This window comes from Rattus norvegicus, chromosome 10 (assembly GCF_036323735.1).
Source record: "Rattus norvegicus strain BN/NHsdMcwi chromosome 10, GRCr8, whole genome shotgun sequence".
Classification (NCBI taxonomy): Eukaryota; Metazoa; Chordata; class Mammalia; order Rodentia; family Muridae; genus Rattus; species Rattus norvegicus.
The window spans coordinates 88114896-88186984 of NC_086028.1; the positions used below are offsets into that span (position 1 = coordinate 88114896).

Below are 72089 nucleotides of genomic sequence, written 5' to 3' on the forward strand. Positions count from 1 at the left end.
AGCTGGAGTTAGAGGAAGGAGTAAGCCTCCAGATGTGGGTGCTTGGAGCCGAACACAGGTCCCATGGAAGAGCAGTATGTGCTTTTAACTGCTGGGCTGTCCCTCCAGCCCCTGGCCTCCCTCTTTTTAAGAGATAACTCAAAATTTAAGGACCAAGTGGCTTGTTTAGTCCCAGAGATCATGCTAACCTCTACGATGCATTGGTGTATCACGAATTCATACCTTCTGATTCCACAATCATCCACAGAGCCAGGCCTGCTCATCCCAGAGGTGGCCTGTCTTTCTGCAGCTGTAAGGGAGAGTCTGGGCAGGGCATGCCTCACTACTTAGACTTTTCCCAAATATTCCAACCCTGTTTCCATATTTAAAAATCCATCTGGTCTTTGTCCCCTGTATTTTCCTTTCCATTTTAAAATGTGAGCGTCCTTCTGAGGAAAAGCCAATCCATGTGTTTTTGATTCATTTAAATTTAATTTCTCAAAAAAAGAAGGGCAGACATCATTGAGTTTCACACATTTTCAAATGACAGGAAATAGAGAGAGGCCAAGTGGGGGTAACTCAGGCACTCCTTGGGCTCTCCTATTCAGGAAATGATGTCACTCAACCTACAGCGGGTGCTGAGTCTGGCTTTATTTCCTTATTCCTGTGCCAGCCCCAGCAAAGGGGGCAGCCACAATACCCGGGCCATCCAGCACCAAGAGTATAATAAAACGACAAATGAATCTGATCTCTGAAAGCTTGGTTGGGGTGTGCAGTAAGGTTATGTGTAAGAGAAGAAGCAATTAGACTTCGGTGCTTCCTGTCTGGTGGGGTTTACATTCAAACAAACAACAAGAACAAACAGGGTTTCACTATGCAGAACAGGCTGGCCTTGAACTGCCTACCGCTGCACCCCAAGTGATAGAATTAAAGGCATACACTACCACGTCCGCCCTTGCTTGTTATGCTTGATATCTGAAACTACCCCACAATGGCTCCTGTTTGGAAATCTTTTTCCACAGCTGGCAGCATTATTTAGGAGAGTTGTTAGCTTATTTAGGATTCCACTAGGTCTTCCCAGGAACCTAGCAACGCCTTAAGCCATGGTCACCTGCTGCCGTCACCTGCCTCTATCATCTGTCACCTCTGCCAGGTGTGCCAGGTGCTTGTAAAAGGACTGCCCACCATCTCTCTCTCTCTCTCTCTCTCTCTCTCTCTCTCCTCCCCTCCCTTCCTTTTTTTTTTTTTTTTTGGTTCTTTTTTTCGGAGCTGGGGACCGAACCCAGGGCCTTGCGCTTCCTAGGCAAGCGCTCTACCACTGAGCTAAATACCCAACCCCTCCTTCTTTCTTCCCTCCCCTTCCCTCTCCTTCCCTCCCTCCTTCTTCCCTCCCCCCTCTCTCTCCTGCCCCTCCCTCTCTGTCCTTCCCTCCTTCTGTCCCTCTCTTGTCCCTCCCTCCCTCTCCTGTCCCTCCCTCTCTCCTTCCCTCCCTCCCTGTCCTTCTCTGTACTACCCTCTTCTCTACCATCATGGCTCTGCTCTAGCCTGTGTGCCTGACTATATGTCCACTGGTCTGCCTCTACCCCTTCCCAGATCCTCACTCCTCTCCCTTGCCCCAGTAAAACCCCTTTATATCAGAACTATTGCATGGTGTAGTTACTCAGGTATGAGCCCACCAGGTACCCCTCACAGTGATATATTTTATAACAGGAGTCTGTGTAACGTTTGGGAGGTGAGGCCTAGCTGACACAAGTAGGTAACTAAGGCAAGGCCTTTGACTATAGCCTGGTCCTGCTTTCTTAAAGCTGGTCTCTCAGCTTCCTGTTTCACCAAGATGGGACTAGCCTGCACCGCGCACTCCCTCTGCTGTCTGCTGTGAACTGGGCTGCTCCTCCACGCCTCTGCACACAGAGCCAGAATAATAACGCTTCCTTCCACTCCATGACTTCTGTCAGATATTTTATCGCAGCAACATGAAAGTGACTAATAGGCAGAGCATGTAATTATGTAAGCCAGCAGGAGCTCCATGTAAACATACCCGCTTATAACGCGGGAGTAAAAACACAGGCTGGAATGACTTGGGGGCAGGGGGAGTAATAGAGACACTACAGGTTTGTGGAATGTGCTGTAGCCAGGCAAGCCTGAAGTAAAGTTGCGATTTGACTCTTCCCAGGAACTTTAGGTAAGTGACTTCATCTCCATGAGCGTCATCAACAAACCACTCCAAAGAACTGCTGTAAGAATTAAATGAGACATGAGGGTGGGGTGGGAAATTGGGGAGTGGGGGGTTGGAGAAGGATGATATAGGCCTTTAATCCCAGCATCCGGGAGGCAGAAGCAGGTAGATCTCTGAGTTTGAGGCCGGGTTGGTCTATGAATCGAGTTCTGGGACAGCCAGGGCTACACAGAGAAACCCTGACTTGAAAAACCAAAATCCCAAACCAAACATCAACAAGAATCATTTAAGGGAGATGATGTGTGTGGCTCCGCCATTGACACGCAGTTAATAAATAACAGCTAGTAGCATCATATTATCTGAAAATAAAACACTGAGGTTGAATTCCCTTTTCATTATCCTTTAAGCCACCATCAAGCAGTCCCACGACATCCTGCAGGGCCAATAATGAAATGAGAATGTGGTGGCTTGATTGTTCTTGGCCCATAGGAAGTGACACTACCAGAGGGCGTGGCCTTGTTGCAGGAAGTGTGTCTCTGTATAGGCGGGCTTTGAGATCTCCTAGTGCTCAAGCTCCGCCCAGTGTAGAAGAAAGTCCTGCACCTGGCTGACTGTGGAAGACAGTCTCCTCTGCCTACCTTCAGAGGTCAGCGTGGACATTACCATGCTTCTTGCCATGATGATAATGGACTGAACCCCTGAAACTGTAAGCCAGCCCCAATTAAATGTTGGCCTCAGAAGAGTTGCCTTGGTCGTGGTGTCTCTTCACAGTAATGAAACCCTGACTAAGACAAGGTCTGAAGCCATCAGCAGATGTTGTTAGAGATGAACTGGAGAAAATGAGAACCTGGAGGAGGGGCTGGCAAGATGGTTCACCAAGGCTGATGACCTGGGTTCAGGCCCCAACATCCACACACCAGTAGAAGAGAAGCGATGCCTGCAAGTTTCTTTCGGATCTCTACTCATATACGGTGGCACAACCGCTTCCTAAAATAATGTTTAAACATGAAAACAAAAGCCAAAAAATCTGTTGTTGCGAGTTTACAAATCTGTTGAAGAGACATGACAGTCAGAGAAGCTTGAGAAAAAAAATCACAGAACAATTTAGCAGTGGGTCAATGTTGAGCTTTGGGGCTACCAGGAAAGTAAAGGCCATACTGGAGGATGACCACGATCAGGAAAACTATCAGTAGGATTCTGAACTTGGATTTGAATTATGAGTGTATGGTGAGTATGAAGTCTAGGTTGTTTGTTTGGTTTTTTTCGGGGGGTTTGTTTTTGTTTGTTTGTTTGTTTTGAGACAGGCTCACTGTGTAGCCTTGGTTGGCCTGAATTCATTATGTAGATCAGTCTGGCCTCAAACTCATAGAGATCTATCTGCTTCAGTGTCCAAATGCTGGGATTAAAGGAAGGCATGAATCACCACACCTGGCTGGTGTTTTGTTTTTAATTTTTGCTTTATTTTATGTGAATAGTGGTTTAGCTTGCATGTGTGTCTGTATATCATGTGTGTGCCCGGTACCCACGGAAGCTGGAAGAGAGCATCAGTTTCCTCCTGGAACTGGAGTTATAGATGGTTGTGAGCCACCACGTGGGTGCTGGGAATTGAACCCAGGTTCTCTGGAAGAGCAGGCAGTGCTCTTAACTGCTGAGACATCGCTCCAGCCCCAAACCTAGTTGTGTGTGTGTGTGTGTGTGTGTGTGTGTGTGTGTGTGTGTGTGTTTTACTTTATACAAATGAATGTTTTGTCTGAATATGTATCTGTGTACCATGTGTGCCTGGTGCCCTCTAGGCCAGATTTTCTGGAACTCCGACCCTAGATTTTATAATACATGTTTGTGCACACAAACATGTGTGTATGTGTGTGTATTAAAAACTTGTGTAGGGGGGCTGGAAAGAAGGTTCATCAGTTAAGAGTGACTGACTGTTGCTTTTCCAAAGGATCCAAATTTGGTTCCCAGCATCCACATTGGCCGCTCATAACAGCCTGTAACCCTAGCTCCAGGGAGTGTCCTCTTCTGGCTTCTGTGGACACCCATACACAACATGGCTTCTGTAGACACCCATATACACATGGCAGACACAGAGAGGCACATGCTTACCTATAAATAAATCTTTTTTTTTTGTTCGTTTGTTTTATTTTGTTTTTCTGTATAGCCTTGGCTGTCCTCTTTGTAGAGCAGGTTGGCCTCGAACTCATAGAGATCTGCCTGCCTCTGCATCCCAAGTGCTGGGACTAAAGATGTGCGCCACATTGCCCAGCTAATACAAATCCTAAAAGTGAAATGTAGAGACCTACTTACAGCCTATGTAGTGGCTGTGGGGTTTCCCATGGAGTGATGAAATGTTTTGGAACTGAACAGAGGTAAGGATATAACATGGAGCACACGCCAAGTGACCTTGAGTGAATACATTTATGCCATGTCAATTTCACACCAATTAATAAATTTGTGGATGTGTAAAAATAGTAGTTTAAGGGAGTAGCCCTACTAGATCTTAGAAATCTTTCCGGGGCTAGAGAGATGGCGGGCGCAGTGGTTTAAGGTCGTGCCCTGCTCTTGCAGGGACCTGGGCTGAATTTCTGCTTTCCCATCAGGTGGCTCATGTAAGCGCCTGTAACTTGCGCTCTAGCTCCAGGTGGAATCAATGCTTCTGACCTCTGCAGGCCCCTGTAACCATGAGCATCCTCCCCACCCACCCCCTTACAAGAAAGAAGTACTTTTAGTCTGCGTAAATTACACCATGTGCTATTGCGACGGGTATAGAAAACAGACCAAGGGGACAGAATGGAGGTCAGAAGTAGATTCAAGTACTTTCAAGAATTTAATATGTGTTAAATAAAACAGTTAAAACCAATGGGGGTTAATTAGATAGCTTAGTAAGCGCTGTTGGAAGAAGTGAATAACTCCTGGTGGAACTGTCAGACTCTGGCTGGGGAATAGTTCAGCAGCGGAATATTTGCCTGTGTTGCTAGAGGTCCTGGTACTGCACATACATGTATACAGTGAGACCTGTACTTTACAGTATAAATAAAAACAGATTTTAGCGGCCTGAAGATATAACTCAGTGGTTGAGAATACGCACTGCCCTTCCAGAGGGCCTGCATTTCATTCCCAGAACCCATGTTAGGTGGCTCCCAACCACCTGGTCCAGGTCCAAGGGATCTGATTCCTTCTTCTGGCCTCTGATGGCCCTGCACACACGTGGCACACACAAATACACCCAGGCGCACACATGCACATAAAATAAATAATCAAATATTTTTGTTTAAAAATTCAGGAGCCAGGATGGTACATCTTTAATCCTAGCACTTGAGAAGCAGAGGCATTCGGATCTCTGAGTTTGAGGCCAGCCTGGTCTACAGAGTGATTTCCAAGACAGCCAAGGCTATAAGGGAAACTCTGCTGGAAAACAAACAAACAAATTCACATGTATTACATAGTTAAATGTAGAAGGCATGGGACCACCAGGATTCTAGAAGGAAACATGGCAGGCAGTACTGTGTATAACAAAGATTTTTTTTTTTTTTGGTTCTTTTTTTTCGGAGCTGGGGACCGAACCCAGGGCCTTGCGCTTCCTAGGCAAGCGCTCTACCACTGAGCTAAATCCCCAACCCAGATTTTTTTTTTTTTTAAGTTGACATGAGCTCTAGAAGTGAGCCTGGTAAAGGTAATACATTCGACAAAGACAACATCCAACAACTTCTGTCTACATAAAAGAAGTTATGGGAAAGGTTGTCAGGGGAACGACACACTAGGAAATGCTTGTGTCTCTTCTCACAGATTTACTGATTTCTCCAATACACAGGGAGTTCTTCGGCCAGTGAGAAAATGTAGGAGCTGGGGTTGCGTGTGTGGGAGAGGCTTTGGCTTAACCTTTATGGAACCCCGGGTTCAATTCCTAGCACCTAACACACATCCAAAGAAGAAAACTAGGAAACACCAGAGACTCCTAGGGAACAGAACAAATGGATGGTTTATTTTGAATGACTGAAGGGATCAATCGAGATGAAATATGTTGAACTTCATTAGTGACCTAAAAGCATGAGTAAGGAGCTGGAGAGATGGCTTGCTCAGTGGTTAAATGCACTGGCTGCTCTTTCAGAGAACCTGGGTTCAGTTCCCAACACCCACGTGGCAGCTCACGAACATCTCTAACTCTAGTCCCAGATTTGATCCTCTCTTCTGACCTCTGCAGGCAGCAGATGAGCACACAGCTAACACTCATACACGAAAAATAAATAAATAAATAAATAAATAAATTTTAAGCTTAAAACGTTTTATAGGGGGCCGAAGAGATGGCTCAGTGGTTAAGAGCACTGACCGCTCTTCCAGAGGTCCTGAGTTCAAATCCCAGCAACCACATGGTGGCTCACAACCATCTGTAATGAGATCTGATGTCTGAAGAGAGAAACAGTGTACTTACAAAAACAAACAAACAAACAAACAAATAGGTTTTTTTTTTTAAGTTTTATATAGCACTAGACAGTGGTGGCACATACCTTTCATCCCAGCCCTCAGGAGGCAGAGACAGGCAGATGTCTGAGTTTGAGGGCAGCCTGGTCTATACAGCCCAGAGCTACACATAGAATCCCTGCCTTGAAAACAAAAAGTCTCATAGAGGGCCAGAATCAGCTCAGCAGATGAGGGTCCTTGCTCCCAAGGCTGATGGCTTAAGATGGATCACAGAACCACATGGTGGAAGGAGAGAACTGACTGCCTTGAGTTCCGCACATCTACTGTAGCATGTGCATGACTGTCCGTACCCCCCATACAAATAAAATGCAATAGAAGTATGTTACAGTTAGTCTTTGAGCACCATCTTATGGAGAAGTTGACTAATACCATATTAAATTGTGCTATATTAAAACATGGCTATTACCGTAGTAAGATGCGCCTTATAAAACATGACTATTACCATAGATGTTGGGATAACCATTTGTACATTGTGTGAGGTGTGTCTCTGTATTTTCAATGGTTAATTCTAAATGCTGGCAGGATATTGGTATTGTCATCTCTATGGCCTATCCCTGGCCTTATATTTGTAAAGACTTGTCCTCTACTTGGCCTCAAGCACTCGAAGTTCATACAGCCCTCTGTACCTAGAGGTGATCTAAAATTGCATGAGAGATTGTCTCCGTACAGAGTGCTTGTAATAAACAGCTGACAGCCAATAACTGGAGCAGGAAAAGGAAGGCGGAGCTTCCTAGCAGAGAGGATGACCGGGGAAGGAAGAAGAAGCAGGAGATTCAGAGAGATTCAGAGTGGACATGGAGGGAACAGACACGGACCATAGTGGAATAAAAAAGTATGGATCTAGCCATGTGGCAAGATAGTTGGGTTAAGTTAGGTGAGCTAGATGGGAGAATGCACCAGCAAAATGCCTAAGCTTTAAACTATATTAAAAGATTCTTCATCATCTGTACTGCTGGCAGGTCCTGCTATAGATGTTGGCTATTACTATATTAAATTGTGCCATATTAAAATATGATTTACCGTATTAAATTATTCTATTTGTCATGTGTCGGCAGATTGGGTTGAGATGGGATTTCTGTTACATCTGTGCTGGGTGTGTATAATACATGTAAAACTACTTACATGAGAAAGATCAAAGGCTATTCCTTTATTCCTCCTCCCCTTCTCCTCCCCCTCCCCTTTTGAGACAGATGCCTCACTACTTTGTAGACCTGGATATCTTGGAACTCACTGTTTAGACCAGGCTGGCCTGGACCTCACAGAGATCTGTTCTACCTCTTCAAAGCACCCCCTGTAAGTACTAGTATTAAAGGTTTACACCTCCATGGCCAGACACCTGCTTTACTGTATTTAAATTTTTTATTTTCAACTATTACAAGTTAAAACCATGCTTAGCTCATAGACTATATAGAAATTATGTCAGGCAATATTTGACCCTAAAAGTTGTCCTCTGACCTGTGCCTGTGTATGCTGATATAAAACACAAACACACACACACACACACACACACACACACACACACACACACACACTGCTGCTACTACTGACGATGATGAATTTAAAAACATGAAGAGGCCAAATATTTTACCTTTAATTCCAGCATTTGGGAGGCAGAAGCAGGTGCTCCAAGCCAACTGCGTCTACAGAGTGAGTCAGTACCTAGTTCAAGGTTCTAGGGCTAAGGGTGTGACTCAGTGGTAGAGTACCTACATATCTGTTTAGTCCCAGCATAAAAGAAAAACAATACCAGAAAAAAATTCTGGAAACTCTGTATTATTTATAACATTTTTTTGAGAGTACATGTGTGTGTAGGCTTGTGTGAGGGGATATCTACTGTCTTCTTTACTCTCACTTAGCTTTTGAGAGAGGGTCTGTTTTCTTTTAAAGATTTATTTATTTTTATTTTATGTGCATTGGTGTTTTGCCCGGATGTCTGTCTGTCTGTTTGAGGGCTCCATATCCCCTGGAACTGGAGTTACAGGCAGTTGTGAGCTGCCATGTGGGTGCTGGAATCTGAACTTGGGTCCTCTGGAAGGGCCATAACAGATCTCAACCCCTGAACCACCTCTCCAGATCCCACTCCATTTTTTTAAAAAAAGAAACTAGAAGCAGGTAAAATTACCTTTAACATTGCTTTATTCAATTCCATACAGCGAAAATATCATATTTTCAATTTTATCAATATAAAAAGTATTAATGAGATCACTTTTTTTCAACTAAGTCTTTTTCTTTGGAATCCTGGGGTATACCTAACATTCACGGTACAATTTGTCCTAGCCACATTACAAGATCTCAGTAGCTACAGGTGGTTGGAGGCTACCACAGCAACGGAGCTGGCCCACAACAGTGTTTCTAAACCTCAGTTTGCATCAATAGGAAGACTGTTAATATACACACTGCTGGGCCACATCTCCTCAGTTTCTCATTTACTAAGTCTCGGTGGGGCCCAAGCCCCTGAATTTCTAACCTATTTCCCATGTGGTGCTGATGCTGTTGGTCTAAGGTCGCCTGTTGTAAATTGCTCATCTAGAAACTGGGGAACCAAAACAAACAATATGCGGGGTGAGGGGTGAGCTGCGTGCCAGGGCACAAGCATGAGTGTCAGAGGATAGCTTGTGGGAGGTTGCTTTCTCCTTATGGCACGTGGGTCCCGGGGCTGGAACTCAGCTCGCTGGTTTCGGCAGCAAGTGCCAGTGCCAGTGTCCTTTTGTAGTTGCTTACCCTGTGGGAGGCCCTGGGTCTGATTCCCAGCACTGCCAGAGAACGTTGTATAACAGTGAGATGTCACTACCCTTTTAATCACATTTCTAAGGCCAAAGGACTTACAGTGCCAAGTGTTGGTGAGAGTCTAGAACAGCCGCCATTTTTGTTCGCTGCTAGAGAGAAAATAAAATGGTATACTTTGGTAGAGTCTGACAACACTGTCATTTTCCACACGGTGTAGCAATTGCGGACTTTGGTGTCTCGTCACGTGACTTTAAAGCCTGTGAGTACAAAACCCAAACACGGATGCTCATAGCAGCGTGATTCAAAACTGTCAAACTTATCCTTTGGTAGGTTAGAGGATAGCGCGTGGAACATCGGGACCGGAGTGCAGAGTGTTAAACAGAAGCAAGCAAGAGGCGTGCGGGTGCACTGCTTTGATCCTGGCACTCCGGAGGCCGAGCAGGTGGATCTCCGTGTGCTCCAGGCCAGTCAAGACCATGGAGAATGCCGTCATCCGGAGGCCTACCACCTTCAAAAGCCAACCTGTAGCCAACCGGGCCGAGTGCAAGAGAAACTGGAGTGGGATAATGAGGTGCCTGAAAGCTTTACATGGAAGATTCAGGCTTGGATCCCGTGAAGGAACAAAACTCAAATCTGTGAGGGCGGCTGGTGTGGTGTCCAGCCGGTCTTGAGGGTTTTCACAATCAGTTGTCAAATAAATGTTCAGGTTTCAAAACCCGAAGGGGGGGGATCTATATAGGAAGCCATGAAAAGGCACCGAAGACTCTTCGGAGCGTAGAACCAAGGGAAAGGTGCAATCTGCAAAGGCCAAATATTGTATAATTCGAGGTGATGTTCTGGAAAGGCCAAAGCTATGAATACAGTAAAGAGATCAGGGGTTTCCAGGGGCATGTCGGGAGGCATCATGTATTCATTAGTGACAGATAGGTGGGACGGGAATTTATTTGTTTATTTATTTTTTCTTTTTTTTTCTTTTTCCAGAGCTGAGGACTGAACCCAGGGCCTTGCACTTGCTAGGCAAGCGCTCTACCACTGAGCTAAATCCCCAACCCCTTATTTGTTTATTAAAATAATTATGCTGTGTGAATGTGTGTCTGTGTTGGCGTGTGCACATGTGCAGGTGCCTGGGAAGGCCAGAGGGCAGCGGATTCCCTGGAGCTGGAGTTACAGGAGGTTGTGAGCCACCTGACAAAGGATTGGAGCTAAATCTGAGTCCTCTCGCAAGAGCTGTCCATACTCTCTCCAGCCCAACATGAGACTCTCTTTTTTTTAAATTAATTAATTAATTTATTTATTTAATGTATAGGAGTACCCTGTAGCTGTCTTCAGACACACCAGATCTCTTACAGATGGTTGTGAGCCACCATGTGGTTGCTGGGACTTGAACTCAGGACCTCTGGCAGAGCAGTCGGAGCTCTTAACCGCTGAGCTATTTCTCCAGCCCGAGACTCTTTTTAAGACAGTGAAAATATTTCATCCGTTACCTCAGCCAGGGACACACGTCATCCCACGGAAATGACCGCAGCATGAGTGAACGCTATGTGGATGGCAGTGGGAAGGATGAATCAAGGTGATCCATTGGTTGTCAGCAGTGTAGCACTCTGAGGCAGGACACTGATGTTGGGGGAAGCTGCATGTGTAGGAGTGGAGGCCCAAGGAAACCCTCTTTACTTTCAGTTTTGCCAAAATCTCTAGAAATGAAAATCTGTTTAAAGAAGAAGAATCCAAACCGTGAGCTGGGCATTAGTAGCACTCGCCGTTAATCCCAGTACTCCAGTGGCAGAAGCAGGTGGGTCTCTGTGAGTTCGAGGCCAGTCTGGCTTACGGATTGAGTTCCAGGGTAGCCAGGGCCACACAGAGAAAGGCGGTCTTAAAACAAACAAACAAACAAACAAACAAAACCAAAGCAAAGAAAGAATAAAGTACTAAATCATCAAGCCAGATTAGCAACAGGACTCCAGACCAGTAAGTAGCTAGAAATCATCCTCATTCTGTCCCCTTGGAGCAGAAGTCAACAGGGTCGTTTTCCCAGGTTCTTGGAGAATCTGACACAAGGAGCTGGTGCTGACCTTAAAGAAGCTGTAAGCTTTTGTGTCTGAACAAGTATCTATGGACTTTGATTATGCTGCCTATGTTTCCTTTCTCAGACGTGTGAACATGTTTGTGTGTATGTAGATGTACATGTATATGCTGGTGTGTGTTATATGACAAAACTTGCTGGGGAGATGCAACACACACATCTACTTACCACAGATAGGGAACTCCTGACAGACCAAAGTACCAATACTACCAAAGTCCAACTTGCCAAACCAATGAGCTTTATTGGGGTTATTTACAGGAGTATGGATGAGGGGTTCCTTACAGGAGCAGAAATTATTTGCAGAGAGCTGATTCACCAAGGACCACCCCAGTATGTGTGACAGCTCACAAAGCTGGGAATGTGGGGCACACAATGAAGCTTGTGGGCAGCTAAACAAGTTGAAAATGTCCTTTCCAGTTGCCTCAGTTGGTCTCAACCTCTTCCAAGCAGCTTGGCTGGTTTCTGCCTCTCCCAGGCAGCTGGTCTGGTGTGAGAGTTTTTTGTGGGTTTGGCTTTTTTTTTTTTTTAATTATTGTTGTTTATTTTTGACAGGTTGGCTGTTCTGAGAGAGACTCTGAGCTTTTACGGCTTAATCTGGTAGGGGAAGGGCCTAGTGATTCTGGTCAGTTTCAGGGACTTCCTTCAGCTCTTTTGGAGTTGTTAGCCTTCCTGCTTAAGGAGCTTCCCTGCAGAATGGAATGTTTTGATCTCTGAGGAAACTGTTACATAACAGCCTACATTTGGAGATCAGAGACCTACTTCAGGTATCAAAACTCAGATGCCATCCACCTTATATTTAGACTTTTTTGGGTTTTTTTTTTTTTGTTGTTGGTTTGTTTGTTTGCTTTTGAGATGGGGTTTCTCTGTGTAGCCCGAACTGTCCTAGAACATGCTCCATAGACTAGGCTAGCCTTGAATTCAGTGAACTGCCCCACCCAGCCATCATTTTTAAATTAAAAAATTATATCAGAGCCAGGCATGATGATGCATGTCTTTAATCCCAGCACTTGGGAGTCAGAGGCAGATGGATTTCTGTGAGTTTGAGATCAACATGGTCTACGAAGTGAGTTCCAGGAAAGCAAGGGCTATGTAGAGACTCTCTCTAAACAACAAAACCAAAAAACATGCATCTATCTATTGTATGAACATATATGTCTTTATCTATCTATCTATCTATCTATCTATCTATCTATCTATCTACCTACCTACCTACCTGCCTATCACGTGTCTATCATATGGGTGTATATGTTTATGGAAGTACATGCATGACAGAACACATGTGGAGGCTAAAGGATAACTTGGTGGAGTTGATTCTCACCTTCCATGATGGCTCAAACTCAACCATCAGTCTTGGAGACACATGTTTTTACCTATTGAGCATCTCGCTGTCCCCCATCTTGTCTTGAGATAGGGTCTTACTTTACTGGAACTTGCAGAGGAGGTAGGCTGGCTGGCCGGTGAGGCCCAATGATCCACCTGTACACCCCCAGTACTGGGATTACACATTTATCATGCCTGGATTTTTGTCGTGGGTTCTGGGGATGAGACTCAGGTTCTCACACTTGAAGGCAAGTAGTTTACTATCACCCCGATCCTGAATCTCTTTTTCTAGTTGTGTTTGTGTGTGTGCCCATTTGTGTGTGTTGGAGGCCAGAGTTTGATACGGTGTATTTCCTCTGCCATTCCCCATCTTGAGTGATAGATAGTTGTGATCTGATAAAAGTGTCAGGTTTACATGGGCCAGTAAACTCAGCTCCCTAGTCTACTTCCATTAGTGCCGAGTTAAATGAACATCTGCTTAATCCGGTGCATCTCAAATTTTGACCTTAAGTGCAAACACCCTAAAATGCCTGTGCTTACTCCTTTAATATTTCGGTCCCTGGCCCCCTCCCCGTGCTCCGCCATGTTCGCGCGTACACACATTTTGAGGATTGCCTGGGGATGGACTTTGCATTTTATTTAAAGACCATCATACCCCTAACCAGATTGCCTATGTCGACATCTTGTAAGGTCCCTGGAGTAGCTTTAAAACAACGAACATTTAAAAAAAGAAAATTCAGGGTGAAGTTTGTTTAAAAAGCCATATTCACATTTAATAGTCAAAATACCTTCACCCTAAAGGAGACCTGAGCCGAGGACAGAGGGCAGTTTTTGCCACTTGGCTCTTACAAGAGTTTCGTTTCTTCGCCCTCTGAAAAAAGCTACAACAGTCTATTGGGCTGGAGGCTCTGTGGAATTCTGGGAACTAGGGGCGGAGAACAAGACACAAAACGCAGATGTTGGCCTAGGGTGCGGGGCAGAGGGCCTTCAGGTCGTCGCCAGTTGCTGTGCAAATTCTCTAATCTTCCAAGCACTGCTACCTAACCAGTAGGCTCGCGCCTCCTATCAGCCAATCAGCAGGCAGGTGCTCGTCCATTCTGGCCAATCCCGAGCGAGCTTACTTTGGGCGGGAAAGTCTCCGAAGTGGCCTGAGCAAGCCTAGAGCGAAGTCGGCTAACTGCTCCCTCTTAGCCTTGTCTCTGGGGGGGGGGAGGGGGGGTAACAGACCCTGGAGGCCGTTGCCCATTGGCTGGGCAGCGGGCCAATGAGGGGTGCGAGAAGAGGGGTGACGGGCCTCCTGGGCGTAGGTGGGGCGGGGCGCCGGCGTCCGGTGCCTAGTCGCGAGCCACGGGTCGCAATGTAACGGCCTCTTCTCTGTCGCACCCTCTCGGCTTGGCCCCCCACCCACAGACCGGCTCCAGGCAGCGCCGACGGCGGCTGCGACAGCGGTGGGGTGCGGGCTGAGGGAGCTGGGCCTCGACGTCCTCCCTCATCCCCGTACCCCAGGAGCTGTAGCTAGTCCAGGAGGAGCTGGGGGGCCCCCATGGAGGTGAGCGGCGGAGACACCTGCCGGCCCCGTCACCCCCAAGGCCTGAGGGAGGGACCTGAGGTAACTGGCGGGGGGCTTCGAGGATGGCGACCCGGGAGAGACGCTGAGGAGCAGGCGCGTCCGTCTGCACGCTTCTTTAAGGAGGCCGGGGGTGGTGGTGTCGGGGACAGGGGAGATTGCCGGTCCCGGGTGGGAAGCCCCGACGTATCGACGGGCCGAGTCGCGAGTGGGGAAGGGGGTTCCTCTGGGCGAGGGTTGACCTCACCGAAGCCTCCATAGCTGAGCCACCACCTCTGTCAGCCTGTCGAGGCGCTCTGGCGCCGAGGCGTCTGTCAGGGCCGTCGAGGGCCGCGTCTCAGAGCTGGTGCGCAGTGGGGAGGAGGGCTTGAGGAGGAAATGGAGTCGGGAAGGACCGAAGGAGGGACCCCAAATTAGTGTCCCCTAAGGATGTGCAGTTAGACGGCCCCGGCTGCAGCCCTGCCCTCACAGTGCTCCGGGATGACCTCGTGTTTCCTTGTTCTGAGCAGCCGAAGGTGGCGTTCCGTGGAAGTGCGAATCGTTGCTGGAACCTCAGCGTCGACACCAGCAGTAGATTATCTGATGTGTTCAACAGCATGATGCTGACCGGCTCCACGTCCTTCTATGATTGCTACAAGTCGCAGGTCCATTAACAAATTCTACACTTTGCTCGCCCCTCCCATCCCCCCCATCTTCCTTTGTAGCCTCCCCACCCCCGATGCCCTAACGCAAACCCAGGACCAGCTCCAGTCACATACTTGTTGAAAAAATTCCAGTCAGAATTAGAAACTGGAGAAAACATAGGATTATTATTATTACTATTATTATTATCTAGCTCTATATAGACACCAAGTCTTTTAAATTATACTTTTATGGGGGAGGGGGCACAGAAACGTGCCATGGCAAACAGGTGGAGATCAGAGGGCTTTTCAGTTCTCAACGTCCACCATGTTGAACGCGGGTCCTCAGGATTAAACTAGGGTCCTCGGGATCAGCAGCAAGCACCCTGCCGCTATCTGTCTGGTCCAGTAGAAAGCATTTTAGAGTTTGCATAATACACACTTGCATTTGAACATGAGAAAAATTTCTAATTAAAAAAAAAAATTTAAGCCCCACAGTGGTGCATGCCTGCAATCCCAGCACTTGGGAGGCAAAGGTAGGCAGATCTCTGAGTTCCAGGCCAGCCTGGTCTACAGAGGGAATTCCAGGACAGTCAGGGCTACATAGAGAAACCCTGTTTCGAAAAAACGGAAAAAAACTCTTTTATATTCGTGGTGGTTTTGCCAGCATGTATGTCTGTGCACCACCTCTGGAGACCCTAAGAGGGCGTTGCGAGCCGCCATTGAACTTTGATCCTTCCGAAGAACAGCCAGTGCTCTTAACCACTGTGCAACCTCTCCAGCCCTCCAAGAAAAGATTTTTCATTGGCTCATTCTCATCCTGTCCACAGTATATAACATGTCAGTAAAACTTCATTTAACAAGAAAATTGTTTAGCAAGACTAGATTATATTGTTTTAAGCATGTATTATAATACTTTTTTTTAGGTTTTTTTTGTTTGTTTTGTTTTTGTTTTCTTTTTTTTCGGAGCTGGGGACTGAACCCAGCCAGGGCCTTGCGCTTGCCTAGCAAGCTGAGCTAAATCCCCAACCCCTTTTTAGTTGTTTTTTTTTTTTTTTATTTACAACACTTGATAATTTAAAGGTAAAATTTTTTTATATTTTTATTTTCTTTACAGTGTCTTTAATTACATGCTACTGTCTACCTCACTAAAACTTTGTTTGGTTTGGGGTTTTGGCTTGTTTGTTTTTTCTGGCTACTCAGGTCACGGTTTCATTTCTCTGGCGTAGCCCTATCTGTTCTGGAATTGACTCTGTAGACCAGGGTGACCTCCAACTCAGAGATCTGCCTCTGCCTCCTAAGTGCTGGGATTAAAGGTATGAACCACCAGGTCTGGCAAGACACTTTTTTTTTTTTTAAATCAGGCATAGAATAAAGTTTTAAAAAGTGTGTATGACTGTTTTGCCTGCATGTTTTTCTGTGCACCATGTTTGCCTGTGGAGGACAGACGAGGCAATACCCCTGAAACTGGAGTTAGATTGTTGAAAGCCATCATTTGGGTGCTGGGAGTTGAACCTGGATCCTCTCCCAAGAGCAGCAAGTACTCTTACCTTGTTGAGCCATCTCTCTTGCCCCCTGCAAATTCTATTTGAAAAATTTTAAGCAGGTCATCAACATTGATATATTTCTAGTCATAACAGTACATAGGAATAACTTATATCTACTGTACAGATTGAGAAATTGAAGTTTGATTTATCCCTTATACAGAACCCAAATCTATCTGTCCTTCCTTCTTTCCTTCCTTCCTTCCTTCCTTCCTTCCTTCCTTCCTTCCTTCCTTCCTAACAGTTTCATATAACCCAAGCTGGCCTTTAACTCACTATTTAGCTGAACATGATGATGAACTTTTGATTTTCTTGCTTTCACTTCTGTAGAGTTGAGATAACAGTTGTGGCCACCACCAGGCTAAGGGATGCTTGGTTTGAATTCAAGTTTTGTATATGCTAAACAAGCACTCTGACAAGTGAGGTACATCCCCAATTCCTGAAATCCAGATCTTTTCACTCTCTAGACCAGACATCTCTGCTATTGCCTGTAGTATTTCTCCTAAAATTTACTTGGAACTAATTCCATTTATTTTTGGTATATAAAGTACATAAGCATCATAATTAACATTTATCCAAATATTTATATATTACCAAACTTTTATATAAATATTTTAACAGAAAAGTATCCATATATTTCTCATCATATTATTTTAGTTGATTGTTTTATCAAAAAATACATAGTTGGCGGGGGGGGGGGGCTTAGTTGGTAGAATGCTTGTCTAACATGCACAAAGCTCTGAGTATGATCCTAGCATTGCATAAACTCAGTATGGTGATACCAACCTATTATCGTAGTGCTAGGAAGGTAAGGGGAGAACGATCAGAAATTCAAGGTCATCTTTAGATTTTGAGACAGGATCTTATACTGACCAAGCTGGTCTTAAACTTGCCTTATACCTGAAGCAAACCTTTAACTAATTCTCCTGCCTCTATCTTGTAAGTACTGGGATTGCAGATGAGTGCTGTCACACCTGGTTCCTTGTATTTCCTTCTAATTATAGTAATAGCTTTAATTTCTCAAAAGAGATGACAATATTTATCTTTATAGTTTTCAATATCTCTTAGAAACACAAAAGTTTAAAATTTGTGAAAAAGGCCCTGATTAGGAGTAAGATTTTGAGTTTTAGCTTAATATTGTCATGTATTTGCTGAGTAACTTATTGCCTTGTATTTTTGTTTTGTTTTATTTTTTGATGATGATAGATAGTCAAGTGTTCTGCCACTGAACTATATTTTCAGACTCCAGTTTCTTTGTTTTTAAAATAGAAAAGCCAAGTGGGGCTCTGTCGGTAATCCTAGTGTTTGGGAATCTGAGGCAGGAGGATTGCTGTGAAATCAAGGCCAGCTTGGGCTATCAAATGAGTTCTAAATCAGCCTGAAATACAGAGCAAGACCCTGTCTGAACAACAACAAAGAGATAATACTCATTTTCTAAGTTGACTAAATAAAATAATATTTGTGGAATTTCTAGGAAAATTAAAAAGTTTTACACTGTATGCTTTTCATTGAATAAATTTTCTAAAGCTGGGCATGGTGGCGCACTCCTAAAATAGTAACATTTGAACGAGAGACCAACAGGAGTTCAGAAATTTTAGGCCATTTCTGTAAGTTTAAGGCCAGCCTGTACTACATGAGGTGCTGTGTTGAAGGAATATCTTATGTCTGTATGGATGTGGCACCTGTCAATAATAAATTTGATGGCCTATAGCTTAGGAAGGAAATAGGAAGTGGGACCATCCGTGAGGCAGATAGAATTCTGGGACAGAGCCAGGTGTGAGATTGACCCAGAAAGACGTGACAAAACATCCACATGGTACTTAAGAGCAGTAACCAGCCATATGGCAGAATATGTAGACCAGAATAAATGGGTTATAGGAAGTTATAGTCTAGTTATAAAAGAGCCTAGCTATATGGCCAAGGTATATGTAAATATATTTTGAGTATGAGTCTCATTTCTGGGAGCATGGGGCAGAGAGGAAGAAACAGACCAAACTTCTACAATCCTGTCTACGAAAAAGTAAATTTTGTGTATATTTTACTTAAAATAATGCCACCAGTATCCATACAAAGCCTTCTGTTTCAAGTATTAAAACTATAGCAATTACAGCTATCAGTAAGTTTTTGCAAAGAGAGACCTAAGGGAATGATTTCTACTTCTATTATTTTTAACTTAAAATAACCTTTACATTAAAATTTTTACTGTGTTATGATGTGTATGCATGAGTATAAGTGCACACAGAGAGGTCAGAGGACAATTTTTGGAGTTTTTCTCATCCATTGTGGGTTCCAGGGCTAGAACTCAGGACATCAGGCATTTAAGGGCAAGCACTTTAACCCTCTGAGCCATCTCCTTGCTCCTAACTTTATGAATTAAAAAAGATTACATTTATTATTTTGGGGGGTGGGAGACAGGGCACTTGGGTCTGTGGCACGTGTGGAGATCCAAGGACAACTTGAAGGAGTTGGTGCTTCTACCATTTGGGTCCTGGGCATGTAAACTCAAGTCATTAGACTTGGTGGCGAGAACCTTTACTCACTGAGCAGTTTCATTGGCTGATCCCTTTTTTCCTAATGGGGATTTTTTTTTTTTTTGGCTCTTTTTTTTCGGAGCTGGGGACCGAACCCAGGGCCTTGCGCTTCCTAGGCAAGCGCTCTACCACTGAGCTAAATCCCCAACCCCCCCCTTTTTTCCTAATATAAAGGAGCTATTAATACGGGCTTGATATATCTCTAACAAAAACTCTAGATCTGATCAATAACTTTTTGTACATGAAAATTTACTGCAACCAAAAGATCTTCATTTGTTTATATTTGTCATAGTTGCTTCAGCTTCCGTGCTGGAACAGAGCTGAGGAATTACAGCAGATGTAATGTCCCACAGATGTTTGTATTCTGGCTTTTGACAGAGTTCTTGAGTAGCTACTCCAACTCCTAACACTTGCATTATCTGTTTTCTTACTATTTTGCTAATACTCTCTAATAAATGAAAGTTTGATTTCGCTAATGTAGAAATTTTTTTTAAATTTTAGAATGAAGACAATGTAGACCTAAGGCAGACCTGCACTCCACTCTCCTCATCAGCAGAGTATGCAAGCTCTATAGACTCCTCACTCTTCTATGCACCATGGTCTACTTACGGAGATGATATTAAACAACCTTCTAGTTCTCAGATCAGTGTAAAGAACAGGTAAATCAATACATTTCTCAGGTTCGATGAGTTTTTTAAGTTTGATTTCACAGGGATCAAAGTATATTAGATTTCTATCTTTCTATTTTAATACTGCTGGATTATAATTTTATGTTAATCAAAGTTCTAAGAAAGCATAAATTAGGCAATTATTTGTATATAATTTTTACTTAATGTTTTAGACAGGTTGGCTTCATATTTGTTACCTCTTGAGTGCTGGATCTGCAGTAGTACATAGGTCTCAACTTCCTTTTAAAATGTTTTTGGAATATTTTATGTGCAGAGGTGTTTTGGTTGCATGTATGTCTGTGTACCACATGCCTGTCTGTTGTCTATGGAAGTCAGATGGGTTTGGAATCCCCTGAAACTGGAATTAATGGTTGGTTGTGAGTCACCACTTGGGTGCTGGTAACTGAACCTGCATCCTCTACAAGAGCGCAGTTCTTGGGTCCCAAATCTCTGGAGTCTTAAGTTGTTCTTTCTAAAGATAACATTTTAAATTTTTTAAAAAAGTATGTGTATGTCTGTGTCTGTGTGTGTGCCTGTGTTAAGGACAACTTGAGGAAGCTGGTTCTCTTCTTATATGTTATGTCTCAGGGATAGAACTCAGGTCATTAGGCTTGGTGGTAAGTGCTTAGAACCTGCTGAAGTATCTTGCCAATTCTAAACATAATTAAGTTTAAAATGTTTGGATCTAGAGGACTGAAGAGATAGCTCAGCGGTTAAGAGCGCTGTCTGCTTTTCCAGAAGTCCTGAGTTCAGTTTCCAGCAATATCTATGATGAGATCTGAGTTCCTCTTCTGGCATGCAGTCATATATACAGATATAGCATTCATACACAAATAAAATTAAAATGTTTAGACATATTTATCCAATTTTAAGTGTTCACTAATTTTTTTATAATGTACAGAAAACAAGATTTTATGCAACATGAAATATTTTAAAATATTTTCTCTCCTGCAAACAGTAAGAGCTTACTGCATGTCAAGTATTCTCTTACCTGGGGAAAATAGAATTAATACAGTAAATATTATTCTTGTGTTTATAATCTTATAGTAAAGCAGATAATGACAATCTGCAAGGGAGGATTTAAAAAGAGAATGGGGCTGTGTATAAACAAAACATCACAGAAAGCTGTTGGGAACAGCAGCTTACTTGGGTGATGTTTACAATTGTTTTAGTCACATACAAGGGAGCTATTAGTGGAGGCTTGATGTATGTTTAATAAGGAAACATTTGTTGAGTCCTACTAATAAAAAACTGAAAATTAAAAATTATGGATAATATTAGATTATATAATACACAATTTTCCAAAAATGACTGAAGTTGACAGATGCAATTGAAAAAATTCAGTCTGGGCACACTCCTTCAATGCCAGCTTTGAGAGGCAGAGATATGCAAATCTATGTGAATTAAAGGTCATTCTGGTCTACATCATGAGTTCCAGGACAGCTAAAGCTATATATAGTAAGTCCCTGTCTCAAAACAAGAAAGCACAAAAACCTCAAACTTTACAGAAATGTGTATTAAAGAAAAGTAAAACTTTACTTTGACCACTGTCTCTTCTCCTACAATGATAATTATTAATGGTTTGACAAATATTAGATTGAAAAACTTCTAGATCTTATATAGAAAGAAAATTTCATATTGAATCTTTAATGAGCTAACACTGTATAGTGGAAAAATATTAGACTTGATGGTATTCAGTTTGTTCAATGTATAGTTTGGTAAGTCATATACCCTTGTAAAATACAATTTTATTTATTTATTTATTTATTTTTAAAGATTTATTCATTTATTATATATAAGTACACTGTAGCTGTCTTCAGATACACCAGAAGAGGGCATCAAATCTCTTTACAGATGGTTGTGAGCCACCGTGTGGTTGCTGGGAATTGAACTCATGACCTCTGGAAGAGCAGTCGGGTGCTCTTAACCGCTGAGCTATCTCTCCAGCCCAGTAAAATACAATTTTAATACTTCTTACAATTATACATTCAACAGATAACTAAATGATTACTAATATAGACCTTTCTCAATTATTTCCAAACTATTGCAACAATCTGAAGTGTTGGAAAAAAAATAAGAAAAAATGATCTTGAATGTTGTTTCAGACAGGTTACCTAAGCTGGCTTCAAACAACTCAGTTTTTTGTTTTTTTGTTTGTTTGTTTCTTTTCTTTTTTTCGAAGCTGGGGACCAAACCCAGGGCCTTGTGCTTGCTAGGCAAGCGCTCTACCACTGAGCTAAATCCCCAACCCCTCAACTCAGTTTTAATGTTTGTTTGACTGATTTTTGCTTTTTGAGACTGGGTCTCTACATAATTCTGACCATCATGAAATTTACTATGTAGACCAGGCTGGCCTTGAACTCTGAGATGCATCTATCTCTGCCCCTCTGCCTTTCAAGTGCTGGGATTAAGGGAATGTACCACCAAGCCTGGCTAATTTGTTGTTGTTGTTTGGTTAGTTTTGTTTTTCAAGGCAAGGTTTTTCTTTGTGACAGCCATGGTTGTCCTAGAGCTCATTCTGTAAGCTAGACTGGCCTCAAATTCACAGAGATCCGACTGCCTCTGTCTGCTGAGTGCTGGGATTAAACCACCTAGCCTTGTTTTCTTTTTTTGTTTTGTTTTGTTTTGTTTTGTTTTGTTTTCTCTTTTGAAGACAGGATTGCATTGTGTAGCCCTGGCTAGGCTCAAATTTACAGCAATTTTCCTGCCTCAACCTTCTGAGTGCTGGAATTATAGGTGTGTATCACCATGCCTTGCTTAGAAGCTATGCTTTAAAACACCAAAACATTACATTTAGGAAAGAATTACTTTTAAAAATAGAAAAAAGTGGGCTGGGGATTTAGCTCAGTGGTAGAGCGCTTACCTAGGAAGCGCAAGGCCCTGGGTTCGGTCCCCAGCTCCGAAAAAAAAAAAAAAGAACCAAAAAAAAAAATAAAATAGAAAAAAGTAAAAGATAGCAACTTTCCAAGGGTTTGTGTCTCTTCATGTATTAGACCACGGTTCTCAACCTTCCTAATGCTGTGACCCTTTAATGCAGTCCCTCATGTTGTGGTGACCCCAACCATAATAATATTTTTGTTGCTACTTCATAACTGTAATTTTGCTACTGTTATGAGCCTTAATGTAAATATCTGTGTTTTCCGATAGTCTTAGGTGAAACCCTGTGAAAGGGTCAACCAACACTCCAAAGGGGTCATAACTCAAAGGGTTAGAACTGCTGTATCAGATACTGTTAATTGCTGTTTAGCATTTCAGAGATGTGAAACTCTAGCTTAATCACTGCTTGGCAAAGATATAGAGATAGTCCACAAACTACTATATTTAATGAACAACTGTAAAATGGCCATGTTGTCTATAATGTCCATATCACATTTCATCTTTTTATCCACTATTTAATACAAGGGCCTAAAAGCAGCAGCAGTTTCATGGTTGTTTTGGTTTGCTTTCTTTCATCCTTCCCCATTTTTGTTTTTGTTTATTTTTTGTTTGTTTTTGTGACAGTCTCACTTTGTAGCCTTGGCTGGCTTAGAACTCACTGTGTGGACCATGCTAACCTCAAAGTCATAGATATCTGCCTGCCTCTGCTTCCTGAGTGCTAGCACTGAAGGAGTGTGCTACTATGCCTCTAGCTTTGTTTGGTTTTCAAATAACAAATGAAAAAAGTTGAACAGATTTAGAATGATATATAATTGTACTGGACATGCTTTCAGGTGTGTTACCAAGCATTTCTGTGACATTGTTGGTCAGAAATTTTTATCTTGGTCACATTAAATCAATAGCGTATGTTATAGAGAAATAAGAGGTAAGTATATTTTGTAAACTAGGCATAGGACTTGAAATGAGAAGTCTTTATAATAGATAATATACTAAACTAAAAAATGTTCTTGTCTTTTCTTTGTTTGAAAGGATGTATAGAGTCAGTCTATCTTACAAGAAAGATGATAAAGGGAATGGGAATGTAACTTAATGTTAGAGCACTTACCTAGCATGCATGAGGTCCTGGATTTGATCTTTAGCACCACAAAAGAAAAAGGAATAAAAATGAATAAGAATGGAATATGGATGGAGAAATTGATATATTTTAATAAATAAGATAGTTTATGTATGATATTCATTTTTAGGATTCAGACCGAAAGAAATGACTATGGCAGTGAAACAGACTTATATGGACTTGTGTCTAACATTTTGGAAGAACAGGATAAGTCGCAGCCATATTTTGCTGAAGGGTTAGTATATAAGCTTTATGGTGTGTAATAGCTCTTTTAATTGACATATACTAGGTTACCTTGTAGTTTAATATTTATTTGTATTCAACAACGGGTTCTAGGACAGTAGGTATTTTCAAATATTTGTTTCTAGGAGCCTTGATTTTGCTGAAGTACTTGACATACAATTGAATGTTCAGTCTAATACTTGCTTAAGAACTTTGATTTGAAAAAAATTCTTGCATAATTCATATGTATTTCCCTTAAGTCCATGAGCCTGAGGTTTGGCCTAAGGAACATAAGTTCTAAGAGGCTTTAAACTTAGACCTTGAAGGATAAAACTCATTGCAGAAATACATATGGATTTTATTCATGTGGTAGAGGCTTTAAAATATTTTAATTGTTTTATTTGGGTGTGGAAGCCATATTACCCAAGTGCCCTATTAATAAGAAAATGTGCCATACATGTGTAACCAATTAAAATACTTTAGTTTCAAAAATATTTTAAGCAAAACACATTTTTTCATTCATTAGAAATTTTGGTCAAAATATTTTGAATTATATAATATCCTATTCAAAGGAAAAACTATTTGCTTAGTATAAACAATTCACAAAAGACCCTAAAGTTACCCACCTCAGTATCTACATACTTCTAGAAAAGTATGGTGGAGATAATGCATATAGTCATGCGTTGCTTAATGATAGGGGCAGGTTCCAACAAATGCATCATTACATGGTTTCAGTGTCATGAGAACACAGTAGTTCCCCAAAGCTAAAGGGTAGAGGCCAATCATTCAGTGCACCTCCTTGATGTCAAAGACACAGTAACCATAAAGTGCTTCAAGTGGGTGTACAGGCCAATAATCTCAATTTGGACTGAGGTAGTACAATCCAGAGTTGGAGGCCATCCTTGACTACCTAGAGTGTTTGAAAATTTGAGGTTAACTTTGACTTATAACAAGACCCTGTCTACAAATATACAAGCAAAAGACAAAGAAAGAAATGACAATGCAATCTCAGATTATACAAGGCTGCTGCTGGTATAATGACCAACTTACAATTTATTTAAAAATAGACAATAAAAACATACAGGGGCTAGAAAGATGGCTCAGTTGTTAAGAGTATTTGCTCCTCTTCAAAGATCCCAAGCTCATTTTTCAGTACCCATGTGAGAAGGCTCTCAACCTTTTCTAGCTCCAGCTCCAGGATATATAATGCCTGTGGCCTCTGAGGAAACTGGACATACATGCACATACCCAAATGCAGACACATATACATAGACATAATTAATAATAATAAAAATAAATATAAAAACTTTAAATATACTGCAATAAATGTATAAATTAGTAACAGTCATTATCATAACTGAATATTATATATTACACATAGCTGTGTCCTATAAAGGACTGGCAGTACAGTAATCAAACATAAGTATGTGGCATGCTTTGTGCTATGCCACTAAGGTAAAGGGAATTTTCCAATTCTGCTGGTAATCTTAAAGCACCGTCATACATGTGTGGTCACCTGTATTTGGCACACAACTCTTACAGCAGATAGCACATTTCATGATTGCCTTGTTTGGAAACAGTGGTAGTTCATAAATAAGGGTTGGGAAAGATTCGAGAATGGTGAAGTGGGGCAAGAGAATTTGTTTTTATTATTTTCTAATGTTTCCAGAGGAAATAAAGTCTCTAAGACTTAAATTGTAATTAAATATGTTTACTTGTTCTAGGACCTGCTCCTCCAATTTAAAGTCAGTTTGGCCAATGAACACAAGCAGATTTGTAGATCACCATGACCTCTTAACAGAAAACAAAAGGCCAATAGATACATCTATCTCTCAGCAAGCTTTTTATAGTGGTGAATCTGTATCAGCAGTGGAAAAGCAATACTTGCATAATAGTACTCTCACACCACAGCAAAAAATAGATGAACTTTATCATGGATATACTGGTTTAGACCTTGAAGAACAATGGTTGTACCTTTCAAGAAGTGATCATTCTAACTGTTACAATATTCAGACAAATGATACAGTTAAGGCAACTTTCCAAGAATATCCATTTATCAAAAACTGTTTTACACCACAGACTGGTCTGTCTGATATCATGAAAGAATCAGGGATTGATACTTACGCCTACGGAAGAGAGAAAATATGTGCTAAAGGTCTTGAAACACCATTACAGCATAAACGGGCAGAGATATTTCTTTCCCAATTTAATAGATTTAATGAAAATGCAGATTATTGTAGATACCCAGAATATGCTCATCCTAATAAGACAAAGCTTAACAAATGTTCAAATTTTAGTGTCCAAGATGGTAAAAAATTAGCCAATGGTACACCCGAAACACCGACTGTGGAAGCAGATGCCTATACGAAGTTATTTCAAGTTAAACCAGCAAATCAGAAAAAAATGGAGGAGACAATACCTGACCAGCAGAATTTTGCATTTCCAAAAACAACACCACATCTGACAGAAAAACAGTTTGCAAAGGAAGCAGCATTTACTGCTGATTTTGGCTTAAAATCAGAATATGGACTAAAGCCTCACACAGCTTGTCCAGCTAATAATGATTTTGCTAATGTCACTGAAAAGCAACAATTTGCTAAGCCTGATACCCTAAACTCTGAATATTTTAAATCAGTGAATTTATTCTCAAATTCAGCAACATCTTCAGGAGGTATCAGTTTAAACAGACCAACTTGGATGAATGTTCAAACAAAAAACAACCTTCCTATTCCTTATCGAAATCAAGGTAACTTGATGAAATTGAATAGTCATTTAAGCGCAGCTTCAAAAGGTTCTAACCATTCTTCAGATTTTCCCCAGCTCTCATCTACAAATTTAACCTCAAATAGCAATTTATTTCAGAAGTATTGCCAAGAAAACCCTTCAGCATTTTCTAGTTTTGATTTTAGTTACAATGGTGCAGAAAGAATTCAATCTGTGAATCACATGGAAGGACTAACAAAAACTGGAGAAGACAATCTCTTTGAATCAGTTACAGAGAAGAAAATAAAGCAGCCGAATGGATTTTGCGATGGCTGTTCAGCTTCACAGTACGGGGTAATAGAAAATGTAAACAAACATAATTTTCAAGCCAAGCCCCAGAGTGGACATTATGATCCTGAGGACATTCCAAAGCATTTTGATGGCTTGCCTCAAAATACATATCAAGATCTGTTAGAGTCACAGGGTCATTTTAATAGCCACAGACAAGGAAGTGGAGACAACAATATTAATAGCCGTGTGAATCGAACACAAGCCTCATGCTTTTCTAATAATTATATGATGGGAGATTTACGACATAATCAGGGTTTTCAACAACTTGGTTCAAATGGGTTTCCCCTAAGATCTACCCACCCATTTGGGCATTCAGTTGTTCCACTGTTGGATTCCTATGATTTGTTTTCTTATGATGACTTAAGCCATTTATATCCTTATTTTAATGATATGATGTATGGTGATAATTCCTTTTCTGGTTTTGTGCCAACTTTTGGATTTCAAAGACCAATTAAAACCCGTAGTGGACCAGCTAGTGAGCTTCATATTCGTCTAGAAGAGTGCTATGAACAATGGAGAGCACTGGAAAAGGAGAGAAAAAAGGTAACCCAGAATTATCCATGTAGAAGTAACAGTATGTTCCATGTGCTTGTCTCTGTTTACTTTGGTTTAAGAGTACTTATTTGGGTTTTTGATACAAGGTTTCTCTGAACAGCTCTGGCTGACATGAATCTCACTCTGTAGACCAGGCTGGCCTCCAACTCAGAGATCCACCTGCCTCTGCCTCCCGAGTGCTGGGATTAAAGGTGTGAGCCTTCATTGCCTAAGAGTATTTCTAGATTTTTCTGTAAATACTGTAAAGTATTTAAATCAATGCTATAAGGACTTAACTAGGTTACTTAAAGATTGAAAGATTAGAGTTTTGAAGTAGTTGTTTTTTTCTCTTTTAAAAGTTCCTATGGAGGTAGATTCTCTTCCTTATTGGGTCACAGAGGTTTGGTTTGTTTTTGTTTTTGTTTTTTTAGTATTAAATTGTTGGAGAGTTTTAAAGTAAATATAATAATAAATATGAGAAAATTTATGGTACTGTGGTTTATATTGTTATTTTTTTCTTTTTTCAGTTTTTCACTTTTCTAAGTTAGCATCTAAATGTGGTTTATATTGGTTGCCTTTTGACACCAATAACTTGTATTTAAAGGGGAAATTTTTCTATTTCTTAGAGCTGTGAAAAATATCCACAGGTGAATCACGTTTTTAAAATCTAGTCTCTAAAAATTATATTTTACAGACTGAATTAGCCCTTGCCAAGAATTATCCAGGAAAAAAAGTATCCAGTACTAATAATACTCCAATTCCAAGACTGACTTCCAACCCATCTAGAGTTGATCGGTTAATTGTGGATGAACTTCGAGAACAAGCTAGAGTAAGCTGTTAAAACATCTAATAATGGACTTTTAAAAATTACTTGATAAAAATTTTAAAGAATTCAGCAAGTTAGAGTGGTGAAAGATTTTAATATCACATTTACAGCCAGGTGTGGTAGCATATGTATGAAATCCCAGCATTTGGGAGGTGGAAGCAGGGGGATCAAGATTAAGGCCAGCCTTGGCTATATTAGTGAGTTTGAGGATAGCCTCGGCTCAAAACAAACAAAAACCAGTAAAATCACTTACCTATAGCTGAAAAAAAGCTCTCTTGTGTCTATGTGCATACAGAGGCCAGGTGGACAGTGCGGTTTTCCTCAATTGCTTTTTGCCTTAGTTTTTTGAGATTTATCTAGGCTAGCTTACTAGCTGACTTAGTTACCGTACCTCTTATCTCCTCTTCCTCAGCACTGGGACTATGGGTGGATATAACTGTGACTTTTTTTTTGAACATGGGTGCTGAAGATCTGAACTCAGGTTCTGACTGGTGTACAAAGGGAGGAAAATACTTGGAACAGACATGTTAATAATTAGTTCCCAGTGATTATTTTATTATTTTACTTACTTGATAGTCACATGCCAATTAATTAAAAAGTTCTTTAATGTATATTGGTTAAATCTTGAAACATGTTAGGCATATTAAACATAACTTCCCATACTAATTTAATATTCCCAGTGATGTTTTAGCTTTTCCTGTGCATGAGAGTGTGGTGTATATGCATATATGTGTGTGTGTGTGTGTTTTACATCTGTGGGCACACATGAGGGTGTACATGATCTATGTGTGTGCACATGCCTGTAGAGGCCAGAGGTTAGTGCTGTTTTCCTTACTCACTCTCCACCATATATATTGAGGCAGAATCTCTTACTTGAACCCACAACTTGCCAGTTTGGCTAGTATAGCTAGCCAGTTTGCCCAAGGGATCCCGTCCCTGCCTCTGGAACACTGGGATTACAAGCAGGCTACCAAGATTACGTGAGTGCTGGGAATCTGAACTCTGGTATTTACGCTTGTGTGGCAAGCAATTTATCCAGTAATCCATCTCCCCAGCCCTGGTACCCTTTTAAAAACTCAATAACAAGAATATTGGGAAATTTCCCGGGTCTGGAAATAATGTAGCTCAGTTGATAGAATGCTTGTCTAGCACACACAAAGCCCCAGCACCACATAAAGCCAGGTATGTGTGGTGTACACCTGTAATCCCAGCACTAAAATCACTGCTGATTTTCATTAGCAGTTTTGGCAATTATAATACTTTATATCATTTCAATATAAATTTAAATCTTTATTGTCTGCATTATGGATGCCTTAAAACTAACAGGTGTGGCTGGAGAGGTGACTCAGAGGTTGAGTGCTCACTGCTCTTCCAAAGAACGTGGTTCTCAGTACCCACAGTAGGCTGCAGAACTGCCTATGACTATCCTCTTCTGGTCTCTTCAGGCAGGCACGCACGCACACACACACACACACACACACACACACACACACACACACACACACACAACATCTCTTAGAAAAAAATCTGTTAGTTTGAATGGTCTATTTCTGATTTCCAAAAAGAAAATATTGGAGATCCAAAAGAGGACTTGAGGTTAGGATTAATCAAAAATAGTTCATGTCTTTTTTTTTTTTTTTTAAGATTTATTTCACATGTATGAGTACCCTGTTGCTCTCCTCAAACACACCAGAAGAGGGCATTGGATCCCATTACAGATGGTTGTGGGCTACCCTGTGGTTGTTGGGAATTGAACTTAGGACCTCTAGGAGAGCATCAGTCTTAACTACTGAGCCATCTCTCTAGCCCCACCTCCCCCTTTTCCCCCCTCTTTTTGAGACAGGGTCTCACAGTGAAGCTCTGGCTGGTCTGGAAATTGCTATGTGGACCAGGCCTCAAATTCATAGAGATCCACCTGCCTCTTTCTCCCAAGTTCTGGGATTAAAGGTGTGTATCAACATGCCTAGCTGACTTTAACTCAAATTCTCCTTTAGGTGATTCTTACTAACAGCACTCTACTTATGGGCTATTGCTTGCCAAAAAAACCCAATGTCAGATCTTAGCACTGTCAATAATATGTGTTTGAATATTAGATTTTTTTCATTATTCTCAGTAATCAACTATAACTTTTAGAATTAACATATACAAACAAGTATAAAGACTTTCCATTTTTCTTTCCACTTCCATAGTCTTAGGACATAGTAAGCATCCATTTATCTATTGAATGATTATTGTTGCTCTTTACTATGCTTCATTAAAGACTTGTATGACTTATCAAAATTTAAATGTTTCCCTCAGGTTGTGACTTTACTAGGCAAAATGGAACGTCTTCGAAGTTCTCCCCTTCATGCTAATATCTCTACTGCTCTTGATAGACACTTGGAGTCAATTCACATTGTACAGTCACGTAGAAAGGATGAAATTGTTAATGCTTCAAATCGGCAAAGACAAGGAGTACCTAGGTGCCAAGATGACAGAGGTACAAACATTAACGCTTTTGATACAGTAGGATAATAATTTTAATATTAATAAAATCAGATTCTGGATTAAAAGACTACATTTCTAAAATTAACACTTATCTGAACAAATTAGAAATGATGATCACATTACTTATTCCCAAAGTATATTGTTCTCTTTTGTTAATTTTATGCATTTAATTATAATACTTGTTTTAAGATAATATTCCTTTTTACCAAATCATTGTTATTGCTATACAGGTCAAAGAAAAAGTAACAATGCTTTTGACTATTTAAAAATACAGAGTATTTCATTACCTTTGCTATCATCATTTTTGTAAAAATAATGTTTGATCATTTGGTAGCAACAGCAGCGAACATCCTAAGATGTAAGGAGGATTTAAGTGAATAATAATAACCCTATTTATTTTACAGATGTTTTTGCTCTTGCTACAGCAATTAAGGAGATGTGTGTAGCTACTCGCAAAGCACGCACCACCCTATGGTGTGCACTGCAGATGACCTTGCCAAAAACAGCAAGTACAGCGGGCCAGGCTGACATGGAAAAGGCTTTTCAAGATCTAGTAAACTGTGAAGATAAAGTCCATGAAAGCATAAATAGTAGCAATCCAATGAACCAGAGAGGTGAAACAAGTAAACACTAAGGAAATGCCAGCAGGAGGAAGAGTTTAAAAGCTGATAAGTAAATGTATCAAGATGTGCTAAAATTTTTAATGAACTTGTCAAACTTTCAGTCCATTAATTTTCTTTCAGATTTAAAGTTAATACTTCAATGAAGTCTAACTTCTATTTAAAAATCTGCTTGGAATGAATCAGATACAGTTTAAAGTGAACTCAAAGGTAAAGTTGATTATTCTAGGAGTTCTGAGTAGTCAAAGATAGCAAGTTTATTTTGTTAAATATCCCCTTACAGCTAAAAATTGCTTAAGTCCATTCTTCAGTGCAGGTAAATGCAAATGTGAAATTCTTCTAGGAGATAGGTTTCATTTAGTTCTGCCTTAGTAAGTATAATTCCAAATAATGAGTCTAAGTGACTGTAACCCAATTATGGCTACAGTTTAGTAAGCAAGACAAGTTTTGATTGTGATTTAAAAGTATTTTCCTTACAAAACTGGATAATACCTAGGAAACAAAGGAAAACAGGGATAATAAACCCAATATTCATGTAAAAATTTAATATTTAAAATACTACCATATTTATAAATTTGAAATCTTAGTGCCTAAGTATATGGAGGGAAGTGCATCTGATTCTCCTAAATTAGTGATGAAAGTGCCAGTGTGAAAACCATGCAAGTTACTGAATATAAAACCTGTTCAAATCATTAGTGTATATTCTTTAAATTTTAATTATACTATCAATTATTAAATATTTCCAATTTTAAAGTATTTAAATTGAATCAAAATAAAACATTCCTTTATCTGGATCTTATAGACTCGATGCCTAGTAACTAAAATAATGACTCTTGTTTTAATACCCTTAGTTTGCTGTCTTTAATGAGGGTATCACGAAGTTCTAAAATGTATTTTTAGGTTAATCTTTAACTAGTTTAGTTTCTCAGTTAGTGTATATTTTGTGTAGTTATGTTCATTTGTTTGCTTCTGTATTTTTTAAAAGAGCACTTGAAAGCTTGGCTTTTTCTGTTTTCATCACTTAATATCTTTGTATTAGAACCTGAATAATTTATTCATTAATATGAAATGTTGGTATTATGTGACTCAGAAGATCTTGGGTTTTAAAGTTTCTAGCATGAGTTAAACTACAATATAATGTACTGATGAAATTTAATTGAAATATCCTTGACTAGAAACACTGATGTTTTTGATGTTAGTGTTTTTTCTTAGCTTTAGAAATCCTGGTATTAAAAAAAAAAGAGTGTAATCACACCACATAAATTTTCTTTAGATGATGTGCGGAAGAAACTGATTGAGAATGCAGGAGTAACTGTAGGGAGAAACATTTTGATCACTGATATGCTTTAGAACTACCAAATGAATTACACTGAGGGCAGTCAAATAAAATAGACACCCCACCACAGTCACTGCATAGAAAGTGGTTAAGTTTGACATAAAACATGTTGAATGTTATGAAAACAAATATTGTACTGAATTTAGTCTCTCAGGAAAAAATAAATTACTTTGTTGGAAATGTTTAGTTTCATTTTTTACATTTGTGTTAATTTCTAACATTGTATTTATATCTGAAAACCATATGAAATCCATTTAGCTAAGAGCCTTCCTGATTTAAATTTCATCAACACATAAGAATATCGACAGACGATTGTGATTCAGATAAACTTAGATGCCATCCTTTAAGAATGAGACTTTCCGGGGTTGGGGATTTGGCTCAGTGGTAGAGCGCTTGCCTAGCAAGTACAAGGCCCTGGGTTCAGTCCCCAGCTCCGAAAAAAACAAAAAGAAAAAAAAAAAAAAGAAAAGAATGAGACTTTCCCTTGCTGAATAAAAACTCTGGGGAGACTTTTACAGGACAGTGGTCACAAGTGAAATACCAGTAGGTTAAGGAAAACCAAACCCTGGCCTGGGGATGTAGCTCAATTGGGCTAATACTTAGACTATGGAGGAGACACTGGGCTGCTCCTGAGCACTGTATAAAAACGTGTGGTGAGAGTGTCTGTAGTCCCAGCATGAGAGTGGGTGAGGGCAGGAGGATCAGAAAGTCAAAGCTATATTCACTTGGGGATGAGGTTTTTGAGGCTAGCCTGTAGTATAAGGTGAGACAGAGATTTAGCATGGGAACTTGGGAGGATTAGAAGTTGAAGGCCAGCCTCAGCTAAATAACAAAGACCAGCTGGGGCTATCCTGTCACAAACAAGATCTTTGAAGTCTTGCTTTATTATTGTCTTTTTCTTTTTTCTTTCTTTTAGATTTATTCATTTACTATATATAAGTACACTGTAGCTGTCTTCAGATACACCAGAAGAGGGCATCAGATTTCTTTTACAGATGGTTGTGAGCCACCATGTGGTTGCTGGGAATTGAACTCATGACCTCTGGAAGAGCAGTCGGGTGCTCTTAACCGCTGAGCCATCTCTCCAGCCCCATTATTGTCTTTTTCTATAGTAGTTCTCAACCTGCGGGTCATAGCCCCTTCAGCAACCCTCTATCTTCAAAAGTATTTACATTACAGTTCATAACAGTAGCAAATTACCATTTTGAAGTAACAATGAAATAACTTAATAGTTGGGGCTCACCACAACATGAACTGTAAAAGGGCCACAGCATTAGGAGGGTTGAGAACCACTGGTATAGATAGTTCTTTCCCTTTGGTTTCCTAGCTGCCCTGTAACTAGTTATGTGGGCTTCAGGCTTGTAGTGGTGATTTTAAAATGTGTGTGTACATGCACACACATAAACTACAGTGGGTGTGGGGGTCAGAGGGCTACTCTGTCTCTCCTAACAGCTTGTGGGTCCTGGAAATCAAATTCGGATTGTCAAATCCTTTTATATACCCAACCAACCTAGCCCATGCTTTTACTTTGGTTGTTTTTCCTTAAAAGAGTAATGTATATGTCTTCATGTTAATATTAAACAGAATAAAAGAAGTGTTTTTTAAATTAGGTGGAAAAAGATGAAGGAAGACAGCCAACATAACCCCTGGCTTCCACACAGCATGCTCACATTCACGCAAACATAGACACCACAAACATTTATATGGAGATACTTGAGTTAGTCACTGGCTACTTTTCAGAGAATTTGGTTCCAGTTTGATTCCCAGCACCCACATGGTGGCTCATGTCACCTGTACCTCCAGTCCCAGATATTCCATGCCCTTTTCTGGCTTCCAATAGCACTGCATGCATAGACATGCAGACACATACACATAAAAATACAATTTTAATATTTAGCTGTGCATGGAAGTACATTCTAATCCCAGCACTCAGGAGATGAGGATCGGTAGATCTTTGAGTTCAAGGCCAAGCAGGCCTACAGGGTGAGTTCCAGGACAGTCAGGGCTACATAGAGAAATCCTATCTTAAAAAAACCAAAGGAAAAAAATCAATTTTTAGATTTAAAAGTACATGAACATTTTTACTAATATTTGTCTGTGTACTATGTACATAGTTGGTGCCCGAACAGGCCAAAAGAGGGAGTTTAGATCTCCTAGAACTAGAGTGACAGTTGTGAGCCACAGTGTGTGTGCTGGGAATCAAACCTCTGGATCCTCTGCCAGAACATGTGCTCTTCACTGCTGAGCGTCTCTCCACTACCATACATAATTAAAAAAAAAAAAAATCCCATTTGGCTTAAATTCAATCTGAAGGCATGATAGTATAAAACCTGCTCTTTCACATTTCTGGTTTAAATTACTTAGCATCTGTTCAGTGACTTTGCCAAAGCTCAATGAGCTGATTGCTTTTATTTAAGCATTCGTTGGGTGTACTCTCTAACATAAATGGTCTCAGAAAACAGAATTGACTATGACCTGGGTGTGCTGACACATGCCTATAATCCCAGCGGTTGGCAGGCAGATGCAGGCCCATCAGGAATTCAATGGAAGCCTAGGTTACAAAGCTAGCTGGAGGCAGCCTGGGCTATCCCTGTCTCAAAAAGAAAAGGAAACAAAAAGCAAACAAACTAGCAAATTGAAACAAATGCCCTTAAGGATATAATCTTGAGTCCTTCCGAAGTCAAAACAAAGGTGAAAACCCAGTCCTAAAATAAGAATTATTAAATTAAAACAGGTTGTCATATACTCTGCGGAGCTATGGTTCACAGCTATTACAAAATAAAGGACCAAAACCACTAGTACCTCAAAGAATTTCAAAACCAACTTACCTATGCTCCAAAAAACAGGGTAATCCTCTCAGGTAATCTTTACTTCACAGAAACTTGGAAAGGATTTGTACATTTAAGGGAAAAGACAATCCACTTGGCTACTGGGCTGACCAGACAATAAAGAGCATTCCCAAGGGACCAGCCACAAGCACCTTTCCACCAGCAGTTGGAAAGAACAAAACAGAAGACACTGACTTAAATAAAGTTTATTTTAAAAAAAGAAAAAGGTGGTTATTTTTGCAATGCCATGGTTGCAGGACAAAGAGGCAGCACATCTCCTTTCCTTAACCATGTTTTTCTTCTGCACAAAGGTAGCTAATGATACAAAAGTCAACAAACTTTCTCCAAATACTAGGTTTTATAGGCCACATATGGTCTCGATCATGAATGTCTTTCTTTTATAACCTCTTAAAAATGTAAAAAACCATTTTAGTTTGCCCCATACAAAAAAAGAGTGGGCCAAACTTGGCCTGTGAATGGAGTCTTCTGACCCCTGGTAGAAAATAATCTTATCAGAGAAATTGTTCTCTTGAGGCTTTTGATGCCCATTGCCCAAAGTCAAGTAAAGAAGGACTTTATTTACAACCAGATGTGGCTGTGACAGAAGTAGACTTGGAGAGTTCTGTTTACCCTTGACTCTCCCGGTTTTTCCATTCACTCATAAGTTTAACCACCAACTATATACTTTTAAGTACTGTGTTAGCAAGATTTCCAGTGTTTTTCTCTAAGATTAATTCCTTCAGTTTCTCTAAACCAGGAATTGCTAGGTCTTACTACTCATGTTGCAGGTATGTCCAACCCGTAGTCAAGGATAGCTATAAATTCAGCAGAACACAAAATCATACTTTTAAAACATGATTTGTTTTTTGCAAGTTTTTAAAATGTCAAAAGGTAGGAAGGACATGCCTGTAGGATAAATCAAGATTAAAATTAAGAGGGGATGCAAGGGAACTCATGATTACCAAAAAAAAAAAAAAAAAAAAATCTAACAAAATGATTATCTTTAAAATCACAGACTACATGAAAAATACATAGCTCTCTTTTAAAAGATACTTGTTAAGTCTTTTCTTCCATACTGGGGCTCAATCCCAGGGCCTTGTATATGCTAAGCAGGCACTCAACTACAACCTGAGCCCAAGTTGACACATTAGAAAAATTCTTAGATCTAACACATCCCAAATAATTCCCTCCACTTCCCTAATTTGATGTCATATAAAATCTGGATCTAGATAGGGCTTTTCATTAGCTATTTCAGCCTCAAAAATAGTTACATGCCAGGCATGGTGATTTCTGTCCATAATCCTGAAGCTGAGAAACTGAGGCAAGGACACAGCGGCAAGTTCAAGGCCAGCCTGGGCTATAGAGTGAAACCCAGTCTCAAAACAAAAGCCCACTATATTTTAGGGCAAATAATGCCTCAGAAGCAATTTGTACTTTTTTAACACTGAAGGAACAGTTGTGTTTCCTTCAGGATGTTAGCTTTCTGTAACTGACTAATTATACAAAATGAGGGAAGACCGTTTTAAAAAAGACAGAAGAGCACAGGGTTTCAGTACTAAAATAGAAAGGTTACCCTAATTCCAGATCTTTGGTAAAGATACTAACTATAATTGATTGCCCACACCACCAAAACATGGCACATTTACAAGTGATTGCGATTTTCCTTTTGAACATGTAAACAGAGGGGAAGCCTTAGGAAACTGTGGGAAATACATTAGTCTCAGTTCTCTTAAATACACACACAACAATTCATGGGTGAAAGGAGCAGAGTGGGCCGAGGTTATCGCTTTCGTTCCCCTCTCTGTGTCCTTTTCTTTTCCTTCTCCTTGCGTTCCTGCTTGGCTAGTTTGTCCTTCTCCCTCTGCAGCTTGTCCTGCTCCTTCTTCCTTTGGGACTCATCCCGAAGTGAGTCTCGCTCCAACTTCCGAGCATTGAGAACGTCTTCCACATTGGTGTTTCGGAACAGGCCTACCAGTGAGTTAAGGGATTCAGGTCCAAGTCCTACAGGCAACAATCTTGCTCCTTCCTCAGTCTGGATGCCCCTTCGCTACATACTGAGTCCTAAATGCACTCTAGCTACTCCTAGTACAGGAAAAGAATTTTTGGTTTGGACTAGAGATGACTCAGTGGTCACAGGCACCTGCTCTTGCAGAGGACCTGGCCTTAGTCCCAGAGAGTGGTTCATTCCCAAGCATGACACCACTTCCAGGAGATCCAGCGCCCTCTTATGGCCTCTGCGGGCACCAGACATTAGGCACATGCACACACATATGCATGCAAAACACTCATTAAAAAGGAATTCTTGATTTAATGGTAGCCTTAATCTTACAATTAGCCCTAAAATGTTCCTTGGATTTTTTTAAAAAAAAAATATCATTTGGAAAACTAAGCCTGAACTTTAGAATATTTTATAAAAATGAATTTCATTAACAAGGACATCTGAAAACTACAGTTTATACTTGCAAATAAAGTCGATCCAAAAAACATAAAAAACCCAAAAAATCTCGAGCAGTCTAAAGCAGAGTAATCACTGTGGAACTCGGGCACATCAGTGAAGAGAGCATCGCTGGGGCTTGAATGTGATGCACTTAGCACCATGGAGATGCTTGGAAGTATTAAGGTTTATTCTTACTAGATGTTGCTGATTTGACCTTTTTTCTAAAGTTTAAGTGAAAAACCAAGTTATGTTGTCAACACTGAACTCATACGAAATGAGTTTAACAAAAGTTAGAAAACGGCCAGAAACTTTATTTCTTTTAACTTTAAAAATGACATATCAGGGGCTGGCTCAGCGGTTAAGAGCACTGGCTGCTCTTCCAGAGGACCTGGGTTCAACTCTCAGAGCCCACATGGTGGTTTCACAACCATCTGTAACTCAAGTTCCAAGGGATCTGCCATCCTCTTCTGGCCGCTGGGGGTATTGTGCACACATATGGTGCACATTCATACATACATACATGTAGGCAAAACACTAAAAAAAAAAATCTAAAAAAATAAAAGTACCAGGCAATCGATCTCCTCTATACTCTTTAGGCTATAAAATGAGTCTCGGTCTGAGACAAGAACTCAGCAGCAGGGCACTTGCCTAACCACACACAAGGCCTTACCGTCCGTCCTCACACCAACATGAATTCCTGAGATAACCCCTGACGGCCCACTATAACCTTAGTTTAGAAGGAGTTCTAAATTTACCTTCTTATTCTTCTAGTTGGGCATGGTAGCTCACACCTCACAGGAGATGAAGGCAATTCCAGGGCAGCCTCCAATATAGCCAACTTGAGTTTAGCCTGGACTGAAAGAGACTCCTCCTTTCTCAAAACACCAAGCCAGGTGAGGCCTGTTGTGGTGGCCCATGCTTTAAACCCATGGCTCAGGGAGGCAGAGGTAGGCAATCTCTAAGAGTTCATGGCCAGCCTGGTTTACATATTGAGTAATTGAGTTTCGAGTTCCAGAGTAACCGGACTACACAGAGAGACCCTGCCTCAAAAAGAAAAACAAAACAAAACAAAAAAACAAAAACCCAAAACCAAAAACAACCCCCCCCCCAAAAAACAAAACAAAAAACCCCCAAACCAACAAAAACCCAACAAGAAGCCAGGTGTGATGGTGCAGTCTTTTAATCTCAGCACTCAAGAGGCAGAGGTAGGCAGATTTCTGTGAGTTCCAGGCCAGCCTGGTCTATATAGATAGTTCCAGGGTAGCCATAACTATCTAGTAAGACCCTGTCTCTATTATTATTATTATTAATAAATTTAAAAACCTCCATCTCCTTTGTTAGGTGCAGGCATGCTTTTAATCACAGTACTTAGAGGTGGAGGCAGAGATCGGGAATTCAGTCACCCTAGCATGTTAGAGGCTAGTGTGACCCTTGTTAACCTGGTGTTTTGGGTAGAGTATTCGCTAAGTTGACTATTCAGGGCTGAGCTAGGCACAGGGCTCCCAATACTGACAGGACTTCCCTGGAGAGAGGGGGCCTGTGGCAGTGACAGCAGAATGACACCTGATCTCCAGGACTCTGGGGAAACACGAGGGATGGACTGAGAGAAGGATACTTTTGTCAGAACCGATGTTTGCTGTTGAAGCACCGGGATCAGCTTTCTCATCTGCTTCAGTGAGTGACGTTAAGGAAAACCAGGTAGAGCAAAGGCCTTCACACGTCGCTGACTGACTCTGAAAAGCATTTCATCCACATGGGTAAGGAGCAGGCTGAACGCGGTGAGGATGGGGCTCTGCTGAGACTCATTTCTGAAAATCTTAACACGGGAGTGGGGGGAGATGTCTGAAATTCTCTAAAATGTAGAAGCTAAAAATAAAAAGGTCAGGTGGTCTGGAAAGACCGCCACACTGACCTTACCTAAGAGCCAGGGGCAAGACATTCTGAAACAGTACAGCAATGGAAGCAGGAAGACCGGAGTTCAAGGCCAGGCATTCTTATAGCAAGTTCCACCTCGGCCGCATGAGAACCCGCAGACACACACAGTGTACTTCTCAGAGCCTCGAGGAACTTTCAAGAAGTCCACATCATCCACGGTCTCTACCTTAAGGGTACTTTATATTAGAAACTCGGAGAAAAGCCCAGAGATCTGTTTTAACCTCAGGAGAACTTGTACTTTAAAAGCTGTTTTTGGAAGCCAATCGTGGTTATGCATGCCTTTAATCTCAGGGATGGAAGGCAGAGGTAGGGGGATCTTTGTGAGTTTGAGGGCAGCCTGATCTACAGAAAACTGTCTCAAAAAAGCTATTTTTGGCAGAAAGCAAGTATGTTACTACAGCACGCATAAGCAGTCATGACGGTTCATCTTGACTGTTGGCTGATGGGATTCAGAATCATCATGGACACAAGCCTCTGGGGTGTCTGTGTGGGACTTTCTAGATGGGTTAAGCCTGAATGTGGGAGGCAACCTTTCCTTGGGTTACAGTCTTGGGCTGAATCAAAAAGGAAAGGCAGGTTAATAACAGCATGGATTCCTCGCTGCTTCTTGACTGAATGCGATGTAACCAGCTGCTGCCTGCTCCCACTGCCTTGCTTTCCCCGCCATGCTGGAGGGTACCAGTTCAAACTATAAGGTTCCCCACTGTGATGGAAGGTATCAGTTCGAACTGTAAGCCAAAGCAAGAGTAACTCATACAGTCCCACAAGTGCAAGGAATCACAGTACTTTCTTACTCTCTCCGGAGTCTACCAATTATGTGCTGAATTAGAAGTCCCAAGTCAACTATTCCAACATCATTTCTCAAACTGACCAAGGCCCCGGCCACTGCCACTTTGAAAGAGGAAACTAGGCTACAGACGGCAGTTGCAGCTTCTCAGGGGTGATGTAAACTATCCAACATTCCTAGCATGAGCCTTAGGGAATGGTGCTGAGCCTCCAAAAAGGATATTCCTCTTCGTCCGTCACATCCGCATACTGGGCTAACAGGGCTGCTTTCCTCTGCTTCTCTTCTTCTGAAACCACTCTGGGCTTCACCACGATCTGTGCCTGCTTCTCAATCAAGGTGGTGATAGCCTGCACCTCATCTGTGTGGTGCAGGAGAGACAAGGACAGCGGTAAGTGAAAACAAGTTCCCAAACCACTAGGCCACCCTGTGGTGAGTGTCGGTAATAACACTCTGCTCACGTTTGCTGGTCCCTGAAAACTGAGTCAAGGAAAAGCTATGCAGGTAGGCTTTGTGCCTCTAAAAAATATTTTAGATTATGTTTATTTATTGGAGGGGTGGTGCACCAAAGTCTAGAGGACAACTGTGGGGAGACAGTTTCCTCCTTTATGGGGTTCCAGGCTTGTGCACTAAGCACCTTGGGGATTTCTTAAAAACACTAATACTGGGGCTGGAGGCAGGTCCGCCGTGATTAAGAGTACACTCTGTCTCTGCAAAGGACAGTTTAGTTCCCAGCCCTCCTATCTGGTGGCTCACAGTCCCCTGTAACTGCAGCTTGACAGGGTCCAATGCTTCGGTGGGCACCTCCACTCACATGCACACACCCACACAAAGACAAACACGTATACAAGTGAAAAAAAAATAGACATTAACAAACCAGCTTTGCTTTTGTTTCCAACAAAACAAACTAACACCAGTACCTGGGCCCCAAACCAAGTACATTATGTGATTATACTGTGTGCTCAGGACTGAGGACCAACACTGTATAAGTTGTTAGGTTCCTTTCAAGTTTGGCTTCTGTGTTTTTCGTTCTCTGAGGCTAATTTACCATCCTCATGAGCATGTGAGCCCATTCCTCTTTCATTTCCAAAGGTGAGGGGATTCAGCCAAATGTAATAGAAACAACCATAACTTATGCTATGTCAGGAAAATATGAGAGCGGTGGATGGGCCAGCCACATGGCTTCAAGACTGACCACCTGAGTTCGGAAGACTATAACTGACCCTAGGTACGCGATGCAAATCTACCAGGGGCATAGGACAGGAGGGAATGGAAAATCCCAAATGATGCAAGTATGGTGCTGCACACGTGCAGCCCGCCCTTAGGAGGCTGAGGCAAGAGGATCAGGACTTCAAGGCAAGCAGGGGCCACACAGAGTCCCAGGCAGGCCTGACTATACAAAGAGACTTTGTTTCAAAAAAACAAAACAAAACAAAAAACCAACAATGAAACAAAATGAAACAAAAAAGCACATCCACCACAGGGAAAATGGCTGGGGTGAAGGGGTAATTGGAAAGACAAAGGGTAAAAGGAAACCCTGATTGCTACAACTATAAAGGCAGCCTCTAGGTACTGTTAATGCAAATTATTTTAGGAAGATGGACTGTCCAAAGGAGAAAATGAAACCCTTGCCCTGGAGGATGAGGATGGCTTAGTGAGTAGAGGCACAGGCATCTTCATGACCTGAGAAAGACAGATCCAAATCCTCAAAAATGTCCTGACCCTCATACACCACACACACACACACACACACACACACACACACACACACACACACACACACACTCACACACTCACACACACAGCACATGCACACAGAAAAGAATAAATGTTTTTTGAAAAGGCCAACTCTACCTTCTTTTTTTACTTTGGTGGTGACATCCCTTGTTTCTGACCATCGTTCCACAATTTCCTTACAGATATCAAGGAGGGAATCTTCTTCCTAAGGTGGAAAAACGCACCAATTAATTGCCTGAAAAGCACCTAGAAACAACAGCAACCTAAGGAAGGACACTCACTGCTCTCCCCAGTGGAGTCGAGGAGAAACCCTGGAAGGACTTGGGCCACAGATGAGAGTTCTTCTCATCTGAAGCTCCCCACAAAAGCCATCCTGAGTGTTCTAGAACCCACCCCTGTTGTCCAGGGTATCCACACTGCCCTGCCTCATCCTTCCTTTTATTTTATTTTTTTTGGTATTTCGAGACAGGGTTTTTCCTGTGCATCCCTGGCTGTCCTGGAATTCTTTGTAGAGGAGGTTGACTTCAAACTCACAGAGATCTGCCTGCCTCAGCCCCCTGAGTGCTAGGCATACCCCACCACCACCCAGCCTTCATTTCATTTCTAAAGAAGGAAATGTTTTATATTTTAATTAATAATTATATACATGGTCTACTCTTAGGATACAGTAAACAATGTGTAGTTTTTTGCTCTGTGTGTGACCTGTGGTATGTGTGTACATGTTGTGAACACTATGGTGTCTGCAGAGTCAGAGACAACTGTGGGAGCTGGTTCCCTCATTCAACCATGTGGGTCTCAGGAATCCAACTTAAGTGATTGGCAGAAAATACCTTTGCCTGCTAAGCCACATCACTGGTCCCATACTATGTACATACTATAGAACGGTTAAAGCTTCCGATCAGTTCCTTAATTCACTACTTACCAGCTTCCTGTGAGGAAAGAGTTAAAATACACATCTTTGAAACACACTATCTTATTACATTGTTCTTCATGATAGCTTCCATTTCATGTTACAGGTTGTTAAAGTGTCTCCCCTGTTCTCTTGCCTAACTTCATTTGTTGTTTGGAGGAAAACTTGTTGCCTAAATCAAAATTCTCCCCTTCTTTTGTTTTGTTGGTTTGATTTTTTTTATTTTTTTAGTTTTTGTGGCCTAGGCTAGCTTCCAACTTGCTAAGTAGCCGAGGTTGCCCATGAACCTCTTACCTCCATCTTTCAAGTACTAGGGTCTAGTGGGAATTTTGGATTCTTTAAAGAACACAGAATTATAAGGATACGTTTTCGTTTTTAGCTCAGTGGTAGACTGCTTGCCTAGCAAGCGCAAGGCCCTGGGTTCGGTCCCCAGCTCCGGGGGGGGGGGGGGGGAGTGAAGCTGCTTCAGACTGCTCCCAGCAGCTGACTGTGATTTGCCTCATGCTCTCTAGCAGGGGTGTGATTTTGCCAGGTGCAGATAGTTTCTGCAATTGCTGTGATGTTTGAATTCTGGGGACATTTCATAAGGTATATAAGTGCTAGGGCCCCCCAGGAGGCCAGGGTGATCATTGTTAGTCACGGTTTGTTAAAAGGTAGGAATAAGAAAATTAGATATCCTGACAGCAAAGCTCAAACTTGCCCCAAGAACTCAGTGCTTCTAATAAGCAGGAAGCAGTCTAACTGTAACATCGCCCCCTTTCTGACCCCTGATTTTATTCAGGGATCTCTTTCTTTTCTCTATCCTTTCTTCTCCCTTATCTAGTGCTACGGGGTTGGAAGGATGGAAGAAAGATGGACCCTGGCCACACTGCGGTTAAATGCTTGCATCATCACACCTACTGTTAATGGCTACAGAATCACACCCTGTAGCCCAGGCTGGCCTCGATCTTACAGCACTCCTCCTGCCTTTGCCTCCCAAGGGCTGGGATTACTAACATATACCACTATTCCCAGCCCAGCTCTTAACAATTAGACACTGCCTCCCAGTGAAGTGAGAGTCAAAACACAAACTTGCTGCAGAAACTCTTTTTATTAGCAAGAATTCCTTCTCCCATCCTTCACCCTTTAGAAGGATACGCAACTTCCATCCAACAACACACACCCCACCAAGCAAAGAAAAATAGCCCTAGATAAGGAAGGGAGAGGCAAAAGAAACAGAACAGTCCCAGAGGATCGACCAGCTTACCCTTCCTGTCTCCCCATCTAATCCGAGGAGTCCATTCATTATTTCTTTTTAGTCCCCCATGAAGTGTTGGCATGTTAAAGGCACAAAGATGAGAGCTAAGAGTCAGTGATTAAATCCATCTTAGTTAGACGTCACTACTTACAGTCCTAACGCAGGACTATAACTTAGTGGTAAAGGCTTTCCTTTCTAGAACAGTACTCCACAACAGGTTTTCTGTTTGTTTTCGTCCTCTACTTCAATAAAAGAATATACATGCATGAGTTAATCTAGTGTGAGTACTGCTGGAGAGAGAATGAAAATTTTTATCTACTCCGGATTGTATGCTACCTTGACTCTTACCTCAAAGTCTTGCTAACAAACTTCAGAATCCCGAACAATTAATCTACTTTGTTTCTCTAAGAATGGGATTGTCTACAAAGGTCAAGGGCCTCTGCCATTGCATGGAATCAAACAGAACTGTGAACTATGTATTGAATGCAGACCATATTCTTTGGTTCTTTTTTCTCTGTAGAGAAATGTTCTCAGCTGCTTCCCCAACAGGGCTCCTGCCTCACTATAGGATTCCTGGCATTTCTTCCCCAAAGACAAGTCTACGTATAGATGGGGTTTTGGGAAACTATGAAAAAAATTAAACATGATATCTGAATTTGATACACGGGGTGGGGGAGTGGAACCATCCTTAAAGCAATGCTGTCTTCCTCAGATCATGCAAGAGGCAAATGAGTAGCAAATACGATTCTTAATGTTTCTTGATGCTGCCTCTTCTACTAAGAGTCTAGAACAAGCACTTGCTTCTTGTTAGCAAAAGACACAGACTCCAACATCACCATGGAAACACTAAGTCTTCCTGGAGTCCCTAGGAACCTCACAAGTACAACCTAAAGCCCCAAACTTCCTGCCTCATATTCTTTCTTCTTAAAATCTGAAATTCGGAGTCAAAGGAAAGAATTGGTTGTGCTATATTCCCACCGAACCTCCAATCTCCTCACAAGCTGTGCTAGCTCTTTTCCATTTATAGACCAAGAGGTTCTTGCCAGAGGGATCAGGGACAGCTGTGTCAGTGTGTTATATTTCCAGAATGTTCTCAACAAACTGAACTTTTTACTGAGTGTCTCTAGCATGTGCCCCATACCCAAAAATGACTTCTGGATTTGAAAAAGAAAAAAAAAAAAACAAACCCTCTTCCTTCAATCTCTCTACATAAAGAATGCAAATCCAGGAACTGGAGAGATGGCTCAGTGGTTAAGAGCACTGACTGCCCTTCCAGAGGTCCTGAGTTCAATTCTCAGCAACCACATGGTGGCTCACAACCATCTGTAATGGGATCTGATGCCCTCTTCTGGTGTGTCTGAGGACAGCTACAGTGTACTCACATACATTAAATAAATAAATACCTTAAAAAAAAGAATATGCATGCATATTTAAATCTATGATCACCATACCTTTTGATCCCACTACTCCCTAGATATTGATTTTTTAAGGGCAATAGATAAACCCACTCTCCAAACCGGCTCCTTGTGATTGACATCAAAGAACAAAAGCCTGTGATGGCAGCTGACTCTCACAGTAGCAGTTTGGTTTTCAAGAGATCCCTAGGGGCTGGGGATTTAGCTCAGTGGTAGAGCGCTTACCTAGGAAGCGCAAGGCCCTGGGTTCGGTCCCCAGCTCCGAAAAAAAGAACCAAAAAAAAAAAAAAAAATCCCTAAGCCGTGTGTGAGGATAATGGTTTGGACAGTATTTAGTGCAGATGCAGCAATTTTACTTTTGAGCTGACTACATTTATCCATTTATTAGACTTGCCCTTATTTTATTTTATGTGCATTGATGCTTTGGCTGCATGTGTGCCTGTGCACCACACCCGTGCCTGTTACCCATGGAGGTCAGTACAGGTTGTCCAATCCCCTGAAACTAGGATTACAGATGGTTGTGAGTCCCCATGTGGGTGTTGGAAATGGAACTCAGGTCCTCTGTTAAGAGCACAACAAGTGCTCTTAACTTCTGAGCCATCCTTCCAGCGCTCAAGAGAGAGATGGAATCAAATCTAAGCATATAATCTAACTTCCTGTTGGGAGTGGGGCAGGGAGGGATGAACTCCATGAAAAGTCATCAGATTAGAAAAGTGGACATCTTGGTCACCCGATACATACAGCTTTAATTTACAAATTTCTAAATTAGTGAATCTCCCTGTTTTGCTTTGTCTCACTTGCTGTCCTCTGCAGGGCTGAGACAGCGAACCTGCATCAATCATGTCACATTGTGACAAATATGCTTCCCAGTATTTGAGACAGGGTTTCTCTGTGCCCTGGCTGTGCAAGAAATCACTAGGTAGACCACAAAGGCCTTCTGAGAGCTGGGATTAAAGGCTTGTGCTCAACTCACAAATCCTCTTCTTTCTGGTTGTTTTGTTTTTTTGAGACAGGGTTTCTCCGTGAAGACCAGCCTGGTCTTGAAGTCACAGAGATCGGCCTGCATCTGCATCCTGCGTGCTGGGATTAAAGGCGTGCACCAGTCACTATGCCAGGCAAATACCTGAATGTGTTTCCAGTCTGTCTCATCACTGGGTACCGCCCCACCTGACATACATTAATAATTACTGAATTTCCCAATGTTGCGTATCATGCAAAGGTCTCCATTAACTTACCTATTGAGGACTCTTAATTACTGAAATTGGAGCCAAGAGGGAACTGCCCACAGCCTTTTGTCACGGGACAGCCCTTAGAGTACCCACCCCCTAACGGGCGGACATCTCAAAAACATTTCATTCCCCTCTCTGAACGTCGCAAACTACGGAAATTAGACGTTTGTGACCAAACTGCCATTTACACATCTCAATGACTTCAGGACACTCTCTAGCACATCCGGAGGCACCCCAGGGAGGCTTGCTGCCCGGAATATGCGAATCCCATCCTCTCTTTGCACCTGCAACCCAAAATCTGGCTAAGGAGCCACAGCCCACTTCTCCCTCAGAGTTACTCTTCTTCCCGGTGAAACCACAAAGGGACAGCAAAAGGAGAAGAGCAGCAAAATGAGAAGAGAGAATTTGAAGTAATGAAAGAGGTTCCCAGATGTCTCCGTGAGGTTGGTGGAATGTACCCGGACTACTCTACTCACCAGAAAAGCAGAGAGGATACCCTGCAGGGCGTCCAGCTTCTCTTCTTCCTCCTCCTCCTGTAGGACGCCAAGGATGTAAGCGCGGTAAACGGCTTGGTCCACTCCCAACGCCTCCAAACGTCCGTCAAGCCAGGATCCAAAACCCCCGCCATCGCCTTCACCGAGGACTGCCGCGGCCACTTCGCTGGGCGCCGCCATGCTGGGGACCGGGTCCTGCCGGACCCGAGGGTGCCTACCGCAGTGCCTGACGGGCCGCGCCACTGGCCCAGCGCGCATGCCTGGTGAGGGAGCCTCCACCCCTGCGCGCCGTGCTGTGACTCGCGAGCTGAGGCCTTTGTATCCTCGCAGCTAGCGCTTCTTGGTATAAGTGTGGTCGCGTGGGCCCCCCAGGAACTCCGGCAGGTGAGTTTTGAACGGGCTCGTTATAGTTGGCAACGATCGGAATCAATGTCATTGTCAGCTACGCGACAGAGAACTCAGAGGACTGTCGCTCACCACGGATTCCAGCGCTTTCTGCTTCTGCTGCGCTGTGGCCCGCAGGGACTTGTTGGATGTGAAGCCAGAATACCCCACTGAGTTTTGTGTCCGGAATACCACCGTCGCTGCCACTCCAAGCCGCCCTCCCTGAAAACCCAAATTTCAGGAGACGTTCTCTGACTCATCTCCGTACAAAGACACACAGTAGGTGCTCAACGGTTAAACGAGCAGCCTCGGAGTCATTGCTTTTATTCATTGCTTCAATGTTGCCACAGGTATACCTTTGAGGAGTGTCTTAGAGTTTCTATTAAGATAAGACACCGTGGCCGGAAGCAACTAGGGTAGAAAAGGTTTATTTCAGCTTCTACTCTCCCGTCACACCCCATCACTAAGAGGAAGTCACAGGAACGCAAGACTGGAACCTGGAAGCAGGAGCCATGGAAGGTCGCTGCTTAGTGGCTTGCTTCTCACGCCTTGCCAGAAGACTGCTTTCTTCCAGGAGACACCTGCCCAGGGGTGGCACCACCCACAATAATCAGGGAATTGTCCCACAAGCCAGTCTTATAGGGGTGATTTTCTCAATTCCCCTCTTCCCAAATGACTAGCATGTGTCATGTAGACACGTAACAGTCAGCCCAAGATACACATTCTGTCCTCTGCCAGGGACTGTGCTAAGAGGTTTTCATGAAGTATCTGTGGCCATCTTCCCAACAACCCAGTGAGAAGATGCTTTTATGTTCAATTAAAAGATAAGGAAACGGGGTTGGGGATTTAGCTCAGCGGTAGAGCGCTTGCCTAGGAAGCGCAAGGCCCTGGGTTCGGTCCCCAGCTCCGAAAAAAAAAAAAAAAAAAAAAAAGAAAGTCTTTAAAAAAAGATAAGGAAACGGGCTGGAGAGATGGTTCAGTTAGTAAGAGCACTGGCTGCTCTTCTATGGGACCCAGGTTCAATTCCCAGCACTCACGTGGCAGCTCACAACTGTCTGTCACTGTGTGAGGGATCTGGCACCATCACACAGACATGCATGCAGGCAAAACAAACAGCAATGATATTTTTTGAAGAAAGGTAAGGAAATGACAACACCGTTGGAAAGAACCTAACAGGGGATCAAAACTCTGCCAGCAGAATGGCCAACTGCTTTGGCTTCCAGCAGAATGGCAGCTCTGGGCTGAGGTGGACTAGACCTGAGGAGGCTGTGTAGGAACCTTTCCTTCAACTGCTTCCTTCACTGGATACTTACTGAATACATTCACCATGTAATGTTACAGATTGACAATTCAAAGGTGGTTATCACAAAAGTCCACCTTCCCTAAGGGGCCATCACTCCAATGGGAATAGGTACTTAAAGAAATAATGACACTTTAGTGACATAATTGTACATGTATGGGTGTTTTGTCTGCATGTATGTCTGTATACCATTGTGCCTGATGCCCTTAAGAAGGCCAGAAGTGTAGGCAGACTCCCCTGAAACACAGGTGTTTGTGATCCGCCATGTGAACGCTGGAAATCAAACCAGGGTCCTCTGGAAGAGCAGCCAGTGCTTAGCGTCTGAGTCAACTCTCCAGCCCAGAGGTAAGTGGGTGATTGTTTGTGTGGTGGTAGTGGTATTAAGACAGGGTCTTTCTGTGTAATCCAGACTTGCCTGAGACTTGGATCTGTTTCTTTTCTTTGAACTTGTGAATCTCCTGTCTCTGTCTCCCAAGTGTCGGGATTACAGGCTAGTACCACCACGCCTGAATTGAGATCAGGTTTCGGTGAAGGTATGACTGGATCCATAAATCTTTAATTCTAACTGATGAAGGGTGTTGGGGGCTGGGAAGGGAGCGGTGAGGGAAACAGGAGTACTTCTCAACACCGGGGGACTTTAACAGTCTTTGAAAAGGAATAAGTTTGTCAGGCATGGCAGCATCTATAACCTATCATTTGAGGATGAGACAAGAGTTTGAGGCCAGACCAGCCTGACAGGAAACTATGAAAAGGCTTGCTAGGGAAGCTTAGAGATGACAGCAGCGGGTTGGGGATTTAGCTCAGTGGTAGAGCGCTTGCCTAGGAAGCGCAAGGCCCTGGGTTCGGTCCCCAGCTCCGGAAAAAAAAAAAAAAAAAAAAAAAAGAGATGACAGCAGCTGGGACAAAGTCCTTAAGTAGGACATATCCAAGACAGATGTGAGGAGAGGGGAGGAGGGGTTGTAAAGGGCCGCTTCAAAGAATTCTGTACCATATTACTATTGAGATAAAACAAACGAGTAGGTGCTAAACGGAATGTCACCAATATGAATGTAGAAATACAGAATTTTTAAGTTTTAGTCTCATGGCTTCCGAATGCTGAGCCATTTTATGGCATTAAATCCAGGGGTAGTGGTGCATGAATCTAATCCATTTGGGAGGCAGAGGCAGGGAGATTTCTGTGACTTTGAGGCCAGTGTGGTTCTACATAGTGAGTTCCAGGACAGCCAAAGAGAGAGGGAGAAAGAGAGAAAGGCAGACAGGAAGGAAGGAAGGAATATAGCATTTGTACTGGCTGGTTCTGTGTGTCAACTTGACACAAGCCAGAGTTATCACAGAGAAAGGAGCCCCCCTTGAGGAAATGCCTCCACGAGACCCAGCTGTAAGGCATTTTCTCAACTAGTGATCAAGGTGGGGAGGACCAGCCCATTGTGGGTGGTGCCATCCCTGGGCTCGTGGTCCTGGGTTCTATAAGAGAGCAAGCTGAGCAAGCCAGGGGAAGCAAGCCAGTAAGTAACGTCCCTCCATGGCCTCTGCATCAGCTCCTGCTTCCTGACCTGCTTGAGTTCCTGTCCTGACTTCCTTTGGTGATGAACAGCAATGTGGAAGTGTAAGCTGAATAAACCCTTTCCTCCCCAACCTGCTTCTTGGTCATGATGTTTGTGCAGGAATAAAAACTCTAAGACAGCATTAAAGGAGTTGGTCCCCAAAGACTCACCCTTATTTCATGTCCCCTGGATACATCTTTTTCTTGTTCTTTGGGTGCTGAGGTTGAATCTAGGCCCTCTCACTTGGTGAGCCCTTGCTCTTCCACCAAACTACGTCTTAACCACATACGCTCCTTCCAATCCACTGTCTTGTAAGTAGGTGGGTCTTTATCGATAAGTCATCATGAGAGCCACCTCAGTTAAGCATCATAGTTGGAGGTCTATGTTGAGCCCTCAAGTCAGGGAAATACCACATACAGACATTTTATTTTCAAGAAACAGAAGCTGGGGATGATTAGGATGCTAACCTCCAGTCCCAGCACTTGGCACATGAAGGTGAGGATCAATTTAAGGCCAGCCTGAGCTACCTAAGACTCATCCTAAAAATAGGAAAAAGAAGAAGGAAACAAACCTCACAGATGTAGTTTCAAAGAACAGACTTTAAAAAGATTTTCTTTCTTTTTTTAAAGATTTATTCATTTATTATATATAAGTACACCGTAGCTGTCTTCAGATACACCAGAAGAGGGCATCAGATCTCTTTACAGATGGTTGTGAGCCACCATGTGGTTGCTGGGAATTGAACTCAGGACCTCTGGAAGAGCAGTCAGTACTCTTAACCGCTGAGCCATCTCTCCAGCCCCCTAAAAAAGATTTTCTTTAGTGTGTGTGTGTGTGTGTGTGTGTGTGTGTGTGTGTGTGTGTGTGTGTGTGAATGTGGGTGTGGGTGCCTGAGGAATCTATCAGCATTAGATCCTTGAAGCTGAAATTACCATTGGTAGTGAACCACTTAATGTAGGTACTGGGAACTGAACTCCATTGTCTGGAAGAGCAATGTACACTCTTAGCTCCTGAGCCATCTCTCCTGCCCCAAACACAGAGTCTTGGATGCCTTTGTCCAGTTTACCTAGCAGTATCCTCTTCCATAACCATAGTACAGATCAGAATCAACAAATAGAAGTTGGATAGGGTGTTGTCTCTAGTCCTAGCTGCTGGGTTGGCTGAGGCCGGAAGTCTATGCCCAGAAATTAGAGGCCAGCACAATGAGTCAGGATTTCATCTCAAGAAAAGATGTAGAGCAAATGATAGGCACCTGCTGCCAAGCCAGAATTCAGACCTGATTCATCCCTGGAATCCACATGGTAGAAGGAAAAGACCTGAATGCTACTCTCTGTTCTCCACACTTGAACCTTGGAACACCCTCAAATAAATAAATAAAAAGTGAAAATTGAGAAGTTGGTATTGATATAATGCACAAATGCTTATTGCCCTTTTTAATTTTTTTTTAAAAATCATTTTACTTATTTTATGGGTATAGGTGCTTGCCTTAGTGTTTTATTGCTGTGAAGAGATACCATGACCAAGACAACTCTTATAAAGGACAACATTTCACTGGGGCTGGCTTACAGTTTTAGAGGCTTAGTCCATTATCCTCATGGCAGGAAGCATGGCAGCATGCAGGCAGACATGGAACTGGAGGAGTGTGGAGAGTTCTACATATTGATCCAAAGGCAGCCAGGAGGAGGATCTCTCTTCTGCACTGGGCAGAGCTTGAGCACTAGGAGCTCTCAAAGCCAGCCTACATAGTGACACACTTCTCCAACAAGGCCACACCTTTTAGTCATGCCACTTCCCATGGGCCAAGAATATTCAAACTACCACAGTGCTTTACCTGCATGTATATCTGTGTACCATATGTGTACCCATAGAGGCCAGAAGAGGTCAATGGGTTCTTTGGAACTGGAGTTACAGAGGATTGTAAGCTGTCATGTAGGTCCTGGGAATTGAACCCAACCCGGAGTCCTGTGTTCCAAACTGCTGAGCCATCACTCCGGTCCTATATTGTCATTGTTACTTTCTTTTTTTTTTTCTTTCTTTCTTTTTTTTTCTTTTTTCTTTTTGTTTCTTTTTTTCAGAGCTGGGGACCAAACCCAGGGCCTTGTGCTTGCTAGGCAAGTGCTCTACCACTGAGCTAAATCCCCAACCCCTCATTGTTACTTTCATAGAAGGATTTGAACCTGGGATCCCACTCATTCTATGTATATACATGAATACTTGCAAACTTTTTTTTTTTTGAAAAAGCTTCTTGCAAACCATTCAGGCTTTCCACACCTTAAATATTAAGAGTACCCTGATTGACTGGCCCACTGCAAAAGCATCAATGGTGTGTGTCAGGAAATAGTCATATAAACAGACAAATAAGAAACAAAGGCTTATAGGAGAAAATTAAGGGCAAAGCTCAGGGTAGAGTGCTTGCCGGGACCTAGACCCTACATTCAATAGACTTGATCTCCAGTACTGTAAAAGTAAAATTATAAAAGAAAAATTTGTGTGTGTAAAAGTGAGTGCCCGTGGAGGCCAGAGAGGGAGTTGGATCCCCTGTCGGCATTACGGACCCTGTAAGCCAAGCAGGATGAACAATGGGAGCTGAACTCTGAAACATCAGTCTAGAGTATCTGTTCTGTACTTGCGCAGACTGCCTGAGAAGACCCGCAAGGATGTGAAAAGGTCAAGACAGATCTACTCTTGGGGAAAGTATTCTTTACTTTGTATCTTTTTTAAAAAAACTTCTACCTGAGGGTCTAGGGGTGTATCACAAGCCTACATTGTTCTTAGCATACATGAGGTTCTACTCAGATACACACACACACACACACACACACACACACACACACACACACACTCTCAGGAAGGCCAGAGAGGAATCTCAGGTGTCTATCTCCTTTGCTTTTTTTGTTTGTTTGTTTGTTTGTTTGTTTGTTTGTTTTTTGGGTTTTTTGAGACAGTCTCTCACTGGACCTGGAGTTCAGCAATTCTAGACTGGCTGGCCAGCAAGCACTGGAATCCTCCTGCGACCACCTCCCCAGCCTCTGGGATTACAGGGGTGAGCTGTAACCACACTGTTTTGAGTTTTTTTATGTGGGTGCTGGGGATCCAAATTCAGGTCCTCATGATTGTACAGCAAACACTTTCCTGACAGAGCCTTCTCCTCGGCCCCTCAATTCATTGTTGTGTGTACATGTGTATGGAAGTAATAAGGATGTAAGAATACATGTGGAGGCTGGAGGATAGCTTCAGGGATGCCACACAGCTCCTTTGAGACGGGATCTGTCATTGGTCTAGCGCTCCAGATTGCTCCAGATGTGTGCTGCACACAGACATGTGTCCCCACACGCATGTATAAAAAGAAGTGCAGGCCAGGAGAGATGGCCCAGAGGTTAGGAGCACTGGCTGTTCTTTCAGAGGACCCGGGTTTGTTTCCCAGAACCACATGACAGCTCATCATTGTCTGTGACTTCAGTCTCACTCTTCTGACCTCCATGGCATCAAGCATGCATATGGCGCACAGACATGCATGCAGGCAAAACACCCATACATAAAATAATAATAAATAAAAAACATTTAAAAATAAGTGTGTCTGGGGCATTGTGGTACACACATGTTACACCAGCATTTGGGAGTCTAAGAGGAGAGCCTTGATTTCAGGATGAGCATCGCCAAGGTACTCACAAAACAAGAAATGTAGAGTGCGTGATTGTGGTGGTTTGAATATGCTTGGCCCAGGGAGTGGCACTATTAGGAGGCGAGAACTTGTTGGAGTAGGTGTGGCCTTGTCAGAGGAAATGTGTCACTGTGGTGTGGGCTTTAAGATCCTCCTCCTAACCACATGGAAAGCCAGTCTTCTAGCTGCCTTCAGATGAAGAGTTAGAACTCTCAGCTCCTCCTGAGCCATGGCTGTCTGGATGCTGCCAGGCTCCCAAGTTGACGATAATGGACTGAACCTCTGAACCTGTAAGCCACCCTCAATTACATGTTGGCCTTATAAGAGTTGCCTTGGTCATGGTGTCTGTTCATAGCAGTAAAACCCTAAGACAGAAGTTGGTAATAGAAGCAATGCTGTGTGGAGTGCAATGATGGTGGCTAAGGAATTCTGTAAGTCCATGGACGGAATCTTTATCTACTTATTTGTGGTACCAAAACTCAACAAAACTTAGAAAACCATGGTCACGATGGCAATGAAAGTGAAAAAGATCCTTTCTCAGCCAAAGCCGAAAGGGTTGGAAGGCTGAGCAAGTGGCACTGAGAAGACCCCGTGTGAGTCCTCTGCTGGACGTCAGAGTCATACAGCTCCGGGCTCTGCCATCATGGGGTTCTTGGACAGCAGAGAGACACCGAGAGAGAAGACATGCACCTGCATCCGTTGTGTTTGTCAAGGTCAATAGACCCCAGGTCCAACCGCTGAGAGACTTCTCTGACACTGCAGTCGTCAAGGTAAACAAGCTGGTAAAGCATGTTCAACAGGCTGTGATTAGTATGGCCTTAAGCTAATGACAGAATAGGATTAACAATTGAGTCCAGTTGTTCACCATAAAAAACATATAAAGATGTTTATCACTTCTATTACTTTTTGGAGGTGTGCTGGCAAGTGTGCACAGGAGTCCTTTTTTTTTTTTTTTGTGAGTGTACATGTGTGCGTGGAGACCTGAAAACACTGACGCTGAGTGTCTTCCTCTCTGAGTTTCTACCTTATTGTGTTTTGTTTTGTTAGGTTTAATTCTGAATTGCATGCATCTGTGTGGGTGTATGCACGTACCCACAAAGGCATGGGATTCCCTGGAGCTACAGGAAGTGTGGGTGCTGAGAAGCAAATGTGAGTCCTCTATACATGCTCTAAACCACCGAACCATTTCCTCAGCTGCCCGGCTTGATTTTTTTTAAAGATTTTTTTATTTTATGCCTATGAGTAAACTGACGCTCTCTTCAGACACACCAGAAGAGGGCATCAAATCCCATTACAGATGGTTGTGAGCTACCAGGTGGTTGCTGGGAATTGAACTCAGGACCTCTGGAAGAACAATCAATGTTCTTAACCTCTGAACCATCTCTCCAGCCCCTGCCTAACTTATTTTTGAGACAGGGTCCCTCCCTGAACTTGGAGCACACCAATTGGCTAGGCTGGCTGGCTGTTTGAAGATTGGCCTGTCTCTGCTGCCTCTCCCCACACCAGTGGCTCTTTGCATGGACGCTGGAAGAGTCAAGCTCACTTTAACTTTATTGCTATTTTTTTCTTTATGAGTATGGATTTTATGTCTGTGCACTGTGTGTATGCCTGGTGCCCGTGGAGGTCAGAAGAGGATGCTGGATCCTCGGAACTGGAGTTAAAGATAGTTGGGAGGCAGTGTAGATGTTCCGGGAATCGGATACTCTAGAAAAACAGCCAATGCTCATAACCACTGAGCCATCTCTCCAACCCCAAGCTTTTGTTTTTAATTTTGATTGTAGTGATAACTTTTACTGACTCAAGCATTTTTTTTCTTTTTCTTTTTTTCGGAGCTGGGGACCAAACCCAGGGCCTTGCGTTTGCTAGGCAAGCACTCTACCACTGAGCTAAATCCCCAACCCCTGACTCAAGCATTTTTAAGTGTTCAGTTTATTAATGCTAAAGATTCACTATTTTTTAAATTGATTTCACATTTTGTATAGCAGCCATGTAATTCTTGGTTTTAATTCTTTTGATGCCCTGTGTCTGGGGGATTATGGAGACGAATGCTCTTCAGCGGGTGGGGTGTGAATGGACTGAATGGTGGACACACAGACACTTTATTACAATTTGTCACCTTTTATGAATATTTGTTATCTCCTTTTCAAAAATCTATGGCCTCGCACTCAATAAAGCCAGCCGTTTTTCAGTTCTATATTTGATGGCTTCTTATTGAAATTGGGTGAATAAAGTTCCCATCTCTCCTGATGTTTATCGGTTGCTTTTGCAAAATAATCACAAAGGATTGCATTTTATATTTTTGGCATATCCTAAACCCACTGAAAGCTTTGTTGGAATATTTGTAATGGCTTTGGAAATCCTGTTTCATACACTTTTTTTTAAAGATTTACTTATTTATTATATATAAATATATATGAGTACACTGTCTCTGTCTTCAGACACACCAGAAGAGGGCATCAGATCTCATTACAGATGGCTGTGAGCCACCATGTGGTTGCTGGGAATTGAACCCAGGGCCTCTGGAAGAGCAGTTAGTGCCCTTAACCACTGAGCCATTTCTCCAGCCCTTCATACACCTTAAAATTCAGATTTATTCGTTTTTATGTGTCTTACCTGCATGTATGTATGTGCACCACGTGTGTGCTTGGTACTAGGGGAGTTCAGAAGAGCACATCAGATTCCCTGGAACTGGAGTTGTGGATGGTTTTAAACACCACATGGGTGCTAAGAACCAAACCTGGGTCACCCGCAAGAGCAGCCAGTGGAGTTTTAGGTGTGCAGCTAAGGATTTGTTTTTGTTTTGCTCATTCTGTGGAGATGGGACTGGTCTCATGGCTGCCTTGCCAGGTTGGTTAAGGATGCCTTCGAATTCCTGATCCTTCTACCTCTGTTACCTAAATGCTAGGACTACAGACCAATACCATTGCATCTGGCGGGAGATTTTGGTTTTAAAGATGTCACCTACACTGTTACTAGAAATGGAGTCACTTAAAGATCAGAACTATTTCCAAGCACCTGTCTTCCAAGTGTGCTCTTCTGCCTGTCTGTAATCCCGGAATTCCAGAGGCTGACACACTACCGTGAGTTTGAAGCCATCCTGGGCCTCATATGGCAGCCCTCTCTCAAGACAAATGAGCATTGCTCATTGGAGTAGCTTCTGAAAAGGTGTCCAGTTCCCTCTTCGCACTGGACTGTCGCTGAACCGAAGAGTTTGTGCACGGAGGATGTGCCTCCCCAGGACCATTTGAAATGGTCAGTTTGCTTCTTTGCCGGCGTCTTAAGCCCCTCGTCTCTTTCGGAGACTGGTAATATTAAATCATCCTGAGAGCATAGTGTAAATCCATTTATCAGAGCAAACACGAAGTCTAGAACCCGGAAGAGCAAGCACACCACAGGCCCCCGAGTTAGTTCTCCACTGTGACAAACACCACGACCAAAGGCAACTGTGAGAGGAAGGGTTTAGTTAGCTTATGAGACCTCTTTGACTGAGGCAGGCACCACGGTAGAACACTGCTGGTCAACTGGCTTTCTTATACCTCTGTACAGGCTGGTTCTGTGTGTCAACTTGACACAAGCTGAAGTTATCACAGAGAAAGGAGCCTCCCTTGAGGAAATGCCTCCATGAGACCCAGCCGTAAGGCATTTTCTCAATTAGTGACCAAGGTGGGAGGACCCAGCTCGTTGTGGGTGGTGCCATCCCTGGGCTGGTAGTCCTGGGTTTAATAAGAAACCAAGCTAGGCAAGCCAGGGGAAGCAACCAGTAAGTAACATCCCTTTGTGACCTCTGCATCAGCTCCTGCTTCCTGACTTGTTGACTTCCAGTCCTGACTTCCTTTGGTGATGAAACAAGTGGAAGTGGAGGTTGAATAAACCCTTTCCTCCCCCATTTGCTTCCTGGTCATGATGTTTGTGCAGGAATAGAAACCCTGACTAAGACAACCTCCCAGAACCACCTGCCTGAGGTGGAACTGCCCACAGTGGGCTGGGCCCTCTCACACTAACCAGCAATCAAACAAGCATCCCATAGTCGTGCCGTCTGGTCGATCTGATGGAGTCAGCCCTCAGCTGAGGCTCCTGCTTCCTAGGTCCCTGTCAAGTTGGCAAAAAGTAACCCACACAATGGGACTTTGAGCAGGCACACACAGCCCTCCCTACAAGAAGGTCTTGGGGACCCCTACCTAGATGTTACGACTGCCTCACCTGTTCCCAGGTATGACCAAAAGGTCCACGGTGCAGACCAGCATCACTCTACTTAGTAAATGTTATTAAACCTTACTTGTTTTTCTGTTCGATAAAAAGGGTAAATTTAAATGATGGTTTCTCAGAGCTGGGTGATGGCTCAGAGGTTAAGAGTACTGAATGCTCTTCCAGAGAACCTGGTTTCAATTACAACTTTCTACTATTCCAAGATCTGACACCCTCAGACATAACAAAACACCAATGCACATATAATAAAAATAAATTATTTTAAAAAGCACTATTTTAAAAATTATGTTTGGGGTTGGGGATTTGGCTCAGTGGTAGAGTGCTTGCCTAGTGCAAATGCAAGGCCCTGAGTTTGGTCCTCAGCTACTGGGGTGGGGGGGTTATGTTTTCCCTTCCAGTATTCCTGGTCATCCCATGCCTGAGATGGGACTCTTTGAAGACCTCCAGAGCATAGACTATAACAGCATAGCTAGGAACAAAACTGTTAGATTAAAGAGACTCAGCAGCCTATTCTGACGATGACTTGACTCCATTTACAGTCGGCTTTCTTTTTCCTTTTTCCACTAAAACTTGATTTATTTGGTACAGTTCTCCCTGTGTAGCTCTGGCTGTTCTAGAACTTGCTATGTAATCCAGGCTGGTCTCGATCCTTAGTGATTTGTCTACCTCAGCCTCACAGGTGTTTAGGATCACACGGGTAAGCCACTGTTAAACCTGAGAGTCAAGAGAGCATTTCAAGACTACCAGAAAATTCCACACATCACATTTTGCAGAGGCTTATAAAGGAAATCCTTAAGGCTATGCAATCGGGTCCAATCAGGCAAGCATCTATCCTGCCTTACTTCCAGCCTGCGAGCCTCCTTCGACCAATCAAGTACATCTGGTGCAGTTGCGTCAAACTTGTTTAGGGGAGCGGAAACATGTGACTTGTTATCTCACAAGCCCCAAGCATGCCAGGAAGTTATCTGCCCTTGGGCAAGTGGAGTTTACAGGTTAACTTAAACCCCTACATCAACCACACCCAGTTTAAAAGACTTGATTTTGATAAACTAATTTTGCCAGTCAGAAGATTGTAGCTGATGGCATCTGGTGGTGCCTATTTGGTGTGAACATTTGATATGTCGATCAGTTTTTACAGTTTCTTCCATTTTTGCCTCGTTTCCGCTCCCTGGATGTCACGATATGAACTACTCTGCTCACATATACTTTCTGTCCACACATGAGCCCTTTGAAGCTGTGAGCCAATGAATCTCCTCTCCTTCGAGTTATTTTTTGTAGGTGTTTGGTCTCAGGAGCATAAAGCCTGATACAGTGGTAGCTCTTTATTCTAGAACCCTCCATGAGCTTGCACGGATCCAGGGTGATTCTCCTGTAGATTGTCCTCTGTCATCTTGGACGTCCTCCCGTATCACCCTGCTTTCTGGATCACATTCTTAGACTGGAGAAGGGACATGCAATAAAAGGATGTATTCGAATTTGTTTCAACATAATATTTTCTTATTGATTCTTTCAGAGGTCCACAGCATGCACCCCAATCCCACTCATTTTCCAGTCTGTCCGTGTAACCTCCCTCACTCAGAAATAAAAATAAAAATAAAAATAAATAATCGTAGTGGCATTGGAGAATACCATTTCTGCCACACAGCTTTACTTGCACATGTTCATTGCAACGACTCGTTGGTCTGCTCCAAGGCCTCTGCTTTCTGCTGTACCGTCAATATGGGACTGAAGTGGAAACGTCTGGTTTCTTTGAAAAGTCGGTCATGTGAAATGATATTTTGCTGGGGCACACAGGGAAAAGGATGTTTTGCTAAAGCAGACATGTGAAAGGACGTTCATGTTTGGAAGGAATATAAATATGACCCTACAGGCAGTGGGAACTCGAGCACTGGTTGCTTTGCTCTACCCGCTATTCTTCACGAACAACACACATGTATTGGTTCGCCTTACGCCAAAGAGGCAAACTCGACAAAGAACTTCTCCTGAGGTTTCTGTGGTTTCTCGCTGCTTCTAAGACCTCGGGCTGGTTGGTGACCCTTGCAGTTTCTTCTGGGGTGAACCGCCCTTGCTGCTTCACGTTTGGTGTCTGCCCAGTGGATTGGTTTGCGACCATCGGTTCCTGTGTGGTATCTGCCGACCGGGACTGGACCGCAGCTGCTGCTGATTCATATTTGGTGTTTGCTACCGGACTGAACTGCTGATATCCTGACAATGAAGATTGGACTCATCCCCAACAAACTGTTTCTAAGCAGGTCTGCTTCCCCCGTGTCCTAATAACTTTTCTCTTCCACTACCTCTGCTGAACTAGAGGGGAGGTTGAATGCTTCTTAAAGTAGGTTGAGAAAGGGCTGGAGAGATGGCTCAGCGGTTAAGAGCACCCGACTGCTCTTCCAGAGGTCATGAGTTCAATTCCCAGCAACCACATGGTGGCTCACAACCATCTGTAAAGAGATCCGATTCCCTCTTCTGGTGTATCTGAAGACAGCTACAGTGTACTTATATATAATAAATAAATCTTTAAAAAAAAAAGTAGGTTGAGAAAAATTTATGCCTACAAGTTAGCGGAGAATATTGAGGAGCTGAGAGTTCTACGTCTTGTTCCAAAGGCAAACCGGAGAAGACTGACTCCCACGTGGCTCGGAGGAAGGTCTCAAAGCCCACCCCCACAGTGACACATTCCTTCCAACAAGGTCGCACCTCCTAGGAGTACCACTCCCTGGGTCAAGCATATTTAAACTATGATGGTCTTTCCAAGAAGTCCAATCCAGAAAGTGACCTTTCTTCTTCTTGGGCTTCCATTGAGCCAGGACAATGTTGGGGGGTGGGGCTGAGTCTATGTATGTGTAAGCTGTTAGCTGGCTGGCCAACTGGCTAACACTGCCTGGCTGACCCTACCGGGCATCGACAGCAGGTGAACCTCTGCCCTCTCACTGTCATGGCCATCGAGTCTCCAATTCTGCCTCTCTCCATGGAGCACACACTGCTTTGCTTTTCTCTCCCAACTCTCCACCACATACTTGCTCCTCATAACGATGTCCGCCGCCCTGTGTCACCTGGGATGGATAACGGCACCCTGGGTGTCTCTTTCCGAGGTACTACCCCGTCTATTCACTTTTATTTTTTTAAAGCCTCATCTTTGAATTGCCTATTTATGGTAGACTTTTCTGTTGGGTTGCTGCTCCGCACTGATTTTGCCAGAGTCGTTTCTTCTGTGTCATCAGTACCAATTCCGTGTTATTCCCAAGCATCTAACAATCTTTGAGGGCTTTCTGTTGTTCATCGCCTGACTTCTCAAACTGGTCCCTAGCCGATTCCTTTGCAGTCTTCCTTGTCTCTGACATAGCAAAGCTGGTTCCTTTGCTTTCTACACTCTTTACTTTTATTTATTATTGTGGCATGACACATGTGGAGGTCAGAAGACAACTTTGAGGAATTGTTTCTTTCCTTCTGTCTTTACAGGGGTCCCAGAGATTCACTGAGGTGTCCTGCCAGGCCCTCCACCTTAACTTTGTGAGACAAGGTCTCTCACTGGACCTGGAGCTCCAACTTTGACTAAACTGATTGGCCAACACATCCCAGGGATACACCTGTCTCTCCTTCCCTGGAACTGGGACTACCGGTGTGAGCCATGACCAGCTTTTATACGTGGGTGCTAAGGATCGAACTCATGTCCTTATGGTTGTGCAGCAAGCATTTTACTGCCTGAGGTATTTCTCCAGCCCAAGGAGTGGTTGTGCTGGGGTTCCAACCCAGGGTCTTACAGATTCTGGGCATTCATTCTACCACTGAGCCCATTTCCAGTTACTGGGACTTTTTATTGTTTTTCTTTTGTGCTGGAGAAGGAATTCAGGGCCTCACAAGTGTCCTACCACTGGGCTACATCATCAGCCTAGAAACCTTTTTTAAAAAAGATTTATTTATGTATGCGTATGATACTCTATTTGTATGCATGCCTGCATGACAGATCCCATTATAGATGGTTGTGAGCCACCATGTGATTGCTGGGAATTGAACTCAGGACCTCTGGAAGAGCAGTCAGTGCTCTTAACCACTGAGCCATCTCTCCAGCTCTCAGAAACCTGTTTTAAAGTTAAAAGAATTTCTCATTTTCTCATTAGGGATGTGTGTGCTGCAGTGGACGTGGTAAGCATGTGCTAGATCACAGAGATACACGCCGCACTAGTTTACAATACATTCCCCCCACCCCGCCCTTCTCTCCTTTCCCCCTCCCCCCCCACACCTCTCTTCCTCCTACCTCTCTCTTCCTTTTTATTGATGAGGATTGAACACTGGACCCCACACAAGTCAGATACCCTCAACCATTAAGCCACACTTTTAACCCTTTTTAAATTTTTTATTATGAGACATCTTGCTGGATTTCCTGTTTTTAATTGATTTCATTGTTTTTAATGTGTTTCTTCCAGGAGTAAGAGTACATGCCCTCAATCCCAGTACTTGGGAGTGGAGGCAGGAAGATTTAGAAGTTTTGGGTTATCCTTGGCTACATGGTGAGGATAAAGCCAGCCTGGGTTGCATGAAACATTGTCCAAAAAATAAAAGTCCGACCCGAGGACTTGGTAATCTAACACATTCATATTCTGAGGCGTTGGCCTATTCCTATACAGCACTGCAGAATGAAGTCATTTAATCTGTCACTCGTGCAAATTTCAGTTGCTTTTGGTCTTTTACTATGCAAATTCTCTTATGCAGGAGTGTTGTCTGCAGGGGACTCCTAGGTGTGGGATTTCTGGGTGGGGAGACTCGCAGTTGTGACTGTGTGAGGCAGTGCCAAGTTGCCTCAGGGAGGAATCTGATACAACCCCTGTGAGCGGCAACTTGACACTCGCTAGCAAAATTGATCTTTGTCAGTCTGTTATGAGAAAAGAAAATGGCATTTTGGTATAGATTTAATTTGCATTTATCTGTAAGCGAAGTTCAGTACATCTGAAGGCTGTTTTATTCATTTCCTATAAATATTGCCTCCTCGATTTTTGACTGAATTCTTGGTCTTTTCAGCATCCGTTGGAATAAGATTTGGTATTGGGAAAAGCAGGCCTTGCTTTGTGATGTGAGCTAAAACTTAAAACAACAACAACAACACCATCAACCCTTTCCCCTTAGGAATTAAGGAAAATGGTGGGGGAATTTTGGCCTGTTGTTGTTGTTGTTTTAGCTACTTTATTAGGTTCTATCTACCACTCTTCCAGCCCTTGTCCCACCCTAATTCTTTCCTGTCGAGCCTGCTCCTTTTAATGTAACTGTAGCCATTTTGTATTCAGTCTCCATTGTGCTCAAAAGGTGAAATTAAGTTCAGGTTCCCAGACTCTGCTTCCCAGAAGTAATTATCCATAGGTGACACTGTAGAATGATCTAGGAAGCCAAAAAGCGATGGTTGGATTACTCATGCTCTGTTATCTCAGTGTTCTGGAACTCCCCTGTTCACCACCCGTCCACCACCCCTCTTACTTCACCTAGGACCAATCAGCTCAAAGGATAGCTGATACTACTTTGACCAGTTAGCCAAAAACGTTGTACCACTTCACTGCTTACCTTTAAATATTTGAATCTGGTTCTTCCTATAAAAAGTCTGCCCCGAGGACAGACTGGTGCCCCATTTAGACTCCAAGTCCTTTTTGTGGTCCTGATCGATCCGTCTTGGGGTGTGCATTCAATAAACTATTCTTGCTTAATTGAGATCAATGTTTGTATGGTTTGTGTGGCGATTCCTGAACCCCAACACTTCTAACCCCTCAACACAATGTAGGAGAGAAAGAAGATTAAAGGGGAAACGGGACATATATCTCTTTAGATTACTTCCCGTTGATTAGGGGCAGTGGATTCCTTGGGGCAAGTCCAATCTTCATCACCCGAATATCTCCAACTTCTTCTCATCAAACAGCAGCAACAACAACTAGAAGCAGCAGCGGGAGCAGCCGTTGCCATAGGCCCACCCCAGAATTACACTACCTGCAGCTGGCATGAGGCAATTCACAATCACCCATGTGAAGCATCCTCTCATCCCACACCTGAGATTAAAACAAAAACATTCACATAATATCACTGGGTTTTTTTTTTTTTAAGAAACCAAAAATCTCACTACAGGAGAGATCATTGATTGATTGGTTGTTTGGTCACTTGGTTGGTTGAGATAGAACTTACCATGTAACCCTGTCTGGCCTGGAACTCAGTATGATTTGAACTCAGGGATCAGGCTGCTTCTGCCTCCTGAGTGGTGAGATTAAAAGCACTGTGCCATCATACCCAGCAGAAAAAAAATATTTTTCATGAAATTTTTTTTTTCTTTTCTTCGGAGCTGGGGACCAAACCCAGGGCCTTGCACTTGCTAGGCAAGCGCTCTACCACTGAGCTAAATCCCCAACCCATGAAATATATTTTGATCATGTTTTCCCCTTCCCCCTAGATTCCCAAAGAAAAGTATTTTTAATTATCTCACATTTTTTTTCCTGCCAAGCAGTAAATAATACTTGCTTTTCTTTCTTTCCCTCGTCACTGACTGCTCTACAGTCTGGGGCTGGAGAGATGGCTCTGTGGTTAAGAGCACTCATCGCTCTTGCAGAGGACTCACAGTTCCTAGCACCCATGTAGTAGTTCACGACCATCCATAACTCCAGTTCCAGGAAATCCAGTGCCTTCTTCTGATCTCCAGGGGCACTGGGCATACACAGGGTACACATACATACACACAGGAAAAAGACTCAGACATGCAAGTCCTTAATTATGAGTTTGTATTCTAAGGATTGGGAACTATACAGACAATAAACCAGTAAAATAAGATAATTTTTTACATTTATTTGTGTTTGTGTATTTATGTGTGTGCACACACATGCACACACATACACACATACACACACCACACCCATACATGCACATGTACACACACACAGACACACACACACACATGCACACACACAGACACACACACACCACACCCATACATGCACATGTACACACACACACGCACATGCACACACCACACACACACACACGCACACACAAACACAGACACACACATGCACGCACACACACACGCACACACACACGCACACACAAACACAGACACACACACGCACGCACACACACGCACGCACACACACACGCACACACACACGCACACACACGCGCACACACAAACACAGACACACACACACGCACACACACGCACACACACACGCACACACACACGCACACACACACGCACACACAAACACAGACACACACACGCACGCACACACACACACGCACACACACGCGCACACACACGCGCACACACAAACACAGACACACACACGCACGCACACACACGCACACACACGCACACACACGCACACACACACGCGCACACACACACGCACACACACACGCACACACACACGCACACACACGCACGCACACACACACACACACACGCACGCACACACAGCAGTACCCATGCAGACCATGGCACTTGTGTAGAGGACAGAATACAACTTATCCATCTCTTCTTCCACTGTGCTGACACTGGGGGTTAATTAATTCAGGCTTGATGTCAAACACCTCTCTCTCTCTCTCTCTCTCTCTCTCTCTTCTAGAACTCACTCTGTAGACCAGGCAGGCCTCCAACTCACAGAGATCTGCCTCCCAAGTGCTGAAATTAAAAATGTGCACCTCTACCACCACCTGGCTATTTCATCATATTTTTAAAGCTATTTTTAAAAAGATTTACTTATTTATTTGTTTCTAAAGATTTATTTATTTATTTATTATTAGATGAGTACACTGTAGCTGTCTTCAGACACACCAGAAGAGGGCATCAGATCCCATTACAGATGGTTGTGAGCCACCGTGTGGTTGCTGGGAATTGAACTCAGGACCTCCGGAAGAACAGACAGTGCTCTTAACCACTGAGCCATCTCTCCAGCTCCAGCTATCTTGTTTTTCTAAATTGTGTGTATGCAAGTTTGTGTGTGTGTGTGTATGTGTGTGAGTGTGTGTGTGTATGTGTGTATGTGTGTGTATGTATGTATGTATGTGTGTGTATGTTTGTGTATATGTATGTGTGTATGTATGTATGTGTATGTATGTTTGTGTGTATGTATGTGTGTGTATGTGTGTGTATGTATATATTTATATATCTGTGTGTGTGTGAATGTGTGTCTGTATTATACTCATCTCCCGCTGTTGTTTAACTTTATTTTCCTGTTGCTATGGTGATGAACTACCTCTGACAAAAGACACCTAAGGGAGAAGGGGTTTACTCTGGCTCAGAGCTCGAGAGCACACTGCCCCAGTGTGGAGCAGAAGGCAGGGTCATCCTGGAAGCATCTGTCTATATTGCCACTGTGATCAGAAAGCAGAGAGCAATGAAAGCTTGCCCAATTCCCGTTCTCCATTTACATCTGGACCCCAGCCATGGAAAGGGGTTGCCCACTGTGTGTGGGGCTTCCCATCTCAGTTAATATAATTAAGACCCACTTCCCCTCCACAGAGCCTACTGAAGACCCCTCTATCATCCAGCATGTTCTTCCCAAAGTCTGGGTACCACCATCCCTCTCTGCTCTCTAACCATGACTCTGGGTACCGCCATCCCTGACCACTCACTAACTGTGACTCTGGGTTCTGCCATCCCTGACCACTCACTAACTGTGACTCTGGGTTCTGCCATCCCTGACTGCTCTCTAACCATGACTCTGGGTACCGCCATCCCTGACCACTCACTAACTGTGACTCTGGGTTCTGCCATCCCTGACCACTCACTGTGACTCCCATCACAATTGCCCTCAAAGATCCTGACCCTGTTCCCTGAGGCCTCCATATCCTTTAAAGCCTGAAGGAAAGCTTCTGGCCTGGCTACCAGGCTACTGCACCCATGTAACCCTGCAGCAACCTGCCTGTCTTGGCAATAAAGAGGTCGGGTGCATCCTAGAGAATAGCCTAAGATTCGACAACGAAGAGTGAGGCTCTGGCCTCAACCCAGCGAGTCCCCGACCCTCACACCTTCGTCTGTGATATCCTCCCACACCACCGGGTTCTTGATGTTAGATGTTACAGATTGCTTTCACTTGTATTCCTGTCCAACCAGGATCCCCATCACGATTTGTCTTTGCGTAGCAGACCCTATCCACCCCTGGTTGCTAACAGTGCACCGGCGCTGCCTTACCTCTGGGCTCACAGGAGTCCCCGCCATTTTAGACAGGAGGCCTCTAGCCAGAGACCCGATCCTCCTGAAAACTCCCCTTGGGCATAGCCTTTTTCAGTATATAAATGGCTTATTAATCTGCAGTCTAAATGGACACACTTCAGGTCAAAACACTGCTCTAATCCTCAAAACCTGCCCTCACACGGATTTAGGTTCACTTTCAAAAAGGCCCAAATATCCCTATAAAAAAGTCCAAAATTCCCGGGACTTACACTACGCAGGCACAAGGAGACTTTGGAGCCTCAGCAAAGAATCTGTGCTAACTGTAGAGGCTCCACCTCAAAAGGCAACAGAGGACATTGCTGGCCATAGCAGGAGTTTGCACACTGAATCTCCATGTTCAGTCTGATGAGCTAAATCCCTCCGTGAAGCCTCGGGGAGGCCAGAGTGCTGGTTTACTGGACCATGCAGTGCGAGAATGTTTGCTTTCCCTGGCCCTATGAAGCCTTTTTCTCTACATGTCTGTGAGCAAATGGTGTCTGTGAGCAAACGGTAATAGCACCGTGGTGTTAACCCAAACCTTGGGGTCCTCCCTGCAGGACCTTATATTTCCTTAGACATGAGCTTGGGCTGTCCCCTTGACTCAGGGCACTGCAACTTTGAAGGAGAGCCTCTAAATCAACCCTGGGACATTGTGTGGTGGCTCATACACCTCTCCAGACCCCTGGACTTCTCAGCTTGAGGGTCTCCCACTGGGTCTCAGGCATCAAATACCATCCTCTCCTTTTACACACTCCATAGCTTACAGCGTAAAAATGTGCCAAAATTTAAATCCTGGTACCCTACTACCAGATCCTACCCCTGAGTGTGTAGAACATTCCAGAATCCAAAGGATTGACCTTCCTGCAACAGGCAAGACCAGATCGACAAGATTTTTTTTTTTAAACCTGCGGCTGGCTACTGACCTGGCTAATGGTTTCTGGCAAAAACAACAGGAAGTCTCACAGAGATGATCAACGCCGGACTCCCGGATGATTTCATGTCCCCTCAAAAGGCGTAACTAAAAGGCTCTGCCACTGGAAGCAAGCGCGAACCCATATTTACACAGATTCCGCCTATATTTTACCTGTGACCCACATCCCTACAGCCATCTGGAGATGCTTGTCACTTGTAGGCCTTGTCAGTGCCTATCGTATCCCAATTAAACACATCCCCAAGATCCTGGCCTACAGAAACTGTCCGGTCTTCACCCATGCAAAGTGCATTGAAGGAAGCACACTAATATTTCTCAGGGAACAACCAACAACCAAGCAGAGTAACAGGCAAACCAGCCCCCCCAGCTTCCACTCCCCTGGGGCCTTCAGTTCCTGGATACACTCTCCCACATCCTGAGTACACCCTAGGAAGCCTAAATGCTGAGATGAGCCTTTGCCACTCCTGGGGCATGGGGTACAAACCCCTGAAAACAAACTTCTCTCCCATAAACACACCTTTGGGATCCAACACCCACCAAATTCTAAATTCTTTTCACAGGCACACGAGTTCCGAAGACTTTGCGATCCACATGGTGTGGGGCCAGTCCTAAGGAGTGGAGCTCATGCCCCTTCCTTTCCTACACCCTGACCAAGGTAGTAGACCTCTGCCAGGGGGATTCTCGCAAACAGAGTTCACTCACGGTGCCTTCAAGCAAGAGGCTCAAATATGAGTTATTCCTGGAGACCAGGTGGTTAGAGGAATTCCCTAATAAAAGAGCAAAGGCCTTACCACTACCTTCATAGACTATATTATTCATTTTAGGCTGCCCCACCCTTTCAGTCTGGTAATGACCCAGCTTTCATTCCCTGTATCACTCCGATTAAATGAAGCTCTCAAAATAAAATATCTCCAGGTTTTGCTTGATACCCTAATCTGGAAAGGTTTTATGGTTTTTGTTGTTTGTTTGTTTGTTTGTTTGTTTTTTGAGACAGGGTTTTACTAAGTAGCCCTGGCTATTCTGGAATTTACTCTGTAGACCAGGTTGGCCTTGAACTCACAGAGAGCCTCTTGTCTCTGCCTCCTGGGTGCTGGGACTAATGGCTCACGCGCACCACTACTGCCTAGCTTTGCTTAATCTTTTGAGACAGGGTCTTATTATGTGACCTTGGCTGGTCTTAAACTGACTATGTAGACCAGGATGGCCTCAAACTCATAGAGATCCATGAGCCTCTGCCTCCCAAGTGTTGGGAGTAAAGGCATGGGCTATCACACTCCACTCAGCTTTTGGGTAATTACTTGATGTAAAGGAACTATTCAGATGGTACTCACCCCCCCCCTCCAGTGTGACAAGGCATTCGGTTGGGGGTGGGGATAGAATAATTGAATTTAGGTCGGCTTGTTATGTTCATTATAATATATGGATGAAATTAGCTATGAGATTAGCCAGCATCTCAGCCTCTCTCAGGACCTGTCAGCACCGGGTTCATTTTAGGTCTCAATAGTACTACAGAGCAATCATGTTCTCAGCACCCTTACAACGGTCCAAAGAAACCTTTTTGCTCTTAGGAGAATTCTGCATGTGTGTCAGTCATTCAGAGGTCTCAGCACCCTTACAACAGTGCAAAGGAATCTGTCTGCTCCTAGGAGAAGAATTCTGCATCTGTGTTAGTCGTTCAGAAGTAGTACAAGAAGCAGCTAAGAGACAAGACAAGCAGATGTGTGTCTTAATAAGAGAGCCTTGGAGGGCTGGCTTCTATGGAGGGGCTCCTTTTCCTGGGTCCTCTCGCTGGCATAATCCCCTTTTGACCTTGTGTTTTTAACTTTCTGATATGACTGGTATCTTCCTGGCCACAGGCCGCTAAGCCTGTTACTAAATTAGGGATATAAACCATTATCATTAGTGCCTTCCGCCACCCGTTTGACTCCCAAGTGATGCTGCCCTGCATCCCTGTCTTCAACCTGCAATTGTGTTCTCTCTAAAGCCCCCCTCAAGCTGTCTGTGACTTACAGTCTTATGAGCCTATGACAGATGGGCAATGCCAACAAGGCTCCCCCTCCACCAACACTGCCTCTTAGCTCTGAAGACACTCCCTACGATGATCTTCCTCCCGTGTCCAGGATCCGAGCGCCCTGATCTATCAGGAGGATCCAATGTGGGGACCCAAAGGCCGAAAGTAAACACAGAAATTCCTACACTTTAATCATCAGACCCTACTTGGCAGCTGACCGTAGTGATTTGTTATATCTTATATAAATAAATGTCTGGAGCCTAGTTCTTAATGAACCTATTCACAGTGCCTTATCCCAAACGACCAATGTCAAGAAAAACGATTGGCGCTGGGAAAATGTATTACTCAACAAGATGGCGAGATGCCTTCTTGCCTGTGCGGGTACCACCTCCTGCATATGTAATGGCAATTTAAATAAATAAATATATATATATCATATATATGATAAATTAATACAGCAGCTGTTTTCTTTATCCTAGTTAGTTCCCCAATGACACAGGGAACCAAGGTTTTATTTCAGCGTAAAGCACAGTAGCTAGGTGCTATTATTCATTCTAACCCTCTAAGCTAAGCTGGCTACCTCCCAGCCAAAATTCCCGAGATACTCGCATTTTAGCATTGGTCTGGCTCTCTGGGCTTCAGGTGTGTTCTCCCATGATGTCTCTCCAGAACCCCTGTCTTCCCCTTCTTCCCTCCTCCCCTGGCTGGCAGAAGTCCCGCCCTACTCTCTCTGTTGCCTACTTGCTTGCTTCTCCAACTCAACTTTTATTGACAAGGCAGAAAATAAATGGTAAGCCTTGTTTACACAAACCTGAGGCAGGAGATTTTTGACCTAAGCATTGCAGTGCTGTCTGGGGATTGAAACAAGATAGGAGGGAAGAGAAATTAGCATTTGGATAACCCGAGGATAAACTTTACACAGTGCACAATAACATTATGTCTACACACAAATGGCACACGCGTCAAATGAAACTGTGAGAAAAGACTTCTCTGACCGTGACACCAGACAGAAGGACTGGTAAGGCTGAGTGAGCCCAAACCCTGGGAAACTCGGAATTGAGAATGGTTGGGGCCAACTCCCTGCCCAGCTCTACTTGCTCTTGACCACGA

The 72089-nt window shown here is 43.1% G+C and overlaps 2 protein-coding genes across 3 annotated transcripts; one reads left to right on the forward strand and one right to left on the reverse strand.

Moving 5' to 3' along the window:
- The first annotated feature begins 14043 nt into the window (after positions 1-14043).
- Meioc (meiosis specific with coiled-coil domain) lies at positions 14044-32938 on the forward strand. Of its 2 annotated transcripts, none has more exons than XM_063270158.1 (8): positions 14044-14307; positions 14835-14969; positions 19522-19679; positions 23810-23914; positions 25626-27498; positions 28184-28318; positions 30614-30794; positions 31207-32938. In XM_063270158.1, the coding sequence occupies exons 1-8, from the start codon at positions 14302-14304 to the stop codon at positions 31434-31436; spliced, it is 2823 nt and encodes a 940-aa protein (XP_063126228.1). In that variant the 5' UTR covers positions 14044-14301; the 3' UTR covers positions 31437-32938. The 2 variants fall into 2 exon arrangements, with proteins under 2 accessions (XP_063126228.1, XP_220997.5); XM_220997.11 differs by having other exon boundaries at positions 14053-14367.
- A 2838-nt stretch (positions 32939-35776) lies between these two features.
- Ccdc43 (coiled-coil domain containing 43) lies at positions 35777-47968 on the reverse strand. Its single transcript, NM_001100728.1, has 5 exons — positions 47747-47968; positions 42597-42684; positions 40968-41103; positions 39639-39697; positions 35777-37554 (listed from the first exon to the last, which is right to left on the reverse strand). The coding sequence occupies exons 1-5, from the start codon at positions 47942-47944 to the stop codon at positions 37367-37369; spliced, it is 669 nt and encodes a 222-aa protein (NP_001094198.1). The 5' UTR covers positions 47945-47968; the 3' UTR covers positions 35777-37366.
- Between the last annotated feature and the right edge of the window lie 24121 nt (positions 47969-72089).

What these genes read in the sequence shown, in the direction of transcription:
- Ccdc43 (NM_001100728.1), bottom strand. Translation starts at nt 47,944, where the DNA reads ATGGCGGCGCCCAGCGAAGTGGCCGCGGCAGTCCTCGGTGAAGGCGAT. An exon ending in GTATCCTCTCTGCTTTTCTG is followed by an intron (nt 42,685 to 47,746) that starts GTGAGTAGAGTA and finishes TTTCCACCTTAG; the next exon opens with GAAGAAGATTCCCTCCTTGA. An exon ending in GATGTGACGGACGAAGAGGA is followed by an intron (nt 39,698 to 40,967) that starts ATATCCTTTTTG and finishes AACGTCACTCAC; the next exon opens with TGAAGCAGATGAGAAAGCTG.
- Meioc (XM_220997.11), top strand. Translation starts at nt 14,302, where the DNA reads ATGGAGGTGAGCGGCGGAGACACCTGCCGGCCCCGTCACCCCCAAGGC. An exon ending in GCCTGAGGGAGGGACCTGAG is followed by an intron (nt 14,368 to 14,834) that starts GTAACTGGCGGG and finishes TGTTCTGAGCAG; the next exon opens with CCGAAGGTGGCGTTCCGTGG. An exon ending in ATGATTGCTACAAGTCGCAG is followed by an intron (nt 14,970 to 19,521) that starts GTCCATTAACAA and finishes TTTAAATTTTAG; the next exon opens with AATGAAGACAATGTAGACCT.